At 38.2% G+C, this 72,089-nt stretch overlaps 1 protein-coding gene across 1 annotated transcript; it reads left to right on the forward strand.

The window, feature by feature from the left end:
- Positions 1–38,328: 38,328 nt before the first annotated feature.
- LOC116114844 lies at positions 38,329–42,106 on the forward strand. Its single transcript, XM_031400985.1, has 8 exons — positions 38,329–38,627; positions 38,969–39,070; positions 39,173–39,326; positions 39,408–39,587; positions 40,242–40,376; positions 40,639–40,721; positions 41,806–41,899; positions 42,003–42,106. The coding sequence occupies exons 1-8, from the start codon at positions 38,371–38,373 to the stop codon at positions 42,090–42,092; spliced, it is 1,095 nt and encodes a 364-aa protein (XP_031256845.1). The 5' UTR covers positions 38,329–38,370; the 3' UTR covers positions 42,093–42,106.
- Positions 42,107–72,089: the final 29,983 nt, after the last annotated feature.

Here is a 72,089-nt window from a genome sequence, read left to right on the forward strand (position 1 = left end):
AGATGTTGAAGAGGGTGGTAGGACATGCCTGTTAATGTTTCCTAGATGGGTATTCAGGATATAACCATCGCTCCTGAGGATCAAGAGAATACTACCTTCATTGCCCTACGGCACTTTTGCTTATCGAAGAATGCCTTTCGGGTTATGCAATGCACCAGCAACATTCTAAAGATGCATGATGTCAATCTTTGGAGACATGGTGGAACGGTTTATAGAAGTCTTCATGGATGACTTCTCAATTTTTTGTCATCATTTGATAAAATGTCTAACTAATCTCTCTTTTGTTTGCAGCGATGTAAAGAGACAAATTGGTGCTCAATTGGGAGAAGTGTCCACATGGTCCAAGAGGGAATAGTGCTCGGGCATAGGATCTACAAGGATGGAATAGAGAAGTTGATCGAGCAAAGATGGAAGTGATTGGGAAGCTACCACCACCATCAAATGTCAAAGCAGTCCAAAGTTTCTTGGGCATGTGGGGTTTTACAGACGCTTCATCAAGGATTTTTATAAAGATTTTAAACCCCTTTGCAATTTGTTGAATAAAGATGTTGTTTTTGACTTTAATGATGATTGCATGCATGCCTATCTAACTCTGAAAAAATTATTAGCATCTGTACCTATTATGCAGTTCCGATTGGGGACTACCCTTCGAATGATGTGTGATGTAGTGATTTTGCTTTAGGGGTAGTTTAGGACAGAGGAAAAACAAAGTGTTGCATGTAATTCAGTATGCTAGCAAAACACTCGTTGATGCACAATTGAATTATACCACCACTAAAAAAGAATTGTTGGCTGTAGTTTTTGCTTTTGACAAGTTCATTCTTATTTGTTAGGTGCAAAGGTGATCGTCTACATAGACCATTCAGCACTCAGGTACCTATGGCAAAGCAAGAAGTAAAACCTCAGTGATACGATGGATTTTACTACTTCAGGAGTTCGAGTTGGAAATTTGAGACAAAAAGGGGTCGAAAATGTGGTGGCTATCACTTGTCGAGAATTGAGAGACCAAACAACAGAAATGAGGAGGAAATGCCAATTACAGAAACATTTCCGGATGAGAAGTTGATGAGAGTGGAAGAAGCACCATGGTATGCGGATTTTGCAAACTATTTGTCATCAAGGGTGCTCCTAAGTGGTATGACGTACCAACAAAAGAGAAAATTCTTCTCAGATTTGAAGTACTACTTTTTGGAAGAACCATTCTTACACAGACACTATATTAATCAGATGATACGGAGATATGTCCCGGAGGAGGAGATATGTCTGGAGGAGGAGATGGAAAGCATTCTACGGCATTGTCACGAGAATGAAGTAGGTGGCCATTTTGGGGGAGCTAGAATAGCAGCCAAGGTTTTCAATCGGGGTTTTACTAGCCAACCCTCTTTAAGGATTCCTTCCAGATGATTCAAGAGTGTGATCAATGTCAACGGATGGGTTAATATTTCAAAAAGAGATGAGATGTCATTGAACAACCTAGTGGTTGAACTTTTTGATGTGTGGGGGATTGATTTCATGGGTCCTTTCCCAAGTTCTTTGGGAACAGATTTATCTTGGTAGTGGGGGGATTACGTGTCGAAGTGGGTTGAGGCAGTTGCATTGCCGACTAATGATGCTACGGTAGTGATTAAGTTTGTGAGAAAGATATTTTCTCAAGGTTTGGGGTACCACGGGAAACATTAGTGATGAGGATCTTACTTTTGCAATAGGCAAATGGATGCACTATTGAGTAAGTATGGAGTGACACATAGAGTTGCAACACCTTACCATCCGCAAACGAGCGGGCAAGTGGAAATGGTGAATGAGAACTCAATGGGCTTTTAGAAAAGACATTTAATGCATCTAGGAAAGATTGGTCACGGAAGCTGGATGAGCGCTTTAGGCATACCGAACCGCTTTTAAGACTCCTATTGAAATGTCTCTATTTAGGATGGTTTATGGGGAGCATGCCACTTGCTGGTAGAACTCGAGCATAAAGCATATTGGGCAGTCAAGCAACTAAACATGGACTTGAAAGCTGCTGGAGAAGAAAGGTTATTAACTTTGAATGAACTCGATGAGTTTCGTCTCGATGCATATGAGAATGCCGGATTTACAAGGAGAAGACAAAAAGGTGGCATGACAAGCATATCCAAAAAAGGACTTTGAAGTAGGACAGAAGGTGTTGTTGTTCAATTTTAGACTTAGGCTTTTCCCCAAAAAACTGAAGTCTAGATGGTTCGGACCGTTCACAGTGACAAGAGTTCACCCATACGGAGCGGTGGAAGTGTCACATGAAGAAAAGGGCACCTTTACAGTAAATGGACAGAGATTGAAGCCCTACATAGTTGGGATGATGAGTTGCAAATCCACCCAATCCGGCTTGACATCCTAACTTGAAGGATTGAGAGAGTCGAGCTATCGACTATAAACAAGCGCTTCTTGGGAGGCAACCAAGTGTTTTTAATTATTTGTTTTCATTTCGTTGTGTCTGAATTTGTTTGAATTCTTATGATTTTGAATGATTTTTTATTGGTGTGTTTGTGGGTGTTCAGGTGAAATTTTCAGAGAAGGAAAGGACACAAATGCTCCAAACTTTGCCAAGGCGAAAAAGTTTTCTTCGCCGGGCAAAGCAATCGAAAACAAAAAGGTCAGCTCCTGGAAGTTTCCCCCGGCGAAGGAATTGTCTTCGCGCAGCGAAGAAAGTAGGATAAAAATTTGGAAAATTTTTAAGGCATTGTCGCCGCGGCGAAGAAAATTCTTCGCCGAGGCGAGTTGCCTCTGTATGTTTCGCCCGGCGAAGAATGGTTCTTCGCCGCGGCGAAAATGGGTAATTTTTAGGGTTCATGCACGAAGAACGTCGCCGCGGCGACGGTATTTTTCTATAAATACTCACTCTTCTTTTTCATTCTTCACGCAATTTTCATTTTCACTTGAGAGAAAAAATTTTCAAAATTCAACCTTTTGCTTTCCTAGTGCTTTTCTAACCAAAATTCTTACTCCCTAACCTCATAAACACCAAAACAACCATTTCAACAACAATTTTTGTGAAAATTTCACGAAAATTTTGGATAAAAAATTTTGGACTTTTCAATCTGGGCTATTTTGGTTCAATTGGTGGCGAATATCGTTATTGGTAAGATCTCAAGTACCCAAAGCTTTTTATCGCACAATTTCAAGTTTTTAATTGTAGATCTGCAATTTTTGTTACGATTGAGTTGTGGAATTTGGTGATTTTGAGCATTGATTTTGTTAGAGGAAGAGTATTTATGCTTTGGGTGATTGTGTGGAGTATGGGATTTTGAAAAATTGAAGTGTTTGTGTGGATTTGAAAAATTCGTAGTTTGGGGGTAAAGCGCAAATTTTTGGAAGTGTTGTTGTTTTTGCAGGATTGAATTGGTTGTGTAGAACAACTAGGTTTGAATTGTTGGGATATCATTTTTGAGTGAACTTAATTGCGAACAATGCCTGCCAAAATTAAGCATCCATACAAGGGTAAGGGTAAGGCCAAAGGAAAGAATGTTGACAACCGTTTGTTAATGATGAAGCCCTAAAAGGTATAAAGGGGCGATCCAAAGAAAGGATAAGGGTATTATTCCTGAGTGCAGATTGACAGCGGAGTCAGTCCTTGGACTGTAGTAGAGGGAGACGTTGGGAGATGTTTATGAGTGCTCCTGCCACAACCGGCTGTAGAGCCGCTAGTAAATGAGTTCTATGCCAATCTCCGGATTGTCAGGAAGTTAAAAGTTTAGTAAGAGGCGTGACGTGTCATTTACGGTAAAGGAGATCAATGAATCTATAACCTGAATGAAACTTTCCAGGATGAGTACGTACAGTTTAAGAGATCACAGTTTGAGGAAGTATCATCCTTCCGGTCATTGCAAAACCGGATGCAAATTGGGCAGTTTCGAAAGAAACAGAAGAAGACTTCAAGGGAACTCAATTGACACCGATGGCTCGACTGTGGTAATATTTTGTCAGTGCGAAAATGATGCCAGAATCGTACTACAGCACAGTTACTCACGAGAAGGCAGTATTGCTTTACTCTATTGCCACAGGGAAGAGAATCAATATGGGAGACATGATCTTGGAACAGTATTAAGCTAGCTTCCAAAAATAGGGTGAACAAGTTACGGGTTCCACATTCATCACAGCCTTATGCTTAGAGTTGGAGTCGAGGTTTAGGATGACGAGCACCGTATTCATGCCCCAGTTTTAGACTCAGAGTACTATAGGAAGCACCTGACACGTCCGGAAGCTGCACAACCAAGAGCAGGGGCGAAAAGGCAGAGAACAAGCCTTGCCACATACATCTAGCTCCACAGCAACACAGAAAGAGATGATGCAGCAGATGATGGGTATGAGCAACAGATGACAAATCGTCAGGATTGGTTGGTGAGCAGACCCACATGATGTATGAGATGCAGAAGAATAGCTTAAGGAGCTCAATGTTGACACTTCAGCATACCAATGGCCGACTGGACTCAGAAGCATGGATGGGCTCCGAGGAAGATGAGAAGATGAGGAGAAAGAAAGGAAGAAGAAGAATGAACCGGAGCACCTGTTTTTGTTTGTCTTTATGTTTATTTGTTTTTTTATTTTTTTATTTGTTGTTCGTGTAAATGATAATCCGTAAATTATACAGTTTTTATTGATCTTTTTGTCGGATTTCAGGTACTTTCTAGTGCATTTTTACCTGAATTGGTGCGTAATTCTTACTTTTCGTGTTTCAGGTTAAAAGGACTCTTTTAGTGAATAAAGACAAAATTTGACAGTTTTGACCAGAATTGAAGGATTTCAGAAGATAGGAGAGTTCCGGAGTAGGACAATGCACGATGAAGCTTGTTTCCAAGGTGGAGAGTCGAAAATCGAAGAATCGGACGAAGAGGCAAGCAGAGTGGTAGTTCTGTAAATTTCAGAACTTTGAAGAAGCTTCGCCCCGGCGAAGAAATGTCTTCGCCGCGGCGAAGTTGGGCAGAGTCGAATTTGGATTTTTCATTCTTCGCCGCGGCGACAGTCAAAGTTTCAGTTTTGTAAACACAAGTTTCGTGTGTGCGTGTTTTTGACGGGGTTTTTAGGACTAGGTATAAAAGAAAAACTTTAACTTTTTAGAGAGGGTCCCCAGCTGTTAGGTTTAGCCGTTCTTTTTACATTTTCCTTAGAGAATAGTGGAGTTTTTTGTATTGTTAGAGAGAAGGTTCAGATTTTGACTGGAAGATTACTTTTGGGGAGTTTCTATTCTTTCATCTCAGTTTATTATGTTTATTCTGTTTACTTTTATTTTCCGTTTTATTCTGTTAAATTAGCTATGAACTAATCTCTATGGGTTAGGGTTTTGATTGTGTTTGGATTTGAAATGGGTTGAATATGTGATGTGCTATTTCCATGTGAATGAGCTGTGGTTGTGTGTTACTCTGAAATTAATGTTGTATGTGTGAACATGATGAGATGAGAAATAATTCAAGTTAAGCTTCATGGGTAATAACATTATAATATTGGATGCTAGAGATAGATTCAAGCATTAATGAAATCAATTTAGGATTCTTGTGTTCATGATTTAGAATTATTAACTTTCAATTTGTTGGGTGCGGAATGTTAATAATGATGAATAGGAAAACATAGCCCGAGAGGGTATGTTTCATAGTAGGGAATCCGATTTACAACCATTGCACGTGAATGTGAAATAGTGTAACTCTTGGTTTAACCATAAATAATCCAAACGAAGTCAAAACCCTACCCGTTATACTTAAATTGAATTTCTGTGTGTTCATTTGCTTTCCTTTTAAGAATTATCTTTGTTAAATTTTATTTTGTTTAGTTTAATAGCAATTGCTCCCACAAATCCAAGATTTTCGGTTGTTTAACTTGTTAACGTTAGGAACTTAGTGCTTAGCTACCAGTCCTCGTGGGAACGATATCCTACCCATCACTTTATTACTTTTTGCGACTAGTATACTTGCTATTTTGCATGTTGTAGTAAACACGCATCAAGTTTTGGCGCCGTTGTAGTCAAAAACTTGATGCGTGTTTACTACACATGCAAAAAAACAATAGAAGATTAATTTCTCAATCTCATCATGTTCATCACATACAACAATTAATTTCAGAGTAACACACAACCACAGCTCATTCACATGGAAATAGCACAATCACATATTCAACCCATTTCAAATCCAAACTAATCAAAACCCTAACCCATAGAAGATTAGTTCATAGCTAATTTAACAGAATAAAAACGGAAAATAAAAGTAAACAGAATAAACATAATGAAACTGAGATGAAAGAATAGAAATCTCCCCAAAAGATGAATCTTCCAGTCAAAATCTGAACCTTCCTCTAACAATACGAAAAACTCCAGCTATTTTCTAAGGAAAATGTAAAAAGACGGCTAAACCTAACAGCTGGGGACCCTTTCTAAAAAGTTAAAGTTTTTCTTTTATACTAGTCCTAAAAACCCCGTCAAAAACACGCACACACGAAACTGTGCGTTTACAAAACTGAAAACTTGACTGTCGCCGCGGCGAAGAAGAATTCTTCGCCGCGGCGAAGAATGAAAAATCCAAATTCGACTCTGCCCAACTTCGCCGCGGCGAAGACAATTTCTTCGCCGGGGCGAAGCTTCTTCAAAAGTTCTGAAATTTACAGAACTGCCACTCTGCTTGCCTCTTCGTCCGATTCTTCGATTTCGACTCTCCGCCTTGGAAACAAGTTCATCGTGCATTGTCCTACTCCGGAACTCTCCTATCTTCTGAAATCCTTCAATTATGAGTCAAAACTGTCAAATTTTGTCTTTATTCACTAAAAGAGTCCATTTTAACCTGAAACACGAAAAGTAGAGAATTACGCACCATTCAGGTAAAAATGCACTAGAAAGTACCTGAAATCCGACAAAAAGATCAAATAAAACTGTATAATTTACGGATTATCATTAAACATTAAACTCAGTTTTATTTCTGTTTTGGATTTTGTTTATTTGTTTCTTTTAATTTGTAGTTGTTGCAAAGATGAGATAGGTTGTAATATTTCCATGTTAGTTTGTGAATTTTGCTAACACAAGGGGCACCACAGTTTCAATTGTTTGACAGATTATGGGTGATGAAAAGTCCGAGACCGGGTGTGCATTGTGGAGCGACACTTCACGGATTGACCAGGAGTTTTCTATACCTTTGTTTTTTTGATTTTCTATTCCTCATTTACGCATAATGGAACATTGGGGACAATGCATGTTTAGTTTGGGGGTAGGAATAGAAATAAAACCTAGTTTAAGGGTATATTGGCTGGAAACTAGAACCCGCCTTAAAAACTGCCTAGCAGTACTTGGCAACCTTTGGTATAACAACGCCACGTACACTTTAAAAGGAAAAAAAAAAAAAAAAAAATTTCTTGAATTTGATTGTTTTGCCGATGATGATTGTATAAATCAATGATGAGAATAGGCTTGTTGAAATCTTATTGTTGAGAAATGTTAGGCATGCTTTAAGTTTTTTATTGACTGGATTTGATTGAGGTTTGTTGAGTGGTTCAGCCACAATTTTCATTATTTCGGCATACTTAGATCATTTTATGTGGTTAGGTGAAGTTTGATAATGTTGGTGGACTCTAGAACCTAGTAGAGAAGTGTTGAGGCGAAATTCTGGGATTAGACAAGGTTGAGAAGATAATTTAGGCATTTTTCGAAACGTTTGAGCCTTTCTAGCCGACCCATGAATGAAATTGTCCCTAGTCACCCATTTGAGCTGTAATTTTATTGCTTTATTTTCTTGGAAAACAACAAAATTGTCAATCCTATACCTAAACACTTTATCATACCTAGGAGAATTCGGTCCTAATGCAAAAGAAAGAGTTGTACGAATGAGCCAAACGAATAGTTTGGGGGTGTGGGAGAAGAGAAATAATAATAAAAGAGGTAGTCACCTCAATTCAATTGAATTGTTGTATTTTCTTTCACAAAAAAAAAAAAAAAATGCGAATTTGCCTAGTTTAAGGATATACCGGCTGGAAACCAAAACCCGCCTTAAAAATTGCTGGCAGTATTTGGCAACCTTGGTAAAACAACGCATGTACACCTTATGAAAGACAAAATGCATGCATGAAGAGTGGTGGAAATGGACAAGAAAGCATGAAAGGATGGATTCAAAAAAACGGTTTTAAACAAAGCATGGAAAGAGATTATACCTACTCCTTTGCTTTGGATTGATGGAGATTAGCTTCAAAGACCACCTTAAGAGGATTAGAGAGTGGCCATGGCTAGGGAGAGAGAGCTTTTAGTTTGTGTTTGAGTGAACAACTTAAGAAATGAACTAAAATGCAACCTTTTGCACTTATATATACTGGGCCATTTTGCAATTATTTATTTTTCACTTCCAAGCCCAATAAAATCTTATTTTATAAAGGGACCCCACGAATTTAATATGCTACCCTTTGAATAATCAATATTATTCAAAGGCCCATGTAAACTAAACTAGTTTACATTAACAACCCATAAATTTACCCTTTTTACCCTTTAACTATTAAAAGGTTATTTTGTTCATCCATTAATCTTAACACTTTAAGATATAATAATAATAAATTAATTATTGCTGACCATTTTAACCCTTAAAATGTCACAAATAATTTTCTATGGAACTATTACTGTAGAAATCCGTATTACCCCGGAAGGTGCTAGCCTCTTCGGATATCATTTCTCTCTTCATCCTTCTCTAACTTCTCAAGGTATTGGTGTGCATGTAGTCCATCGGGATAGCCGTGAGCCGGTTCTAGATGAATCACGGAAAACCTGTCCGACGCCCAACGATATGGTAACCACGATGAAGAAATACTTCATCGAAACCATTTCAGATCATACGTACCATGCAGGTAAAGTCCCTCCATTAAGATATCCTAATCAGATGGATTCATGGAACGTCAAAATCCTAAACTCGATCTTCTACCGAATCGTCGATCAATATGTCTGGAACTCGTCATCACAAAATTGCTTTTGTATGACTAATAATAAACTCTGGCCAGAGATTCTGTTTTTGACATTATCGATGTTCGTCTAGGAACTCGAATCGAATGGAGTCAGCGGTGTCCCGACCTATATTTCCGAGTCAATGGATCCCTCTTGACCATCATTCGTTTCCACATATGAACAATGCATGACCAAATAGGCTTTATTATATGAAACATGATTAGTCTCGTACTTATACACTGTATGAACCATACGCATCCATATTGGATCCGACTGCAATGTCTCAGGGCAAAGGACTACACGTGCACTGATAACCAAACGAAAATCATTGACTACATGCTTTTCAAGTGATTTGTCGTTATTCAGTCACGTTCGAAAAATAATTCACCAATCGTTAATCCAACCAATGCCCCAGTGACATGACTATCATCGTCATCCGTAATTATTAACTCATGATATCTTTCAGAAGCATTCGATATGCCTACTGTGCAATATAGTTGCCCAAATTATATTGCTTCCGTAGGGAACCCTTTTCGATAATTCATTTACCGATTAAATGAATCATCTGGACAATTCATATACATACTTTATTTTAAATGCATGCTGAATAAAGGAAGCAATTTATATATATGAATTGAAGAACTCTTTCTTCTATTATTTATGATATATTAGATACAAGACAAATGCTCTGAAACCGACAACACGAATGCTTTCTAGGGCATACACTAATATACACTAACACCTTAAACGAAATTCCCCGCATTTATGGTTTCCGGAATAAAAAAAATACACGTTTGAAGGTTGCGAATTAGTGGACATTTCAATTGGTGGTTAAGAAGAAGTGGAGTCGATTTGATGTCAGTTTATGCATTAGGAAAACCGAGTTTTCTTACTCGTTATTCCTATCCTTTTTTGGAACCACTACCCGAGCCTAACGTTACAAGCTTTTGAAGACCTTTTGATTCTTATCTTTGTCTAGTCCCCATTAGTGGAGAGTAGTTCGATATTTAGGCTTAGGAGTCTGCACCATTGATAAAACTTTGCATTTCTGCATAAAATAATCCGAGAAGTTGGAATTTAGATTGAAGTGGGGATCACCTACTTGGTGGACCATTGAGGAAGATAGCGATTAGCTTATAACTTCTTGGAGTGTTGAACATTTCCTAATAATATTTTCAACAACTTTTGAGACTTGTGTAAATTCTAGGCAATTCTTTGTTGAAGTCAGTCTGTGGTTTTTGTTCATTTTTCAGTTTTGATGTGTTTGGTTTTGTGTTTTTGTTCGTAGGTTGTTTTGTTCCCTTTAGGTTTGTACCGTATGCTCGAGGACGAGCATATGTTTAGTTTGGAGGTACTTGATAATCCGTGGATTATACTATTTTCATTAGACTTTTTAGTCGGATTTCAGGTACTTTCTAGTTCATTTAACCTGAATTGTTGCTAAATCTTTACATTTCGTGTTTCAGGTTAAAGCAGACATTTGAGCAAATAAGGACAAAAGGAAATTTTAAACTCAGAAGTAGCAGATCTCAGAAGTTGGAGAGTTCTGAAGCAAAATAAAGACTATGAAGGTGCTTCCAAGGGAGAGCATCGAAGATCGAAGAATCAAGCGAAGATGCAAGCAGAGTGGCAGTTCTGTAATTTTAGAACTTTTCAAGAAGCTTCGCGCGGCGAAGTACGCCAGACACGAACATGTCTGCTTCTTTCTTCGCCACGGTGAGATTTCTTCTGCGCGCACACGATGGTCGTAAATTCCAATTTTGTAAAACGCACATTTTTACTTTGTGCGTGTTTTTTGGGAAATTTGGGCGAGGTATAAAAGGAAACACTAGCTTTTTCCAGGGAGGTCAAATAGGGTTAGAGCAGCATTTTACATTTTCTTAGAGTTCATTTTGAGGAATTGTGAGGTTGAACAAGTGTTAAGATTCGATTTCAAACCAGAGGATCATCATTTTGGGGAGATTTCTTATCTCTCTTTTATTTTCATTATGTTAAACTTTAATATTTTCGTTTCTTTCAATTGTGTTGTTGTGATTTAGCCAGAACTAACCCATTGTGGGTTAGGGTTTTGATTGTAATTCGGATTTAATGGGTTAAGTGATTTATTGTTTTATTTCATTTGAATATGCATGGATGTGTGGTTTACTCTGAATTTTTAATGCTTATATGTGATGAACATGGTGAGATTGAGAAATGAATCATGTGAGCATCTTGGGTAATCACCATTGTAGTATTGGGTTTAGGGTTTTCTTCCCAATTCCATACTCCATCAATCTGATATCCCTGAAAATCTGAATTTTTCTGGTTTCTGGAACATATAACCTATCGGCTTTAGATTGACTGCTATAGCCTATAAAGATACCAATTAATGCCTTTTCATCCAGCTTGGACCTTTTTGCTGCTGGAACCAAAATGTAGCATTACTCCTGAAAATTTTTAGCCTCTCTACTGGTGGTTTAACTCCATACCATGCTTCATAGGGTGTTTTGCTGTCCAAGGCTTTTGTAGGAAGCCTATTGAGCAGAAAAAATGCTGTGTAACAGCTTCTGCCCAAAATTTCTTTGGCAATCTCTTCTCAGCCACCATGCATCTAGCATCTCTACAACTGACCTGTTTTTCCTCTCAATGACTCCATTTTGTCGTGGAGTGTAGGGGTTGATGTATTGGTGCTTAATTCCAGCATCTTGCACACTTGCTCAAACTGTTGAGAAGTGTACTCTGTACCATTATATTCTCAAGACTTTATGGTTTTTCTACCTGATTTTCCACCAGAGCTTGAACTCTTTGAATACACCAACCACCTGTCCTTTTTGCTTCAGAAAATACACCCAACACATCCTAGAATAGTCATCAATGAATAACACAAAGTATCTACTTCCATTTAATGACAAGGTCTCCATGGGACCACACACATCTGTATGGAAAAGTTGCGGTTTTTAGCTGCTCCAGTTTTGATTTGCGGGAAAGGATTGCCTACTCAACTTGCCAAGTGACAGGCTTGGCAATGGTATTACTCTCCTCTAATTCTGGCAGGTTAGGAGCAGCTTCTTGGTCTGAATTTCTTTGAGACCTTGGTAATGGACATGACCAGTCTCTTCTGCTATTTCACAAATTCATCTACCTTTACACTGTAGGCCCTATGTTCAGTTTTTTTCAGTTTGATGGGAAAGCTTTTTCCCACCATTTTCACTCTCATTAACTCACACCCCTTACTATTTACAATCTGACAGATTTGATTTTCAAAATGTAAAAAATCATTGTAGGATTCTTATGCTTAATGAGCTTGGATTTGTTAACTTTCAAATTGTTGGGTGCGGAAAGTTGATAAGGAAGAGTAGGGAAACATAGCCTGAGAAGGTATGTTTAACACTTAGGAGAGTTCGATTCACAATCAATACATATGAGTATGAATTTAGTTTAATTTATAAGTTTTACCCATAAAACCCGAATGAAGTCAAAACCCTATCCGTTTTACTTGAATTAATTTTTATCCGTGTTTTTCATCTTGCATTCTTCGTAAATTTTAGTTTAAAATTTATTGTTCAGTTTTAATTAGAAATAGCTCCCATTAATCCAAAGAAATCGCTTGCTCCAACTTGAGAATAGTAGGAAACTTAGTGCTTAGCTAACAATCCTCGTGGGAACGATACTCTACTCATCATTATATTACTTGTGCGAATAGTATACTTGCTACATATTGCATGTTGTAGGATACTAGCGTCAGGAATCCTGACAAGGACATCAAACTCTAGGAGGAGATCGAGGTTGAGTCAACCGGCAGGGACAGTGGAGTGGAGGAAGACCGAGCCGAGCTAGAGCCCAAAGACTTGATGGAGGAATTTGCTGAGGACCTGGAGGGCACTCTAGCTAGCTCGACTGAGTCTGTCCCTTAAAACAAGTCAGTTGTGATGGTGTCTGCTAGCAAGGGGAAGGAAGTTGAGCCATCTGTAGGGCATTTGACTTCGGATGAAGATCTAGAGTATGGTGGTTCTTGATGTATTTCATTTTTTGTCTGTCAGACTCATGTTTTGGGGTGTTGAATGCCCATTCCCTTGTAATTAACTTAGCCTTATGAGGCTTTATATAAATCAGATCTTTTGTAGACGTTCATTCATACTTGTCAATTTTGCTTATAGATTTATTGACCTGTCTAAGTCTGAGTCTATGTTGTCTGACTGACTTAGTAGGTGTAAAAGTTGAGTAGTGTTAATTTTGAGGCCGAGTCGGCATGATCGACTGGCTTTGAGTCATTGTTGACTTAGGATCATTGCACAAACTGATGTCTTGAGGCCATGTCGGTATGACCGACTGTTGTTGAATCATTGTTAACTTAGAACTTTTGCAAATATTGATGCCTTGAGGCTGCATCAATATGATTGACTGACATTGCAATTACTTGTAAATAATAAAAGTATCGTGTAGGCTAAGTTGGTATAATCGACTGAAGGTGAAGTGTCAAGGCATTGGGCCTTCTATATCGAGTTGGCGCTACTGACTTGTAGATGAAAATCAAGGCATTAGGCCTTGTGGTCGAGTCGGGGTGACCGACTTCTAGGTGAAAACTTCAAGGCATTAGGCCTTGTGTGCCGAGTCAACGTGACTGACTTGTAGGTGAAAGTCAAGGCATTAGGCCTTGTGGCTGAGTCAGCGTGACCGACTTGTAGGTAAAAATCAAGGCATTAGGCCTTATGGTCAAGTCCGTATGATCAACTTATTGGTGAAAACTTCAAGACATTAAGCCTTGTGTGTCAAGTTAGCGTGACCGACTTGTAGGTGAAAGTCAAGGCATTAGGCCTTATGGTCGAGTCGGCATGACTAACTTATAGGTAAAAACTTCAAGGCATTAGGCCTTGTGTGCCATGTTGATGTGAATTTATTGAAGGTGAACATAATTTTTCGTTGAATAGTACTATTATTGATTTGAGGCCTAGAGGCCGACTAGCGATGAAGGAGGTGGACAGGCCCACTCATCCTTTTTATTTGAAAAAATAAAATGTAGTTGAGACGTTGGTCTATCAGAAGTGATAGCACTTGAGGTGGATGACATTCCAACTATTGCTGATGTCTTTGCCTTTAGGAGACTAAAGTCTGTAGGCGCCCTTGCTGACTGACTTGGTGATCTTGCATGGTCCCTCCTAGGTAGGACCGAGTTTGCTAGCATTGATCTCTTTGGTGTTTTGGAATACTTTGCGGAAGACCCAATCACCTTCTTTGAATGTTCTCATTCAAACATTGCGATTGTAATGCCAAGCAACCCACTATTGGTAGATAGCATTTCTGATCTAGGCTTGTTCTTGGAGCTCATCGATGGTATCCAAGTTATGGCACAAGTTCTGGCTGTTTGACTCTACTCTTATCCACTAGAGTCTTGGTGATGAGACTGACACCTCGGGTGGGATGACTGATCCTAAGCCGTATGCAAGTGAGAAAGGTGTCTCACCTGTGGACGAGTGGGTGGTGGTTCTGTAAGACCATAGGACTCCTGATAGTTTGTTCGCCCATATGCCCTTCGCTTTCTAAAGGTGTTTCTTTATTGTTTGCATCAAAGTCTTATTAGATGACTTGGCCTGGCCATTCGACTGAGGGTTACGAGGTGTCAAGAAACTAAGTTTGATTCCCCACATTTCACAGAAGTTCCTAAAGCTAGAGCTGATGAACTAGGACCCGTTGTCGGTGACTATTTCTTTTAGAATCCCAAACCGATAGATGATGTTCTTCCACATAAAACCTTTTACCTCGCAGTCTCAGACTTGGGCAAATCCTCTACCTTAATCCACTTTGTGAAATAGCCAGTGACTGCTAGCATATACACTCGTTGCCCGGGTGCGGTTGGTAGCATGCCGAATGCACCAAAGTAATTAACCTTACTAACCTAACTACTAAATTGTATATAGGGTGAGCAAGGGTCAATCCCACAGGGAATGATTCGATTAATTCCTATAGTCTATCCAATAACCACAACGAAAACAAAAGAAAAATAAAATAAAATAAAATCCTAAACAGTAAACATGACAACAGTAATGAAAGGGGTTGTAGTCAATGCAATCTAAAGTGAAACAAATAAATCTCCAATGGTAGAAAATATCAGATTAAAAACACCCAGTTCTCGGTTCAAGATCCACCTAAACATGCGTTGGACATGAACTAACCGTAACATCATTCTATCTCGTTATTATGAAATTATTGACCCTAGGGTTACCCGAATTTTCCCTTAATTGTCACTACTAAAATAAGCTCTTCAACAAGATCCTAACCCTTGAACAACCTAGAATAAGCTCTCTAAGTTTAATTCAATGGCAACCTTAAAAATTAGGAAAATAGATCAATCCAAGCAACAATCACGCAAGATCGGATTATTTAACTTAGGTTATGTTATTCAAGGTGACAGATTGATTACTTTTCCTTAATCATTTATCATCTTGTGTTACTCACTGAATAGAAATAGGACAATTACGTATCACAATTCCTAACTCTAACCAATAAAATTCCAATTAAACAATTCAATAGGCCATTACCAAATCACTCAAACAGAAAATTGTAAACAATTAAAACATAATAACATAAACAATTCCAATAAAAACGAGATTGAGAACAATGTTACTGAAGTTAAGTTACACCAATGACATGAATTCAAGCTTCAAAATGCCCTTGAACTGAAGAAGAAAGATCAGCTGCACATCTTGACGTAGCGAGTAAAAGAAAACCGAAAAAAAAGTAAAACTCTACTGCCCCTGTTTTTAACCTAACAACTCATCAATAAATAACATGTGTTTCCTTGATTCTACCCCATGAATCACGGAAATTACTTTCCTAGATCTTTGCTAAAAGATAGACTTCCAAAATTGTCAAAATCTTATTAGATATGGAAAACAGAATTTGTCTCCAAATTGCACTAGGATTCTCGCAATGTAAAATAACTCTTCTGGGCTTGGTCACTTTATAAAATTTGTAGTCCTAGATGTGTGGATAAATCTGGGATTTTGAATCACTTACTTTCAATATCTGAAACTCCATTTAGGCCCATTCGAAGACTCAACACTCAGCTAGGAATCCTTCTACGAGTAGGATTCCAGGTCCGATTTTGTAACAACTAATGAGGACCCAAACGAACTCGGATTCTCACCCATAATACCTTCCTGGAAAGCTTGATTCATCTACTTTACTTTTTCTGAAGAACACTTTTGCAATCGAGAAATCTGACTCCATGAAAAACGTGAAAAACACAGCACTGGTCAGAATAACAAAAATCTGGAATTTCCTAATCTTTTCTCACTTATTTCATAAAGTCTATCCAAGTATGCCAAACTTACAAAATAAACTCTAATCAACTCAACTAGGCATAAAACATAACAAAAAACATAATATGGAAGGAATAAAAATATATAAATTACACTCTTATCAGTGGTTGTAAGCTTGTCGATGATGTCCATCCCCCACTTCATAAAAGGCCAAGGGGTGAGTATGGAATTAAGTTGTTCAAGGGGGAGGTGCGAGACATGAGCAAATCGTTAGCAACTATCACACTTCTTTACATATGAGGCTGAGTCCGAGTGCATAGTGGGCCAATAGAATCTAGAGGTGATCACTCGGTGTGCTAGGCTGTGCTCCCCAGTGTGGTTCCCGCACTCGCCCTCATGAAGTTATGTGAGCACGTACTGGGCTTCTTCGACTTCTTAAGGAGCTAACCCTTGTGGATGGTGAATCTTGTTGCCTTGGCTCTCAATCGGCATGCTTCATTTTTGTCAGCTGGGAGCTCATCTTTTTCTAAGTATCTAAGGATGAAGGTAATCCATGAGTCGACTAGCTCAATATCCATAATCTCAGAGGGCTCTTTGGGGATCAGCACTGTTTCAGATTGGGGATCCTTCCAGTCGGTCGACCATTGGGGAAAAAGTAGTGGGATGGATAATTCAAACATACCTATAGGTTAATGGATCTATAAAATGTAGTGGAAATTAAATTTTTTTTAATTAGATCTGCAAACCTAAAGCAAGATCTTTATGCCCAATTTACATTATTTTAAATTAACCAAATCAAAGGATATAAAATTTCATACCAGCGTTGGAGGCTCCTTCGATTTGAAGTTGGAATACTTATGTTCGTTTGAAGGCTCGTTCAAATGTCTCTGATTTGATTTCGCTCCAATTCAAAGTAGAATTGCACTCATGTCGTCCACACGAAGATAATCCGTAGAACCATTAAGGGATTTGCTAGATCCACTTGATGACTTCAAGAATCCAAGAATGTCAAAGAATCAAGAAGAGAAAAATATTTCTCTTCAATCAATGAGTGGGGACGTGAGAGAGACGGTAAAAGGGTGGCTAGGGTTTTTTTAATTGAATAATATTCTTTTGGTTTTAATTTTAAGTTGCACATATATAGTGCAACAATTAAAACCATATTCCAATAAGGAATAGTCATGGGCTCCAACCCTAATTCACCCTTGCAACCAAACACCCTTTAATTTTAAATTTAATTAATTATTATCATTATTATTAAAATCAATTAACAATAATAATCCATTTAAATATATGCGCAGATATATTTAAATATAATTTTACTAATTTTAATTTTAATATTAAAATTAAATATAGGCGACAACCTCAGTAAATTTAATTGCATTGTGAGATTACCAAAATATCCTTTCATCCTAAAGACGAAAATACCCCTTTCACAAATTGATTCTTAAATTATCTTCGAAGTGTGTGACCTCGTAGGCTCCTTATCATATCAACAGTGTGTAGTATCGCGATTAACACCAATTAATCGTCTCACTACTCACAGACCAAGATTGGCATCATGGCCACCCGATAGATTTGGATTCAGCGAAATAGCTACCTATCAACGATATGGTTACTGTGCAATGAATTTCTTTCATCATCTGTTATCTCATCAAGGCTGAGGTATAGAAATAGTGTCAACCTCATTTATTCTCGATATCTTTGTATTCAGTTACTAAACCAGTGACCGGATTAATAAATTGGATTGAGCAACAACTCAATCCCACTATGGCCACAGATTTGGTGTCATTGCCATTTACTGAATTGCACAGTGAGATAATTTCTCTCATACCCAAGAGTGATGAATCCTTTGTCGATCCACCATAGTCTAGATACACTCCTCGATGCAGTCAATCACTACCATATTGATAGCTCTGAATAGAACTAAGTTAGGCTAGTGTCAAGCTCCACCAATCGGTGCACAAGGCTCTCTAGAGATCTCAAGTGTAAAGATCACATGCACCACCATTCGTTAGAGGATTCATTCCATAGACACTAGAGTTACCATCCATATGGAATCCTCTAGTAGGTCTATCCAGTGAACTTGCCTACAACAAGCACCTATGTGTTGCATTAGGTCATTGACAAACAACCTTGACAAGTGAGATTAGTCACTGTCATTCGACAGGGTCATTCAAGACTATGATAGTCTTACCGTATTATCTATGTCCCTGGTTAGCATAATACTGGGGCTATCGACATTTTTAAAATAGCCACCATATGTTATCATAGGGTTTTCACTATCAAGATTTGAAACACTTGATACTCTCATCATGATTCTACCATCCTAAGGACATATATCAATACACGTAATTATGATAAACATGATATAGAAGAATATGCCTTTTATTGATATATAAACATTATTATAGAGAGTCAATTATAAAATAATTGATTGGCTCTAGGGAACCTACTCTAAAACCTTGAAGGGCTAAGCCGAGGTTGGCAAGTGCGTCAACATGGGTGTTTTTAGTTCTTGGGACTTGGCAGATAGTGAACGCTTTGAAGGCCGATTGGAGCTCTTTAACCAAGTTCAAGTATTTTGTCATCTTCGAGTCTCGAGCCTGGTAGGTGCGTTGTAGTTGATTGACTACGAGTTGGGAATCAGACTTGACTTCTAACCTTGTTACCCCTATCTCCTTCATGAGTGAGAGACTGGCTATCAGAGCTTCATACTCAGCCTCGTTATTTATACACTTGAAGCTGCATCGGATGACTCGCTGGATGACTTCTCCATCTGGTGTAACTAAACTATACCCAACTCACTTCCATTTGTGTTGCTTGAGCTGTCGACTGAGAGATGTAATATTCTTTCTAGCTAGTTTACTTGGGAGGTATAAAATGAAAACTCAATAAATATATCATAAAAAAACATATATGGATATATGTATAAGGTAGTAGGCCCAAAAATAGCATTACTTTTATATACAAATCTCTACATCAAGTACCATAGTCACAAAAATAAACTCAAAAATATAGTTCGACAGTGTTGCCTTTCTCCTCTGCTACTTGACATCCCATCTGACCGCATCTCATTTACTACCTGCAAAAACAGTGAAATCAACGGGGTGAGCACTAATTGCTCAATAAGTAAACCCACAACACGTCTATTATTTCTTCGTTACTCAGATTCTGAATTTGCTTTCCATACAATAAGCTTCTCTATTCTTCTTTGTTTTCTATGATTCTAGTTTCTCATTGTTAGAGTAGATGCCCTAGAGCCAATCAATTATTGTAGAATTGACTATTTGTAATAATGTTCATTGATCAATAAACGGAATTTTATTCTATATCGCGTAAATCATCATTGTATGTATTGATAATGTCCTTAGAATGGTGGAACCGTGACGAGGGTATCAAGTGTTTCAAATCTTGATAGTGAGAACCCCATGAGCACATACTGTGGCAATTCTAGAAACGTCCGTAGCCCTAGTATTATTCTAAAGTAAGGGCACAGATAATACGGTAAGGCTATCATAGTGCTGAACGACCCTATCGAAAGGCAGTGACTGATCTCACTTGTTAAGGTTGTTTGGTGACAACCTGGTGCAACACATGGGTGCTTGCTATAAGCAAGTTCACTAGACTGACCCACCAGAGGATTCCATATGGATGGTAACCCTAGTGTCTATGGAAAAAATCCTCTAACGAATAGTGGTGCATGTGATCCTTAGACTTGAGATCACTGGAGCGCCTTGTGCACCAATTGGTGCAGTTTGACACTAGCCTAACGTAGTTCTATTCAAAGCTGTCAATACGGTAGTGATTGGCTGCATCAAAGAGTGTATCAAGACTATGGTGGATAGATAGAGGATTCATCACTCCCAGGTATGGGAGAAGTTATCTCATGACGTAATTCAGTAAATGGCAATGACACTAAAACTGTGGCCACAGTAGGATTGAGTTGTTGCTCTATCCAGTTTATAATACAGGTCATTGGTCCAGTAACTAAATACACAATATCGAGAGTAACCAAAGGTTGACACTATTTCTATGCCTCGGTCTCGTCGCGATAACGGATGATGAAAGGATCGGATTGTACAGTAACCATATCGTTGACAGGTAGTTGCTTCATTGAATCCGAATCTATCGGGTGGCCATGATACCTTGCTAGGGGCCAATCTTGGTCTGTGTGTAGTGAGACGATTAATTGATGTTAATCGCGATACTACACACTACCGGTATGATAAGGAGCCAACAGGTCACACACATAGAAGATAATTTAAGAACCAGCTTAGAAGAAGGGCGTTTTCGTCTTTTTCGGTGAAAGGGTATTTTGGTAATTTCATAGTGCAATTAAATTTGCTAAGGTCGTAGCCTTTATTTAATTTGACATTAAAATTAAATAAGTGAGATTACATTTAAATATGTGTTCGCATATATTTAAATAAATTATTATTATTGTTAAATGTTAATATATATGTGTGTATATATATATTGTAAATATATATTAATTGAATTTAATTGAAATAATGATAAATTAAAATTAAAATATCTTAAAAGGGATGTTTGGATACAAGGGGTGTTTGGGTTGGAGCCCAAGCCCATTCCATGATGGAATAGGGGTGAGAAATGTTTAATTCATTCATTCAATCATTGAAAAATATTCCAGCCCCTTTTTCTTCTCTCCCACACCAGATTGCTCTTGCTTGAATCAAACATTTCTTTTGATTTTCTTCTTGGTTCTTAAAGGCTAAAGAGGATCTAGCAAATCCTTCTTTTGAGGTTGTCTTCGTGTGGACTATATTGGTTCGATCCTACACTTGGGTCGGTAGCGAAACCCATTCCGAGACAAATTGGAGGAGCCTCCAAACGTGGGTATGGTTTCTAAACCTTTAAACTGATTTTCTACATATTTGATTATAATGTATAAACTGTAATTTTTGTACCTTGATCTTGGTTCTAAGAAACGATCTATCATGTAATTTTTTTTTGTTTCCGCTGCCATAAAATGATCGTTTCCTAACACTCACTTACTGATATGTAAGCACAAATAGGAAAATTAATTTGGGATAGTAGAAATGGCATGATGCATATGCACAGATGCATAAACTTTTTATATGCAATGCATTTTCTTTTCTGTTTTCTTATTCTTTTTTTCTTTCTTTTTTCTATGTTTCTTTCTTTTTCAATTTCTCTTCTTTCTTTTTTGTTTCTCTTCTTTCTTTTCTGTTTTTCTTGCTTTTCTATTCTTTCTTGCTTTTTCTATTCTTTTCTTTCTTTCTTTTCTACTTTTTCTTTCTTTTCTTTTCTTTTCTATTCTTTTCTTTTTTTTTTCTTTCTTTCTTTTCTATTCTTTCTTTGCCAATCGAACTCATTTGAGGCATGGATTCGGAACCCTAGCCGTGTGAGTGTATTCTCAAATTCTTTCTTAGGTATAGTCCTCATCCACATGCACTTCTTACGGACTATACAAATTCTTCTTTCTTATTCTGAAGCCGGTCACTAAAGGCGGCGTGCATGTGGGGATATTCTTCTTCTCTGTCACTCACGAGCTCTCGATCGCAACAACCTTCTCTTCTCTTCTCTTTTTATATTTCTTTAAATAAAATTTTAGATTTGAATTGTTCTTTAATTATATTTCTTAAAACAATAATTCTACATTTAATTGCTTTTCTTTCTTTCTCTTTATTTTTTAATGTTCTCATACATGCATATGTGCATGTAAATATGATCATTCTTTGCTATTCTTTCTAAATGCAAATGCTCAAATATAAGAATGCATTATGGCATATAAAGATATCAGCATGGAACTAGTATTCTCTACCAACAATATTTCCATAACAAAGTAATAATCCAACATACTTATGTATATGCACTTTCTTTGACATTTCATCAAACACCTTACATGCACATACAAACCCTAAATTGGTTATACTTCCACATTTCTCTCAAGTCACCAAAGTTGGAGCAAACAACTCCCTAAAGGCACCAATCAACCTAGCCAAATTTCATCCTCCACCTTTCTACATCCATTCTTTCATTTTTCATCCAAAAATCTCATCAACTCAACACATACAAATACATCACTTCTCATCACATACCAATAAATCAATTCTCATCACATACTAATAAATCAATTCTCATCACATACTAATAAGTCACTTCTCATCACATACTAATAAATTACTTCTCATCACATATAATAAATTACTTCTCATGGCCATGAAATTCACATATCAAACAACCTCAATTTTCAATCCATAATTCTCATCATCCAAACACACATATAACATATAAAAATTTCTCCATCACAAGTATTTATCCAATCAAAGCTAAAGTTGGATTTACTTACCTTGAATTTGAGCAACTCCAACATTATAATCTCTCTTTGGTAGAATTCCCTTTTTCCTCTTAAACCCTAAGCATATAAAACCATAAGAATTCAAAACTTTAAAATTTAATCTCACATCTTGGTGCATGAATCTTACCTTTGGATGCTTAGGATTGAAAATCTATCAAAATTGAACTAAAATATTATGAATTTCCTTGTAAATTGAGTGAAGAAATTTTAGAGAATTTAGGGTGAAGGTGGCGTGAACTATGGGTAGAGTGGCTAGGGTTTCTCTTCTTGAACTCTTATTACACAATATATATATATATATATATGTGTGTGTGTGTAGTTTCCCATTTTACCCTTGCACTTTCTAAAAATTCCATCTATGTCCCTTAGTCAATTACAAAAATACCCTCATTTTTATTAACTTCTCCATGTTATTCTACTTCTTTTCACTCCCCACTTTTTCAACTAATTATGAGTGAAAAGACCATTTTACCCCTAATGAAGGTTTAAGGAATTTTCTTCACACTTGTTCAAGATAACTTTAACAAAATTCAACTAAGGGTATTAGGGTATAAATAAAGCTACGTACCTTGATGTGGGCGTTAAAATTCTCCCTCCTTATAAGAATTTCGTCCCCAAAATTCAAATGAACAATTTAGGATAGCGGCTCCACGTATCTTGTTCTACTTCCCATGTAGCTTCTTCTACTTTATGATTCCTCCATAGGACTTTTACTAATGGAATACTCTTGTTTCGGAGCTCCTTAACTTTTCTATCCAATATATGTACCGGACGCTCCTCATTAACAAGATTCTCTTCTAAGTCCACTTCTTCTACTTTTAATATATGGGAGGGATCACTAACATACCTTCGAAGCATGGAGACATGGAACACATTATGCACTTTATCCATATTTGGTGGTAGCGCCAATTTGTAAGCTACCTTTTCCACTCATTGTAACACTTCAAAGGGACCAATGTATCTCAGCTAGCTTTCCTTTTCCGCCAAAGTGCATTACTTGCTTGTAGGGGGAAATTTTGATAAACGCCTTCTCACCCACTTCAAATTCTACATCTTTTCTCTTTTAATCCGCATAACTCTTTTGTCTGTCTTGGGCTTGTTTCATTCTATTTCTGATCAACTTGATATCTTCTATCATTTTCTGAGTGATCTCGGGCCCAAAAGCTGTTTCCAGAGCATTTTTCTCTCCTACTTCATCCCAATACAGTGGAGACCTACATTGTCTACCATATAGAGCTTCATAAGGAGCCATCTTAATTGTAGACTGGTAACTGTTATTATAAGCAAATTCCACCAAGGGTAACATCTCATGCCAAGTCATTTTATAATCCATACATCATGCTCTCAACATGTCCTCAAGTACCTAATTTGTTCTCTCAGTTTGGCCATTCATCTGAGGGTGGTATGTTGTGCTAAATGTTAGCCTGGTACCCAAGTTTCTCGGTAAACTGGTCCAGAAAACTGAAACAAATCTGGAATCTCTATCTAATACTATGGTCTTAGGCACTCCATGGAGTCTAACTATCTCTCTGATATAAATCTGGGCCAACTGAGGTACTATCCTTTACTGGAAGGAAATGCGCTGATTTGGTTAATCTGTCTACTGTTACCCATATCGCAATATACCCTTTTTGAACTCTTGTATAACACCCACATGGAGGTACGTAATTTAATTTATGTTTTTATACCCCTTAGTTGATTTTTGTTAAAGTTATTTTGAGAAAATGTGAAGAAAATGTCTTAAACTTGTATTAAGGGTAAAATTATCTTTTCACTCAAAATTAGTTGAAATTGTGGGGAGTGAAAAGAGATAGAATTTCATGGAGAATGTAATAAATATGAGGGCATTATGGTAATTGACTAAGGGACATAGATGAAATTTTAAAGAAAGTGCAAGGGCAAAATGGGAAACTATATATATATTTTTATGTTATATCAAATTGAAGAGTGAAACCCTAGCCACTCTTCAACCATATGCACGCCATTTTCACCTCCATATTCTCTCAAGCTCTTCAATTTTTCTTCAAAGAAAATTCATAGATTTTGGGTACTTTTGGGTGGATTTTTAATCCTAAGCATCTTTAGGTAAGATCCTTGCACTAAGAAGTGAGTTTTAATTTTTAAAGTGTTGAATTTTGATGATTTATGTTCATAGGATTTAAGAGGAAGGGAGTTTGATCCAAGAAGGTTTTTAAAGTGTTGGATTGCTCTTGTATAAGGTTAGTAAATTCTACCCAAAGTATGATTTAAATTATGTGGTGTAGAGAATTTCTTTTATGTATACATATGTCTTATATGTAGAAATTGTTGATGGATTTGGTGTTGAATAATGATTATAACTTGTCCATGAGTATTTGTGTTGGTGTATTGGATGTTTGATGAATGTTTGGATGAAATTTGGAAGAGGTGGAGTGGAAATTTTGGAGTGTCTCTTTTGGGCAGATTTGGTGTTGAATATGGAGGGTTTAATTAACAAATTTTGGTGGCTTAGAAAAGAGAGAAATCTAGCCAAATTAGAGTTACTTTGTGCACTTAACGTGTTTGATGAAATGTCAAAGAGAAGTGTTTATATGAGTATGATTATGTATTATATTGAGATGAGTTTGTAGATGGTAGAGAATGGCATGTTTGCATATTATTGCATAATTGCATTTAAACATGTGAATTTAGAAAGAAGTATAAGCATGAAACCATCTACATGTATGCATATTCATAAGAGTATGAAAAAGCACTAAAGAATGTCAAAGATTAAATAGAAAGAAATGAGAATGTTAAAAAGTTCCAAATCTGAATTTTAGTTAAAGAAGTGTAAAAAGATAAAAAGAAGGAAAGGTTGTTGCGATGGGGAACCGTGAGTGACAAGAAGAATTTTCCCCACATGCACGCCGCCTTTAGTGAGAGGGGTAAGAAGAAGAAAGAAGAATTGGTACAGTCCGTAAGAGTGTATGTGGATGAGGGCTGTACCCAAGAAAGAAGAATACACTCACACGGCCAAGGTTCCAAATCCATGCCTCAACTGAGTCTGATTGGCAAAAGAATAGGAATAAGAATAAGAAAAGAAAAGAATAAGAAAAGAATAAGAATAAGAAAAGAATAAGAAAGAAGAGAAAAGAATAATAAAGAAAAGAAAAGAAAAGAAAAGAATGAGAAAGAATAAGAAAGAATAGAAAGAAAAATAAAAAGAAGAGAAAGAAAGAAGCACAGAAAAGAAAGAAAGAAAAACAGAATAAGAACCGAGAAGAAAGAAAAACAGAAAAGAAAATGCACCTTTTATAAAATTGTGCATTTGCATTTTATTTATGCATAATATCATGCCCATTATCTGAGTAGTGAGAAATTAGAATAGAGAAAGAAAAGAGAAAGAACAGAGAAAGAACAGAGAGAAAAACAGAGTAAGAGTAAAGAAAGAATAGAGAAGAATGAGGAAATGTGAAGTAAGGAAAGAAATTCAGAATTTAAGCAAAGGAAAGAGAAGGGTAACATAACGGGTTTACTTACTGAGCAATTAGTGCTCACCCCGTTGTTTACAATGTTTTTGCAGGTAACAGGTGAAATGCGGTCATTTGGATCATCACGTAGCGGAAAGGGTTGGGCAAAACTGTCAAGCTAATATTTTGAGACTTATTTGTATTATGTAAAGTTTTGTGTATAAAGAAAATTAAATATGGGCCCATACTTTTATACTCGTTTATACACTTTTCATATATGTATTTAATGAGTTTTTACTGTTATTTTACGAGTATACTAGCTAGAAAGAGAGTCGTTACATCTTGGAAGACTTGTAATGAAATCCACTGAAATATTTTCCCATTTCCATTTAGGAATGCTAAGTGACTGAAGCAATCCTGATGGCCTCTGGTGTTTTGCTTTAACCTGTTGACAAACCAGGCATTTAGCTACATAATCTCCGATATCTCTCTTCATACCTGGCCACCAACAACTCTCTTTAGATCGTGATACATTTTGGTTCCTTCAAGATGAGTATTATATGGGGTGTCATGAGCCTCCTCAAGAATCTTTTTCTTTAACTCAACATCTTGAGGAATGCATATGTGATTCTGGAAACGGAGGACACCATCTAAAAGATGAAATTCTGATATCTCGCCTTCTAACACTTGTTGACTTATTTTCTGACACCACTCGTCGATAACTTGCTTTTCTTTAATCTCTTCCAGTAAAGTAGGCTAAATTTCCAACTTGGCAATCCTTCCTGGTATCACCTCAATCTGTTCCCTACACAATTCTTTCTGCATTTTGAGAAGGGACAAATAGGCTTTTCTACTCAAGGCATCAACTACTACATTAGCTTTTCCAAGCTGATACTTAATCTCACAATCATCATCTTTTACCAACTCTAACCATCTCCTTTGTCTCATATTCAGCTCCTTCTAGGTGAAGAAATACTTCAAACTCTTATTATCAGTATAAATATTGCTCTTTGCTCTATACAAGTAATGCCTCCATATTTTTAGTGCAAAAACTACAACGGCTAACTCTAAATCATGCATAGGGTATCTCGTCTCATACTCTTTCAATTGTCAAGAAGCATAAACTATTACCCTAACCAACTACATTAGCACTGCACCAAGTCCCTGAAGTAAGGCATTTGTATAAATAGCATAGTCTACACCCTCTTGTGGTAACACTAGGATAGGAGCTGTGGTTAATCTTCTTTTCAACTCCCGAAAAATTTCTTTACAGGCATCCGACCATATAAAAGGGGTTCTCTATTTGGTCAGAGCTGTAAGTGGCTTAGCCAACTAGGCAAATCCTGTTACAAACCGCCTGTAATAGCCTGCTAGCCCCAAGAAACTTCTAACCTCCTTTACTGTCTTTGGCTTTTGCCACTTGAGAATTGCTTTCACCTTACTAGGATCCACTGATATACCTTTCTTTAAGACAGTATGACCCAGGAAAATAACTTGATCTAGCCAAAACTCACACTTAGAAAATTTGGCAAACAACTTCTTATCTCTTAATCATTGTAGCACAAATCCCAAATGTTCTTCATGCTCCTCTCTTGTCTTAGAATAAACCAGGATGTCATCAATAAATACCACTATAAATCAATCAAGATAATCATGGAACACCCGGTTCATTAAATCCATAAAGATGGCTGGGGCATTGGTTAACCCAAAAGGCATCACCACAAACCCATAAGGCCCATATCTGGTTAGAAATGTAGTCTTGGCAATATCTTGCTCTGCCACTCTTACTTGATGATAACCCGACCTTAAATCAATCTTTGAAAACACTGCTGCTCCTTTCAGTTGATCAAATAAGTCATCTATGCGAGGTAACGGGTACTTGTTCTTCACTGTCACTTTATTCAACTCTCTGTAATCTATACACATCCGTAGGGATCTATCTTTCTTCTTCACAAATAGGGTTGGAGCACCCCAAGGAGAGTGGCTGGGTCGAATAAAGCCCTTATCTAAGAGTTCCTGAAGCTGCTTCTTCATTTCCTGAAGCTCGGCTAGGGCCATTCAATAAAGGGCTTTAGAAATTGGTACTGTCCCTGGTACCAATTCAATGCTAAATTCCACTTCTCTTTCTAGAGTTAAACCCAATAAATCTTCTGGAAATACATTTAGAAACTCCTGAACTACTGGCACATTCTGAATCTCTGGTTACAGGATATCATTGCTTTGCACTACATGGGTAATGTATCTAGAACACACTTTTCTTAGCATCTTTCTAGCCTTTACACTGCTAATTAACATACTAAGCTGGTGACCCTCACCAAAACTAAACGTATCACCATCATCAAGATTAAATCTTGCTTGCTTCTTTTGGCAATCAATCTCTACTCTATAGCTCCCTAGAAAATCCATGCCTAAAATAACATCAAAATCAGGCATATCAAACACAATCAAATCTACTGGCAACTCCCTTCCATGGATCAATACGGACTCCTCTGGAAGATCTCCTGAGTTACCACACTAACACCATCTGGCAATTCTATCTTAATGGGTTGTCCCACTATAACAGGTTTCATACCTAACCTCGCTAAGATCCCATGTGTAATAAATGAGTGTATGGCTCTAGAATCAATTAATGCATAAAGGGGAACTGAATGAAATAATAATTGATCAGTAACTACATATGGGCTAGCCTCGATTTCACTCTATGCTACTGTAAAAACCCGGGCATTAGTACCTCTGGATGTCTATGCTGCGGGTGCAAGAGTAGCTTTACAGTCTTTCATCATGTGCCCTGGCTGCTGGCATCTATAACATACATTTCGGTCCAACTCTTTGAGACACTCCCCCGAATGAGTTTTCCTACACTTCTGACATGGGAGAAAATTAGTAGTCCTCAGTCGTTTATTCTGCCAATCCTTTCTATTCTGCTTAGGCAAAAATCTTTTCTTATTTCTCCTTTCTCTATTTCTGAGGACATAAATTCTATCTCTCTATGGAGTAGGAGGTGGGACACTAAGTGTTGCTGCTGATGGAGTGGTTGAAGTTAACTTATTAACGAATATTTTAGCCTGTAAGGCCTGTTCCAAAGCTTCACTATAAGTCTGGGGGGGTTGGGCACCTGCCATCACATCTCGAGCTATTTCTTGTTTCAGCCCATGCACAAACTTATCCCTCCTCAATTCTAGTGTGCTCACTATACCGAGTGCGAACCTTGCCAAGGAATTAAATCTCATTGAATATTCCTTCATAGAACTAGACCCTTGCTGCAAGCTAATAAATTCTTGGGTCTTCTCATGAACCTTGTCAACTGTTTAGTATTCTGCCTCAAACAGTCGTCTAAAATCTCTCCCAGTCATAATGGTGATCTCATGCACATCCTCCATCAACTCCCACCAAATCCGGGAATCACCCCGAAACAGAAAACTAGCATACCAGATCTTCTCTGGGTCTATAATGGGAAATAGTGTCGTCGTACGCTCCACAGACCTAATCCACTCTTCTACTACTATTGGGTATGTCATACCTCTAAATTCTGACGGCTGAATTCTTGAGTCCAAATGGCATTACTTTGTAATAATAAGTGCCTCTCTCTGTGATGAAAGCAGTCTTCTCTTGGTTACCCAGATGCATGAGTATCTGATTATAGCTAAAGAAGGCATCTGTAAAGCTGATCAACTCATGATCAGCTATAGCATCAACCAACATGTTGATGTGTAGGAGTGGGAAGGAGTCCTTGGGGCATGCTTTGTCAGGTTCGCGAAATCTATGCAGACTCGCCTTTTCCCATTCTTCTTTTGAACCACTACCACATTAGCAAGCCAATAGGGGTAGTAAACCTCCCGAACAAGCCCATTATTTAGTAGTTTTTCTACCTCTTCATTGATGACTCAGTTTCACTCTAAAGCAAACTTTCTTCTCTTCTGTCTAACCGGGTGGCAGTTATGGTTAACTTTGAGGTGGTGCATAATCACGTCAAGGCTAATCCCTGTCTGTATGGGACCATGTGAAGCAGTCATAATTCTGACTTAAGAAGCTGATTAGTCGCTCTCTTATTTTAGGACTCAGTCAGGATCCAACCTGAGTTTTCCAGTCAGGATGGTCTGGGTGAATCTGGACCTCATCCAACTCTTTCATGGATGGTTGATCCAACTCGGCTAGAATAGTCGGGTTGGTCTGTAGTTGCTATAATGTGTGGGACTTGCCTTTGAAGGCATTCTTGTAACGGTCTCTTGAGGGCTTAAGGTCGCCCCTGATTTCTCTCACTCTCTATCTGGTAGGGAACCTGATTGTCTGATAGAATGCTAATGGGATGACTCTCATATCATGTATCCAAGGTTGGCCTAGGATGACGTTGTAAGGTGACGGACAGTCTAGCACAAGGAAGGTGGTCTGTTGGGTTACTTCGTTAGTATAGACAGGAAAGACTATCTACTATCTCCTTGATGGTGTACTTCCGCTCAGAGCTGAAACCGACTAGAATGGTGGGCCGCTTGTTGATGTTCGACTCATCTAGATCCATTATTTTTTCAGCTTCCCAAAAGAGGATGTTGGCTGAGGAACCTCCATCCACGAATATTCTCTTAACTAGGATATTTGCTACCTATAGGGTGATCACTAAAGTATCATGGTGTAGGGCCATTAGGGTGACTGGCTTATCATCTTCGAATTGGGTAACCTGTTTAGTTGGTTTCCGTGTATGTGGATGGGAAGAGCGGGTTTCGGGGTGATAGCTAGCTCAGGCATGCCTTTTCGCCGAGGAGTAACTCACTCTACTGATTTCTAAACCATCGGATATCATGTGGCAGAAGCCTTCTAGCTTTGGATCTGGGGGAGGGAAGGATCAGTTTTTCTTATCTCTATTATTCATGGTGCTCTTGCCCTTGTCTGTCAACAGGTCCTAAAGGTGTGTTTTCTTAAGTAAAGCTATAACCTCTAACCTCAGAGCGGTGTAGTCAACTGTAGTGTGCCCATGGTCGTGGTAGAACTTGCACCACTTGGTCTTATCCCTATTAACATCGGGTCTAGGCTTCGCTGACCATTTGACTATCGAACCCATCCCCTTCACTATTGCTACCACTTGGACCAACTCAATATTCAGGTTGTACTCAAGGATAATGAATGGAGTAGAACTAGAGGATCTGTATACAGATCAGGCTGGTGGGCAGTCACACAATCTCCGATTGTTTTTGTTGGAGCCACATGGTGGAGGTAGGTTGTTTGTTTCATACTATTGAGCTTTAGGGTGTCTGTCGCTTCGACTTTGTTAGTGGTCATCATAAGGTGTGTACCTCCTACGATTTATCTCATTTTTCTCCCACCTTATTTGTATGATCTCTCGAGCCAAAGCATCCTCCATGGTATTACAACCCAATTTGGTGAGATCTTTGTAGAGTTCCCTATCAGGGAGGAGCTCCTTCCTGAAAGTGTCCACTGATGTTTCAGGATAGAGGGATGGGATAGGATAGATATCTTCTTCTTATTAAAATGACTGACGTATTCACAAAGTGGCTCTCCTCTTTTCTGATAGACCCTATACAGGTCAGCGGTTAGTTGATGGGTGTGTTTCTCACTCAGTCTAATAGGGTGAGTCGAGTCATTGGGTGCAACTTGGTGGTTGGTTGTTTGGGTGTTGGGGGCTCCATTCATCCCTCTAGGATGAGTCATCCCAAGCGTAACTATTCAAGTGTTTATGTCGGCATGGATGGTTCAGGGCGTGACTTGGGGGCCACTCAACCCATAAGGGTAAGTCGAGTGGAGCAGTGTTTGGTAAGGGTGATTGCTCGACCCATGAGGAAAAGTTGAGCTGGAAGGGTCTTGGCTATAGTGTGGATCACTCATATTGATGGGGTGGTAGACGGTGGTGATGTTTTGTTGTTGTTGGTTGGGGATGGCTTGAGTGAGTTGGTCACAGGTGATTGAGGTTCAGTTGATAAGGGTTATCTTTGCCTGGTTGGGTTAGCTATGTCTATAATGGCAGGTGCTAGGCCATCCGTTATGGATGACTGGAGCTAAGATGACTGAGGGTCTAAGGCCGAGGATCTGGGATCTAGGTCATTAGCGGTTGTATGGTGTTCATCAGGATGCGGAAGCAATTCTTTGGTATTTGGTTGAATGGGAAATCAAGAGAATAAAAATGAGTTACCTTTTCCCATAAGTTTTGATTCTTGGCCCGGATTTTGGTTTTTGCAACTCGGATGCAAATGTTCTCAGCTTCTAATGTTGTGACCTTGTCGGCGTGTTGTTGCATTAATGCCAAGAGAGCCTCAACCTTAGCCGCGAGGTCTGCTGAGGCAATGTTTGTGTTTTCAACCACTGCGTGATTCTCGTAAAGCAAGATGCTAAATAGAATTGATTGCTAGAGGCCCTATAGTGGGCGTCAAACTATAGATGCTAAAATCTACAATTATAGAAAGAAGGTCTGATCTTGTGAGGTTGAGGTCACTGACAATCCGTTGAACCTGCACACAAAGCAAATAAGCGTGAAGCTTTGTTTGCTTACGTAAACACCGTTGTGGCATCTACCGTAGGCACTCCGACGCATAAGTCAGTAACGTTGAATAAGGCTATTTAGTAAGGGCTAAGGGAAGAAAGGGTTATCGGAAGTTTAGTCGAAGACTAGAACCATGGCGTAGATGTATAACTCTTAGGTGCGTTTGGTTCAGCGAATGCTATATTACTAAGGAATGTTGTATTGCTGGAAAGATAGATTACTAAGGAATCTTTCAAGAAATATGTTTGGTCGGTTGGAATAAATTGGTGGGTATGTTACAATAATATTTTTGGTTGGGAGGATAAATGAGTGGGTATGTTATGTAGATTACTAAATTGCCCTCCTTTTTAAATAATAATATAATATTATTTTTATTTTTATTTTATTCTATTATTTTTTAAATTATTTCTTAACCCCCCTATATTTGAAATTTTACTAAAACACCCCAACCATATACAACTTTAATTTGTAGCAAAATCACCCCCCACTCACCCCAAGCCACTGTCGGCAGCCGCCATAATGGCACACGACCAGCCGGATTTGGCTAGTCGTGTGCCGATAAGGCCTAATCCGGTCAAATCTAGTCGTGAAAAGGCCAGATCTTTGGTCTTGAAACAACGACCATTTCACGGCCAGATATGTGGTGTTTCCTGACCACATCTTTGGCCGTGAAATGGCTAGATCTGGTCGTTTCTAGCCATGGATCACAAATCTATGGCCAGAAACGTCCTTATCGGCACACGACCGGCAAGATCCTATCGGTCTTGTGTTGATATGACGACTTTTGCCGGTGGCCAGCGATGGTGGCTAGCAGTCGACGGTGGTCTTGGGTGGTTGGAGGTATCTTGTTAACTTTTAAACTTTTTGTGTTGGGGGTGTTTTAGCTAAATTCTCAAATATAGGGGGTTTGGGTAATTGTTATTTGGTAGACATATGAGGGCAAATGTGTCCGAAATGATAAAAGATTAAAGGCAAAATAGGGTCAAAATTAAGATTACCTCGGTAATCTTATATTAACACCCCTTGGGAAGGTAATCTGATTACCCCCAATATTACCAACAGTAAACATTATTTGCAATAAAAGATTACGTAATCTTTTATTACTTGACAACCAAATGAGGGAATCTTGAAAATTAAACAAAGATTACAAGATTAATCTTATATCACCCCGAACCAAACGCTGCCTTAGGAATAAGAGCTTAGAAGCAAGTAGGTGGTATTGAGATTGAATGGCTAATGAGAGGCGTGACCTTTGTTTATATAGTAGTCGTAGGATCTTCGTATCCTAGTAGGACTTTGAGTCTATAATGGTAGAGGTTTAGTGAATATGATAGATCTTGATTTGTATGCCTCAATAGGATTAAGAGTCCTAATTCACATAAGATACAAAATCTTAGGCGAATTAGCATGAAACCTAAATAGGAGGCAAGCGTATCAGGGCTTTTAGTGAGATTCTAACCCCTTAGGCTGGGTGTTTGGCCTATGACATGAATTCTGACGTAGGCCCAATCGGAATTGGGCCACGACCTTGGGCCTACATAGTATAAATTACCTGGTTAGGTTTGATAAGGCCCAAGACGATTTTTGGCCCATACAAGCATTATATTACGAATACCGCTAGGCAGATTGCTTAAAAGTATATGGAAGGATGAAGGAAAAAATTAAGCTTGAATCAGGGAGGCTTACTAGTAGAATATGATTAACTTCTGCTACAACTAAGGGGTCGTTTGGATCGAGGGTATATAAGATAACAGGGGTAATCTTCATTTATTTTGCAAGATTCATGTGTTTGGTTTGCAAGTAAAAAATATTACGATAATCTTTTATTGCAAATAGTGTTTATTAGTTGGTAAAGTGGAGAGTAATCTTAGTACCTTGTTAGGGGGTGTTATCAGAATATTACCAGGATAATTTGATTTTTCTACACATTTTGCCCTTAATTAAAAACCATTTCGGACACAATTGCCCTCAAATGTCTACCAAATAATAATTACCCAGCCCCCCTAAATTTGAGAAATTACTAAAACACCCCAGCCACAAAAAAGGTTAAAAGTTAACAAAATACCCCCAGCCACCCAAAACCATCGTCGACCGTGACTCATCACCGTCGACTGTTGGCGTCAGTCGCTGTAATGGTACACGATCGGTAAGATCTGACCAATTGTGCACTAGTAAGGCCTTTTCCTGCTATGGATCACAGATCCATGGCCGAAAATGGCCAAATCTTCTGTTTCTATGGTCGTTTCACGAACAAAGATGTGGTCATGAAACAACCACAAATCTAGCCGTGAACATGCCAGATCTTTGGTCGTGAAATGGCTGTAGATTTGGCCATTTTTCGGCCATGTGTTTGTAATCCATGGCCATTTCTGGCTTTGCCGACACAGGACCGACCATGTACAACCAATCGTGTGCCATTTCGTTGATTCTCGGTGGCGACTGACAGTGGTGGTTGGCTGCTAGCAAAGGCTTAGGTTAGGTGGGGGTGATTTTGCTACAAATTAAAGTTTTAAATGGCTGGGGTGTTTTAGAAAAATTTCAAATGTAGGGGGTTAAAAGAGATTATTCAAAAAATAATAATAAAAAATACAAGGGCAATTTAGTAATCTATATAATATACCCACCCTTTTATCCTCCCAACCAAACATATTATTTACCAATTTATTCGAATCAACTAAACACATTTTCTAAACATTCACAGTAATCTTCAAAGTGATATTGCTTTCCGTTAATATAATATACCCCTATAATAATATATTATATTATCCAAATGCCCCATAAAGGATATATTTCTTTAACGACTCATTACGTACATGATAATTGGGTGTTACAAAGTAAAATACTCAACTTTTGCCATATTCCTCCTCCACACTCAGGGATTGTTTTGGCAAATAAAGTTTTGACTTTCTTACAAGAATGGGGAATTGAAAAGAAAATTTTCTTAATTACTTTGGACAAGGTAAGTAGTAATGATAGGATGGATGATATCTTATGGAACCAACTTTGTGTGTAGAATGTTTTGTTATGTAGGGGTGATTTTTTCCACATGCAATGTTCTACACATATCTTGAATCTTATTGTTAAAGAAGGGTTAAAAGCTACTAGTGTGGCTTTAAATAAGATTCGAGATAGTGTGAAATATATTAAAGGAACTAAGGCTAGAAGAATCAAGTTTGGAGAACTTGTTGTACAAATGGGTGTGAAAAGCTCAATGGGGTTGAGATTGGACGTTCCCACTAGATGGAATTAGACTTTTTTAATGCAACACCTAATTTTACCTCACTAAATTCTAATGCAAAGTCGTGTAGTAGCAAAGAGTAAGTAATGATCTTTCCTGTAGAGGATTTGTGAGTTTAATTAATTATCTACTTCTAACGGGGTTTGTCACGAATTATAAAAAAAAACTCAACAAAAACTAAAAGAAAACTCAAAGCAAACAATGTAAATCAAGCTAATAACGAAAGAGAAATCAATGAGAGAAACAAGATTGAAGGTTTATTTGCCACCACTGGACATGGATTACATATAATAAAAACACTCTTTAACTTTCTACCCTCTTGATCACATCAGCTCAGAAAATACCAAACGTTGATAAGTCTCATCTCTCCTTACTGAGTCATTGAACTAGACACGGTCATAACCCAATTCCCAATTTATTAAATAACTTCGGATATGATCTCTAGATTCAAAGTAATAAAAGCATTAAGTTGCAAGAGACCTACTGAATCAAGGCTAAACTTATATGGTCGATTTAGTTATCTTGAGTGATTACCCCCCATGTATGCAAGCATACACTTTACCACTAGTTATTTAGGTTAATAAAGTGATTCCGTACTAAACAACCTGAATTGGCATTAATAGATTAACTCTAACGATTTAATTGGCCACTTAAACAACTAGAACAATCTAGTTAAACCCTATTTTCAGAGAAATAATCACATAACCAAGAGGGATAAAAAGATAAAAAGATGCAGATTTTATTAATCACAAGACATGTCTAGGGTTTTGAAATCACCCTCAATCACAAAAGAATTAATTCTTCATGAATAAATATGAGAACGTCATTGTATTATTCATAACAAATAATAATAACAAAGAAGAAGAAAAACTCAGTGAAACTTGGTTGGATTAATGGAGTTGATGATGATCTCATCCAATTCTTCCTCCCCAAGCCTTATTTAATTCCCATTTTTCTTCAGTTCTTGAATATCTTTGTTCTCTCTTTATTAAAAAACAATCTCTAAAGTCTCCTCTCTCTCTCTCTCCCCCCCTCCCCCCCCCCCCCCCCCCAAAAAAAAAAAGCCAAAAGATTTCTATTTATATCCCACAAGGGTTAGGGTTTTGTTTTCCTTATTTCTGTTTAGTTTAGGATTCCTAAATCCCCAATTTCCTAGTCAAACATGGAATTTAAAAACCCAATTGCCGTGACTGTGCCCCGGCACTGTTTGTAGCATGGTTGATTCTGGACTAAGTGTGTTGTGGCACAGTGCTACGGCATGGTTGGTTCTAGTCTTGTTGTGCTACAGCACAGTGATGCAACATAGTGTCCAATTCCTCTCCTAACCTTGCATCATTCTTCATCACTCCAGAGATAGTGATTTTTTACTATGATAAAGATGAAATCTGGAAAAGTGTTAAACACACAAACTTTAGACCTTTAAATCAGCTTTCTAACTGTTTAAGAATCATCTCAATACAATATCTACAGATCAAGTTATATTGGAAACACCAAGACATACTCAAACTAGAGCGTAATCTAGAATCTCCTCTTTATTTCAAAGCTCTATAAAATTCTTCAATTCAACTCCGATTCTCAATCCGTTTATTTTTAGTCATCGCAAATTCTCTCGCAACATCATCTCTCATCTGAATATTATTTTTAAGCTTTATTCCCTGAAAACACAACAAAAATACTCGCGATCCCGAAAGTGCATTTATGAAACAATTATGTTAATTCATGCAAATTAATCCTAATTTCCCACAAACGATACCTATAAACCAGTCAGTATAAGTGTATTTTCAAGCACTTATTACCATTGCACATGATTTACTAACACCTCTAGTTTCTACTATAGCATCAAAATCAGTTTTTAGTGCAGGTGGGCATGTATTGGACGAGAAAAGATCAAGTTTACATCCAAGTGTTGTTGAAACCCTTATGTGTGCGAATGATTAGGTGGCGGCAAATTTCAAGCTTCAAAATCATATTGTTGAAGATATATTTGAAGATTTTAAGAATTTAAAAATTAATGAAAATGAAGATGTATAATAATTCTTAATCCTAATTTCTAAGTTTGTATTTGTAATTTATAATTATAACTTATAAGTAATAAAAAAATATTGAAATTCAATTAATATTTCAATGTCTCAACATTTTGTTATATTTCATAGTGATTATATATTTTTTAATTAACATAAATACAAAATGTCACTAAATATAACATATACAATATTTTTATAATAATCATTAATAATAAATCAAAATTTCCATAATCTATAAATATTAAAATTAAATATTTTTAGAAAGTACATGGGCCAACCCACGGCACGGCCCAAGGCACAACACGATACATATCGGGTCGTGTTGTGGGCCTTCAAATTTGGTGGGTTGGCACGGCACGACACGACATAGCACAAATTTTTGCGAGCTTTGACATGGCACGGACCATGACACAACAAACCTTGAATTTTTAGGCAAAGTACAGCACAACACGACCCACTGTCAGCTCTACCCGTACCCAACCCGCCTGCCTGTTTTGCCAGGACTATATTTAAAGGATGAAAATGTTACTTTCCCAGGATATAATGGTGAGATTTAAATTTCAATATTTTCGCGGCTATATTTTTAAGTTGTTTTATTAATTAATTATTATTATTACTATTATTTTTGTTTTGGAAATCCCTCTCCTTAAGAAGAAACAGTAACAGAAGCGCGGAGCAGAGAGATGACAGTGCGGTGGCCGAAACGAAAATGGAGAAGAATGTGTTCATTAGGTCTAATCCTTAGAGGAGGTCGTGGGTTTCGATCAGATGCAGCTCTAGAAGCAATAGCCAAAGCTGGTGAAGACAGAGTACAAAACTTGGTGCTATACAATTACCCATCTTTTTCAGGGGCATTCTCAGCTCTCTTTGCTCATCTCTTCCACTCTCGGCTCAATCTCCCTTGCCTTCTCCTGCCTTTCTCTTCAGTTGAACCCTTCAGGTTACCACTTTTTACTCTTCACCGTCTTTTCTTTTTCTCTTTTCAAGTTAATCTTGTTTCTGCATCAATATTTATAAATTTGCTTACTTTAGTTGCTGCAATTGTTAAAATGTGGATAAATATTGAAAGTTTAAAATTTGTTGATTGGGTCTTAAGAAATTGGTCAAATTTTTCTTTATGAAATTGACAAGAGTGTAAATGTAAGCCTTGTTGTTTGTGTAAGTGAGAACTTCCATATTCTGTGACTGTAAAAGTTAACACTCTTTTATTTATTTATTTATTTTTATCCTTTGTTTCTGAGCAATGGATTAATTCTTAGACTGCTTACTTTTTTATTGTAGGGTTGAAGATTTGTGCATTGATGGGCTTGAGAGAGTTTATCTCCTTGATTTTCTTGGTCCAAAAGGATATGCTGCACAACTTGCACAACGAAATATATGCGAGTAAGCTAAATTTTATGAATTATGATACCACGATGATAATTTTTTCTTCCTAAAGTGTTTTGAAGATGCGGATTTGATCATATTTTGATTTGATTAACTTAGGGTGATTGGCTTCGATCATCGAAAATCTGTACTTCCACATATTAAAGAGGATCATCCCAAGAAAGTCACATTTTATGCTGACCTTGATAAGAGTAGCTCCACTGCTGTATATGAATATTTCTCTTCCAAGCTTGTAGAGATGAAACCTGTTGAGGTAGGTTGATAAATTTCCTTTCACTTTGAAAGAGTTGATTGAGATGTTATATATGAAATAATCTCTCTTAATCAAAATTAGGGGGAAGTTGCCAGTTTACTGAATTCAGAAGAGCAGGATCGTCTGAAAATTGTTCTCAAGTACATTGAAGATATGGATCTTCGTCAATGGAGCTTGCCAGACATAACTGCTTTCAGGATTGGGCTAAATGAATGGCACTCAAAGTTGAATTGCATTACTAATCCATATATTTATGAACAGGTTCAGTGGTTGGAAATTGAAGTTTTTCTTTTTTTTTCTTTTTGATGGTTATTTTTGAGACTGGTTAATGTTATAAGTTTTATATTATGTTCAAGATGATGGTTAATTGGCTGTTGATTGGGACAGTTATAATAGTTATTGTTTGAGGATGGTGATGGTGATGGTGATGAATGCATTATATGTATGTGGCAGGCATAGATAGTTTGTGCTAATTTAAAATAATGAGGGTGATGAAAACAATAGGTGGCTATTCTATGATGATGAGTGAGAAGTCATACAAATAAATTTAACCTATGAGCATGTTTCACATTGTTGAGCATAATCCTACATACCTTAAGATGATTGCTAGGTTATTATGCAATTATTTATAAATAGGCCCAAAGGATAGCTAGGCTCTCAAAACATGCATTCCTTTGTCACTTAAGTTGTTGAATCTAAAGGTGGGGATCTTGGGATGAGTGCCACTGATATTCTCTGCACCACAGATCTCTATATATCGTTTTAATAGAATGAACTATGTCATAATGTAATTGTGAAATGGACCTGAGGATGATTTATTTTATTTTGAATTATTTCTCTCCCTTCATCTACGTTTGGTATGATCTCAATTTATTGTTCATTGCTTAAGTCCTTTTAATTTCTTGTATTTAGCAGTTATTGGAGATAAGTGCCACCGATCTGATTTCAAAGGGAAATTCCTATATTTCTGCTCGCCAAAGTGCTGCAAATAAGTTATTGGATAAGGTTTTTAGAGTTTGGCTGGGCAGAGGTTTTTATGGAGAATGCCTGGTAATTAAAAGTTGCAATATTTTGACTAGCAGTCCCTTTAATACATTTTTTACCAAAACACGTCTGGTTTAGTTTTGTGATTTGGGTTTGCATGGACCATTTTCTTACTCAAAACATGAGATATTATATGCTTCATGCTCTTTGCACTTGGTACATTTAATACTTGACAAACACGTTGCTTTCTTTTTCTTTTCTCATTCTCTTTCTTCTCGTGTAATATTCCTTTTTAAAGTTATTTTTCCCTCATTATTCTGGTTGTAAGGCAGTTAGAGCTGATGGGAGTTCTAACTTGAGCGATGAAATTGGCAAGCAACTTAGTGTTAAGAGTGCTGCAGCTGGACTGAGGTAATTTTCCTTGGATTCATTCTCTCCTAGACCTCATTAGTTCATCATAAAAGGGTATTTGGAGAATCCATACAATAGGAAACTCAAGTTCGAAATTGGGGTCTGACCCTACAAGCTTTGTGAAGCATAAAACCTGTAGCTTTTTGTCAAGTATGTGATCTAAAGGAACTGAACCACAGATTTTGTGCGGTAAACACATGCCTGGCCACTCAATCAACCCTTATTAAAGGTTTCCTCTGAACTGTTAGGTTAGCTTTTAGATTCATCAATGACCCTTAGTTTATTGTAAGATACTCTGGCCTTGCTGTATTCAGAGCTGTGGTTGCAAAAGCCAGTTAACCTGAAAGGCATCAATCACATAAATATCATGTTGACACCTGTGCAACTGAAATATTATTGGGTGCAAAAATAAGTGTCCCCTATGTCTATCCAATGCCATGAATGAATTGTTCCTTCTCTTAGAGTTAGTTTCCTTCCCAACATCATAAAGGTTTTGATCCATATTTGAATTTTTAATTTTGATTCATAGGGTTAACTTCAATTTAAATCAGTTAAATTCATGAAGTGGATTCATTCTTAAAAAGGAAAATCATGGCTTTTGGGATGGAAACCAGTCTGGTCCTTATCGTTGTTCAAACTGAATACACCAGAGTTAGATTAATTGGCAGGGTTGTCAAAGTTTCACCTGTGGGTCATTTTTAAACCCCTAAACTCTGTATTTGGCCTATTTTATTGGAGGTTTCTATATTTGTTAGTGAATTGTGACATTAGTGTAATTTTTGGCTTTCAGTTTCAAAAGATTTCCAAGAGAATTCATTCATCTTTATTCATTTCAATTGAAGTGGGTCTTGGGCTGATTTTGTCTTGTCTTTTATGTAGTTTTTGGGGCTGTTTTCTTTGTCACCTGTGCTTAGGCCAGCTTTCTTTTAACACAGCCTACACATTGAGTGGGCTAGGTCCCCATGGCAATCTTGATCATTTCCTTGCTCGTCCCATTGATTCATTTATAGTTATTGGTTGTTTCTTTATATCTTCTATGAAACTCTTTCTTGCTCGCCAATTAACAATGCATTGATGATTTCAGGCCCGTAGGAGCTGTTGTATACATGCAACGTAATAATCTTAAGATGTGCTTGAGGAGTACTGATAGCACTACTGATACTTCTGAAATTGCAAAGGTGTGGAAATTTGAGTTAATAGTACTACGTATTTTACATTAAATTTATATTTTTTTGGGATAAACTTGTAACCCAAGTAATCCTTGTGTCTTCAAATTTTCAGGCTTATGGAGGAGGTGGCTCTGCTAGTTCTAGCTCCTTTATCATAAGAATGGATGAGTATAATAAGTGGCTTTTGGTAAATAAACCATAATGGCCTCAAGGTGCGACGTGTCTTTTTGGTAGATTACCATGCAACCTCCTTTCGCAACCATTTCGTTTGTAGTATCATATGATGATTTTCATCAATGAATACATATTAATGGTAGTTGAAGCCTAAAACTTATATGTGATATTAGGTTCATTTTGTTGTATTATTAGGATTAGAAAATAAAGAAGAAAATAAAATGAAAGAAGAGTTTCTAGAATAGGTTTACATTGAGTTAACCTACTCATATGTACCATGTGAGAGACTAACGAGAGATTTTACAAATGATTAACTAAGAAAACTTGTTACTTCGAGCATTAGTACCAATGTTTTAATAACCAACCCAGGGTGAAACCTAGCAAAGTTGTCGGGTCTCGGGTTGAGTGATTTAATCGGTTTAATCGGTCGGTCAAACTGGGTTGCCAAAAGTTTAAAATTAAGCAAATACACCCTTGAAATTACAGTCTAGTTTTCGTAGTTTTAAAACCTGGACCGGACCGATCGATCCAATTGATTCGATTGGGACCCAGTTGTGTGTCTGGTTCGGGTTAATATAAAACCCTTTTATATTTAAAAAACCGTTTTAACCCGCCATTAGATCGGGTGAACAGTTTAAACCGCCCAGTCCAATCGGACCGCTGGATAAATCGGTTCACTATTTCACAAGTAAAAAAAGCCCTAAATCTATTCATTTTTTTTTTTTTCAGTTTCTCTACGCAGCCACTCTTTAAAATCACCCCTCAATCTCAATCAACTCCATTCTTTGAAGTCTGAAATCGCAACCATTGTCTCAATCGCAACTCTACTCTCTAAAATCAACGACACCTCCCTCCCTCGCTGGAAATCGATGACGAAGCCTCCCTCCTTGCTCGACGACGACAACGACGCCTCCTTGCTTGGCAACGATGATGATGACGATGCCTCCCTCTTTGCTCGACGACAACGACGCCTCCTTGCTTGGCAACAATGACGATGACGATGCCTCCCTCTTTGCTCGACGACGACGCCGCCTCCCTCCCTCCCTCGTTGGAAATCGACGACGACGACAATTGAAGGTACTTCTGGTTTATTTGATTCTCTTTTTCTAGATTCGGAAGTATTGTTTTGATTATTTGATTGGAAGTTTTGTTTTGATTATAATGCTTGGTTTATTTGATTGGAATTTGATTTTTTCTTCTTTTTTTTTGGTAGAATCCTCTAGATTTGGAAGTTTTGTTTTGATTATTTGATTGGAAGTTACATAATTATTTTACTCAAATCTGGAAGATAATTTGTAGGTACTCAGATTATTTGTGTGTTCTCCCTCTGGTTGAATAACCCAGATTTGCCCAAACCTGAGAATAAAGAGATATAATGCTTAAATTAAAAGTTAAGGTGCCTTTTGGAATAACATTCTGTTTCTGCATTTCAAGCATGTTATAATCTACAAAAGTTTTTATCAATTATAAATTTTTGGTGGAGTTATAACATCTTATATTGTATGTTGGGATTATTGCTAAATCATGTTTGGATTGTTATTGAATTTGAATTATGTTGGTGTTGTAATTAAGCTGTTATTGAAAATTTAAAACTTGTTCAAAAATGAAAACTTTGGATTTTTTTGGAAGTGTTGATGTCATCATGCTGACATCAACATGGTGACGTTATCAGTCCAACCGGGTCCAACCAATCGGTCCAACCGGTTGGACTGGTCGACCTGTGACCCGGGCAGCAGAACGAGTTGTCCTCCGGTCCAGGTTTTAAAACAATGTTAGTTTCTACAGGTTTGAAATTTATCTAACACATCTTTTATACAAATTGGTGGTCAATTGGTTGGCGGCGATGATACATTAAATGCAATCTCAATCATCTCCTATGTCATTCCCCAGAAAACCTATCCAAGATCTGGTTGAAATCGGTTCAATTTCGGTTAGATCTCATCACTATCGGCGTCGATGACCCAGGACAGATCTCACCACCGTCGACGTTGACAACCTTTCCCATCTCCATGAAAATACTCCCCTCGACCTCTTGACTAAAACCTTTTTCACCCAACCCTCATTCGCCTCTCTAATCGCTAGCAAAAGCAGATTGTTGCTGCCATGAGTTTTTCTCGATTTGCGATTGATTCACTCACTAGAAATCACCTATGTCGCCACCATTGCACTCATTGACCCTTCCTCTTCAAAAGCTTCAACATCTCAGCCTTAAATTATTCTTCAATCACTGTCCCAATTTCTAGGATCTTTGGTGAATACGAAAATTGCTTACCTAGCTCGGTAAAGGCCTCGTTTCTTGGTTGAACCAATTGAACCGACTGGATCGGGTCAAGTTTTAAAACATTGATTAGTACTACTTCAAATTGACAAGAGATTTTGTGAAGCTTACCGTTTGGTAAAAATATAGCCAAACTACACCTTAGAGTAATTATCAGGAAAATATGAAAAAGTTTTTGCATGGAAAGGTCTCTAATGAATTGGCAACTAACCTTTATAAACTTTTTGTGCTTCTAAAACAATTAGCAACAATTGAAAACCAGTCATTATCAGTGCACTGGCATTGGAGTCTAAACATGAATACCCCATTTATTCAACAATAGAGTGAACCCACAATTTGTTATCTACAGTATAGGCAATTAGGAGTTTGCAAAAGAACCGGCCAGAATCGACTGCATCTGGGGTTCGATTTCGGTTCTTACTTGGAACTGGGTCACAGGGTTGGTTTTGGCTCTAAAAAAATTGGAATCGACACTGTGCGGTTCCGGTTCTGGCTCCACTCGGTAGGAATCATGAATCGGGATTGAGATAAAATAACATAAAAATCTGGGGGGTTATAAAAACTTTACAATTGAAATTTAAGGGTGCGTTTGGCTCCCTATTTTTATCCATATTCGCAATCCTATTCTCCAAATAATGTTTGGCACATTATTCTAGAAATATTACCCTATTTTTTTTAATTACTTTTAGACCCCATAAGGTTATTAATTTCACTAAATGCCCCCTGAATTTTTTTTTTAAAAATTAACAAAAACCCCCCCATCAACCCAACTTGTCAAATTCCGGCAACCACCGCCGGTGATAGCCGGAATCTGTACAACGGCCTAAATTTCGACCATAAATGGCTGGAATTACACCGATCTGGCCTTTTCCGGTCAGATCCACCACGGATCTGGTCGAAAAAAGCCAGATCTGGCCGTTAGCGACGGCCAAAGAAATGGCCGTCGTTGACCGAAAATGACGGTGCCGTCGTTTTGGCCTTTCCGGCTGTTGACGGCCATAACAGGTCGTAGATCTGGCCTTTTTCGGCCAGATCCACCAGCCAGATCCGTGGTGGATCTGGCCGGAAAAGGCCATAATGATGCGTTACGGCACAAATCCGATCGGTCTGTGCCGTAACGAAATTTTCCGGCCAGATTCTGGCGGTGGCGGCCGGAATCTGACACTGCAGGTGGTGGGGGTGTTTTTGTCATTTTATATAGTAGGGTCTTTAATTAAATTAGTAAACCTAAGGGCTTTTTCATAAATTTTTTAAATTTACCTCGTAATACTCCTCTATCCAACAATCTAATACTATCCTCAAAATCCTATCCAAAATACTACACCAAACGCACCCTAAAATATTCAAATCTTACACAAAATTTTACTTATAGTTGTTATTATTGGTCATATAAATCTAACTTCACAAGTCTTTCATTTGTACATTATTTCAATTTATCATCCACCTTTAATAATTAAATCTACTTGTATTTGGACATGAAACATTTTTGCTATTTCGCATTCATAAAAATACTGAACAAAAATGCTTCAGCTCTTTTTCCACCCCTATTTAGTAACAACCTCTCTAAACCATTTCGCCGCTTCCGCCCTCTTAAATAAATTATAAAGCTTCAAGTTTCAATTTCAACTCAAATATACGTATACACAATCATAGAAATTAACAAAAATCCACCATATTTGACTAACTCTTTTCAAACGTAATACAAAGATGCGAATTGGAAAACATATGTTTATAGAAGAAAATTAATAAATAAATAAAACAAAATAAACGAAAATTAGATATTTGAGAGGAACCCGATTCCGCAAATGAACTGAAGTAGCAAAATTGCGAAGTCTGGCCAAGTTTTTCCATTTTTTGAGTTTAAGGTGTAGGATGATGTAATTTTTAGTTTCAAAGAGGTCGTTTTGAAATTTGTAATTTTAAATTTGTGATTTGTCAACGGATTATTGTAATTTGTAATGTAAAATTCTTAGTTTTTATAAAGTTGAATTGGAGGTGGAGACATTGTTTTAAAAAGGGGACTGGAGGGCAACCCGCTCTGATAGCCAGGTCACAGTTTAATCGGTCCAACCGGTTTGACCGTCGGTTGGACCAGTGACGTCATCACACATCATGATTATAGTATTTCTCTCTTCAAAAATATTTTAAGAAGTAAATCCCACCTAAAATGTATAGTATGTATATAATTTCCATTTTTTTTCCTCTCATTCATTTAGTATATAACTATATATATAAATTATAATACAGTACTAACATTATAAATACTATAGCTGACTTAAAAAAGGTTTATAAGATCGCTAAGTTATAATCGAACAAATGAAACGTTTACAATATGATTAGGTTTTTAGGACTTTCAATCCAAAAAAATTACGCCATCTGTCTGAAACTTGAAAAACACTTACTAAACATGCACTAAGCAATGAAAAGTGGTGGAGTGCTCATGTAAACCAGCTGCTTTGCTATCTTAAGAAAAGAGATCAATCTCCTAACAATTAATTGTTCATAAAGGATCTCTTTCGTATTCGCCACATGTCATCTTCAACCCAACTAATCACCATTTAGACATCAATTAATTAGTAGAAATAATCAGAGATTTTGCGATTACAATCAAAACTCAAAAGTTCCATATCTAGCCACAGTCAAGCCTACACAGAATACTACGATTACAGTCAAAAGTTCTATATCCAGTCACAGCCAAGCCTACACAGAATATTACGATTATAGTCAAAAGTTTTATGAAGAAACAAATGACTAAAATCCAAGAAAGGGTTTTCGCGTATTAGGGATTTTTAGATTTGGACTGGTTTATCTGCAGGTCCGGTTGGACCGGCGGTTCGCTGCAAATATCCGATTTTCAAACGGTTTAAAGCATTCTATTGCATTATAACGGTTTTAAGGTTGACTCGAACCGGACACATGACCGATTCTCGGTCCAACCGGTTGGACCGACCGGTCCGATTCGGCTTTTAAAACAATGCGTGGAGGGCCTAAAGGCTGTATAATCTATTTATAATTTTATTTTTTGTTAATAGTCACGGGTAAGTTTTTAAGGTTTTTTTTTTATATTTTTAAAACTATTTAAAAATCGTAAGGGAGTTTTTGATGGTTTTCAAAAAGAAAAAAAAAAACTATATGGGTATGCTTCATATTAAACAATCCCACAGGGTGTATATAAACAAACCCATTATAAGATTTATTAAAGAATTTAAAGTGTTATCCTTAAGTGTGTCCTGTAAACAATTAAAATAATAAGCAATAAACATTTATTTTACTTAATAACAAGGAATAACAGACTGAAATCTCCTAGTTATCTAACAGTGGTTGGAAGTATGACGATGGAACAATATAATCGAGGTAGAGGTGCCATCCCAAGGCAAAAGTATTTGGCTTCTCATGATGTTTTCAACTTCTTCATTATTTTGATGAAAGATTATTATTTTCTGATGCTCGGCAGCTCCATTGAAACTTCTTCCATGGTTTAAGCACCTATATGCTCATGCGAGGTTAATAGTAAACGATTTTGAAAAATTATTAAATATGTGATCCTACGTAGTTAATTTGACGATTTCATCACCGAGTTAAAACTATCCCATATAACCTTAGTAATATTGACTCTATTCATTAATAATTTTCTCAGCTCCCATAACCTTAATTGCCTTAGTAAATTGACTCTTTTAAGTTATGCTCTACTTAATCAATTCTGGCAACTTAAGGGGTCATATTAATTAATTTCGTGGAGTTTAAAGTACATCTCGCCGCATCTCATTGGAAGGTTCCTTTGTAATCTATTCCGTAACTTGAGAAAATTCATAGTAAACAAAACCTTTCACATATGGTTTTGCTGCAAGTTAATTCACACTTGATAAAAATAGAGGTTTTGGCATATTTTTTCTCCATAAAAATCTTTAGTTAACTAAATCAAAATCATGTGCAAAGAAAATTTTAACCCTTTTGTTAATTTCAGTATAAAATGATATCTCAATTTTTTTTTTTTAATTCCATATAAAAAGAATAATACTATACTTACAAAGTCCTCTCATATAAAGATATATGTATAAAATGATGTGTCATACCATAATTAGGATTTAGGAGAGTGAATTTGACAAATTGACTTTCCCAATCATAATATGACTCATCACTTTGTACTTATATCTTTGTAAAAGGATTTTATAAGTGTAGTATTATTCATATAAAAATGAGTTCTAATATTACACGTAAACTGTAAGCCGTGTTAACAATTGTGCAATTAATATGTCCAGTGCTTGTCTATTCATTAATAATTTTCTCAGCTCCCAGTTTCTTGTTACATAACATTTGAGTTTACAAAACGTATAAAAAATATCTAGCACAAATTCATTGAATTCTTGAAGTGAGAAAACCAAATGAACTTCAATCAAAAACTTTTGCACGCCTCTTTGCCTATAAAGCCTACATGTCAATTTAAGTTAGGGCCAGAAAGAAGAGTCTATACGATATGCATCAAGAATAATTAAGTCAAAACTAATTTTGTTACTATTAAGATGTAATTAAATTAGTTTAGTCTCACATTTATGACTGTAATTGTACGGGCAAAAAATCGTCTTCGGCCTGACGAGGTCTAATAATGAAATAAACATGTCACAGCCAAGGCTTTATCCCAACTCTAGTTGGGCCTACTCTTAAAGTCATATTGTGAACAGTCCACTCTGTGAGTTAGACTATCCTACAAGTTAAGCTAAATTGGGTTCCGACCCATTAGCCTATAATAGTCCATAAATAGGAAACCAAAATCTCATTTTATTTTCTCTTCTGCTAAGATCCTATATCTTACTAAAACTAGTAAACTTAATCTGATAAGGGCAAGATATCTTATTTCTTTTCTGATAGGGATTACCTCCAAAAGTGGGATCTAGTGTCCTATTAGGATTCAAACCCCTTGGGTTCACTATATAAACAGAGGTCTGCCCTCTCATAATTCATTCAATCTCCACTACTCAAAATCGCCTATTTGCTACTAAGTCCTTGCTCGCAAGAATTCTACACCTTTGCCATAGTCCTGGCCTTCGACAAGGCTCCTGGTAATCCTTCTTTTCCTTAAATCTTATTAAATAATATTTTTTAATCTTGCTGACTTGAGCGTTTGAGTGCTTACGGCAAACACTACCCCAATGTTTTCTGTAAGCTTCACGTTTGTCTCTTCATATGTGTAGGTCCAACGGATTGTCAGTGGTTTTAACCTTATAGGATCAGACTTTATTTTTATAACTGTAGATATTTTGCATCTACACTAATATATGACAAATCTAAGGTCAACTAGTCTTTGTTTTACAAATGCAAAATTTCAAAGCGATCAATCCTCATATTTGATTCTCAAGTTAAAATCGTACGAATTATATATGATCATTGGCTTTTAATGATATATTAGTGCATGCGCTATATATACAAATTTTTTGGGTATATTTTATTGTAGACACCACCTTTTCAAATTTAAGAAAATTCAATTTCTTAAAAACAAGTGAATCAATTAATTAGCGTCAAAGTCTTCGTCGGTTGCATGCAAATTAAGTTGGAAACTAAGCCTTGAACTTCAAAAGTTTGATTGTTTCTTTTTTTTTCCCCAAAGGATCAAAGTGAAAAATAAATGAAAATAAAAAAGCCAACAAGACTAGGGATAGAGTGTTGAGAGGGCTTGACTGGGCTACGTGTTAGAGATAGAGTCATGAAAATACTCTATTTAGGTGATAAAAATGCCCCATTTGTAATTTAATTGAAAGTGTATTGAGACAATTAAAGAAGAACAAGTAGACATAAATCTCTACTCAATTTCTCAATAACATACATATAACATGCATACCTCATTTCTACTAAATCTCTACTCAAGAGAATTCTCAAATCTCAACTTGGGTTAGGATTTACTTACCTTGTGATGATGTGATTCCACTAACACTTTTCTTTTCCTTTGGTAGAAGACTTTTCTCTACACCTTAAAACAATAACACATTAAGACCTCATCACCTTTATAGGTAAAATTCACATCTAGAGTAAGAAATAGATCAATTCTCTACCAAGATCTAACTGAAAACCCTTCAAAATCCTTGAAAGCTTGAAGGAGAAATTGAGAGGAAATAGAGAATGAAAGAGGCGGTGGAAGAAGATGAATGAATGGGTTTCTAAAGTTAAACTCTTATTATCTCATGTTTTCTCCATTTTTTCCCATTTTACCCTTACTCTTTCTTAAGAATTCCACTTTTGCCCTTTTAATTCTTTACAAATGCACTCCCAATTAAACTATTCTCCATGCAATTTCCTTGCATTTCACTCCCCACTTTTCCTGCTAATTAGGGGTAGAATGGTCATTGTGCCCCAAAGGAAGAATTCTCTAGAAACATCATTAAACTTTTTGTTAGGCTCATCGCCGCGGCAAAGACTATTTCTTCGCCCCGATGAAATTTCACAGAACCTACACCGTGGGTTGCAGGGCCTCATCGCCGCGGCGACGATTCTTCTTTGCCCCGGCGAAGACAGTAACCCCAAAATTCCACCAAGTCTCTACAATTTCAGGGCAACCACTCAATTAAACCAAAGCATCCATTCAATCAAGGGCCAACCAAACCATATTAACAATATTCCAAGTCAACAAGAGTAAAGTAAGAGACATTAGCTAGGTACCTCGAGTGGGGCGTTACATAGGCTATCCTACAAGTTAAGCTAATTTGGGTTCCGACCCATTAGCCTATAGTAGTCGTCCATAAATAGGAAACCAAAATCCCATTTTATTTCATCTTCTACTAAGATCCTGTATCTTACTAAAACTAGTAAACTTAATCTGATAAGGGCAAGATATCTTATTTCTTTTCTGATAGGGATTACCTCCCAGAGTGGGACCTAGTGTCCAAATAGGATTCCAACCCCTTGGGTTCACTATATAAACAGAGGTCTGCCCTCTCATAATTTATTCAATCTCCACCATTCAAAATCGCCTATTTGCTACTAAGTCCTTGCTCACAAGAATTCTACACCTTCGCCATAGTCCTGGCTTTGTCAAAGCTCCTGGTAATCCTTCTTTCCCTTAAATCTTATTAAATAATTTTTTTAATCTTGCTGACTTGAGCGTTTGAGTGCTTACGATAAACACTACCCCGATGTTTTCCGTAAGCTTCACGTTTGTCTCTTCATATGTATAGGTCTAACGGATTGTTAGTGGCCTTAACTTCACAGGATCAGACCTTATTTTCGTAACCGTAGATTTTTTGCATCTACACTAATATATGACAAATCAAAGGTCAACTAGTCTTGGTTTTACTATCACACCCAGCCTTCTGCCGGCGGGCCTAGGCCCAGACCCGAGTATGAATTCTACTCAGTACTGTCCCCCCCCCCCCCCCTTAAGGGATTTCTTCGCCTCCCCCATGGCTCGAACCCATGCCCAAGGGGTTATAGGCAAATGGGAAGCACCATGAGTACCATCAGGCCATCTGGGTGTGACATTTAAGCTGGCCTGATGGTACTTATGGTGCTTTCCATTTGCCTATAACCCCTTGGGCATGGGTTCAAGCCATGGGGGAGGCGAAGAAATCCCTTAAGGGGGGGACAATACTAAGTAGAATTCACACTTGGGTCTAGGCCTAGGCCCACCGGGCAAGCGGGCAGAAGGCTGGGTGTGACATTTACAAAATGCAAAATTTCAAAGCCAATGATCAATCCTCATATTTGATTCTCAAGTTAAAAACTTACGAATTATATATATAGAGTAATACTAGTCTTACAAAGAGGCATACAAAAAGCCATACAAAGAGTCAAATCTAGCCCTTGAAATTCATAATTGCCTCTTTCTCTCTCTCTTTTTCCCTTCTTTCAAGGGCTGGATTTGACTCTTTGTATGCCTCTTTGTAAGGCTAGTATTACTCATATATATAAACTCTTCCGAAAGATTCAAGGATAAATTCATCGTTGAGGATGAAAATTGAGAATTTTAATGATATATTAGTGCATGCGCTATATATACAAATTCTTTGGGTATATTTTATTGTAGACACCACCTTTTCAAATTTAAGAAAATTCAATTTCTTAAAAACAAGTGAATCAATTAATTAGCGTCAAAGTCTTCGTCAGTTGCATGCAAATTAAGTTGGAAACTAAGCCTTGAATTTCAAAAGTTTGATTGTTTCTTTTTTTTTTTCCCCAAAGGATCAAAGTGAAAAATAAATGAAAATAAAAAAGCCAACAAGACTAGGGATAGAGTGTTGAGAAGGCTTGATTGGGCTACGTGTTAGAGATAGAGTAATGAAAATACTCTATTTAGGTGATAAAAATACCCCATTTGTAATTTAATTGAAAGTGCATTGAGACAATTAAAGAATTTATGAATTTATTCATTAAAAATGACATTTTAAAATTTTCTTACAATTTTGCATGCTTGGATTGAAATATGTAAGTTGATATTAGTGTGTGATTTATTGATAGGGTTGATTTTGTCTCTTTTATGTTGTTCAGGGGTCAAATTGTCATTTATATTTGGGGTTAATTTTGTCACTTTCTAATTGTGTAGGGACCTAATTTTCCAAATTCACTATAAAAGGAATGTGAGAAGTCACAGAAAGGGTAGCCAGCCCCAAGAGACCAAATCCTAATCCCCTTGGCCATCGACTGGTCGACTCTTCATCTTCCCATGCTGTTGGCCACTGGTACTTGCAACATGGGTGCTCGGTGTTCCATGCCCCGAGTATCTTGTTATGTCTAATCGCTTTAGGTGATAGGTTCCCAACCTGATGACTTTGGCTATCCTATAGGGACCTTCCCAGTTTGGCCTCAATGCTCCAACGTTGGGTTCTCTTGCATTGAGCATTACTCTTCTTAAAACAAGGTCTCCCATTATCAATCTCTGCTTCTAACTTTGAACTGAAATATCTTTTAGCTCATTGTTGATAAGAAGCTACTTGTAACTACGCCTTGTGTTGTGGTGATGTTCCTCGATTAGGTCTAGGCTTAGGCGTATAATTGCCTCATTGTCTTCCTCATTATAGGTTTCTCTTCGCAGTGAGCAAGCTCCAACTTCCACGGGGACCATTGCCTTGCATCCACAAATGAGTGAGAAATGGGTTTCTCCGTTAGGCGTTCTCATTATTGTTCTGTATGCCCATAGCACTTTTGGGAGTTCGTTAGCCTAGTTACCTTTTAGCTCCTCAAGCTTAGTTTTCATGATATGCTTGATGGTTCTGTTGACAGCCTCAACTTGCCTGTTGGTTTGTGGTTTGGATACTATGGAGAAGCTTTTACGAATACCTAGGTCGTCTCAAAACTTCTTGAAGTTTGTGTTGTCAAATTGCTTGCAATTATCCGAGATAATTGTGTGGGGTATCCCAAAGTGACAGACAATGTTTTTGAAGATGAAGTCCTTGAGTCTCTTCACTATGATTGTGGTTAGTGGCTCGACTTCGATCCACTTTGTGAAATAGTCTATCATGACCATTTCATACTTAATCCCGTCTTTCTAGTAGGTAAGGTGCCAATGAGGTCGATTCCCTACATTGCGAATGGCCAAGGGCTAGTCATCATGGTGAGTTCATGCGGAGGAGCCTTTAGGACGTTAGCAAATCTTTGGCATTTGTCACACTTCCTTACAAAGTTGATTGCGTCTAGGTGAACTGTGTGCCAATAATATCCTTATCGGAGAACCTTGTGAGCTGGTGATCACCCTTTAGCATGGTTTTCATAGATCCCCTCATGGATTTTTCTGAGTATGTAATCTACCACTTTGTCTGCCACGCATTGTAGCAAAGGAGTGTTGTATTCTCGTTTGTATAGCTTGTCTCCAATCATGGTGTAACATGCTTATTTCATACAGAAAGCTCATACCTTTTTCTTTTTTTTTTGGCAAGATCTCGTCTCAGAGGTAGGCGATGATGGGATCCATCCAAGTCACTAGTTGAGAGACTGACATCATCATAACTCAAGAGCTATGGTATCGAAATGGGTTGTTTGTCACTACTCGCAAAGAGTTGTGAAAAAAAGACGACCTAGTTGAAACTCGTGCTAGGGATGAGAAAAGCGACGACCTAAGACTTTTGAGAGAAAGCGACATGCAACATACTTAAGAAAAATATAACTCAAGGTCAACACATTAAATCAACATACACACAAAAGCAGCATTCGCAAACAAAATTAATGAGTATTCAAAGAAGATAGAGGCAGAACAAAAGGCTATTCAATCATTTCAAGAATAAAGAAGATATATCCATTTATTCCATAAAAGAAGGTTCTTTACATCATCATCATAGTATATATATATAAATAAAAAATAAATAAAAAAAGGAATCAATAGCAAGATTAATCAGTTCCCAAAGGCAGAGTCTTCAGTGCTCAGATACTTCTCATAGACCTCAACAGATTAGGGGGTTGGATCAGCAACAGCTTCAATAGAGTCCACAATGGTAGGCGTCTTAGTGCTCGGAAGCTAGGGGTTAGGAACTACTATGACCTTAGCGGATTTAGTTGTCTAGGGGGGGCAAGAGTGGCTACTACCTCACTAGAGCTAGTTGTCTGTGGGGCGGAAACAGCATCGACCTTGGTAAAACTCATTTTCGGAAGAGTAGAACTAACAACACCCTTTCTTTTCCACTCCTCCATTTCATTCAAGTAGTCCTCAGGGAGGAAAGAGTAGTCAAGGTCAAGATATTTGGACCATAAGGCCTTCATAGCCTTCAGTGTCCTCTCATAAGTTTGGAGCTCGACATCATAAACACCCTCCTCGAGCTTTGCCTCCAGCTCGAGCTTCTTCTTTGTATCCTCATGCTTCTCCCAAGCTTAGTTTAGAGAAGCCTCCAACCTCAATAGCTCATAGATACTTAACTTGACCTCGAACGATTCCACTCAATGTCGATGGATCCTCACCCCCTTTTCAAGGTTTGCCCACTTCTCATGAGACTTCTACCTCACCAGGTCTTCCTCCCTCAACTTCTTGGTGAAGTTGGCAAGTGAACGATTCTTCTCAGCTCAGCAAGTCTCCCATGACTGAGCCTCGACAACAAACTTCATCTTTAGGTTGTAAAAGTCTACATCCAGACTGGCGAAGTCCTTTTTCACAACGTCAAGCTAATGTAGCATAGCCACCTTGGTCGAGACCCTATTGGGAAGCTTCAGGATTTTGTCCTGGAGGGCCTCCTCGTAACCTCTCGCTTAGGGGAAGAGGCCTTTTAAGTGGACTTTTTTGTCGACAGAAGGATCTTATTGTTTTCGCCTTTTTGGAGTAATCAAAGAAGACTTCTTCACAACCTCCAAAGACCTATTCGTCATTGCGAGCTATTGGATGGAGAAGTAGGATTAAAAGTGGCAGCAACACTTCCAAGCACTATTGCACTATACTTCTTCGTTGTTAAGGGTGTAACTTTCTCAACCATGGGAGCTGACAACTTTATTTCCTTAGGAGCCCTTCTTGGCTTGGTTAGGAAATCAAACATTCCTACAAAATCACATGTGAACTCTAATACGAAAAAGAGAAAAGAAAAGCCTACAGTGAGTTAAGGATGAAGTATGAGCAACACTTACTGGGTCTTAAGGGTGTAATCTTCTTGAGATTGGCAAAAGTCGCGAAAAAGTTGTACCTTTGTAGATTCTCAATCAAAATCAGCCAAGTCGCATTGCAAATGTGTTCAAGAATCAAGCCGAATTCGTATATATGCTCCTAAGATGCTAGGGAAACAAAGGGTTGATCTTTATTGACTGCAAAGGAAAAAACAACTTGTCAGATGAACAACTTAAGCAACGTCAAATAACAATAAGGAAAATAAGAAGCAAAACCCTACTAGCTTCTGGGAAGGAACCATCTTCCACATACATAAAGAAGAAATATTTGGGCCAACCAAATAACTCTGCTAGCCCTAATGCAACTATTGAGCCTAAATCTATTACACAAGCAAGTGCAATAAAGATAAAAGGTGGTAAAAGGGGCAAAAAAAGATACCTTAGTAAGGAGTCGTTGGAAAAACGCTAGAGAAAGGGTTGAAACACCAGAGAATGGTGTTAGGATGTTTAGAGTAACGAAGAAGAATCGAGTGCTCTACAAGTTTCTGTAAAGAAAACCCTATTTTGAGATTGTTGATGCGTGATTTTGACACCAACCAAATGCACGTGTGAAATGCTTAGCGGGCCCAGAAGACACACGTGAATGTGAAAAAATGAGAGTAAAAGTAATGGAAAACAGTTTGTAAAGTGGTTCGGATGCTTAAGGGAGAATATCCTACGTCCACTGATTTTGCATTAACAATAGTGGTCAGGTCGCATTCAATAGATTGACTTACAAATGATTACACGAAAGTAAATGCTCTTTTTCTTTAGAGAGATTAGCTAATCCCTTAAATGAAAGAGGAGCTCTCAATTTATAGTGGGATGGATAAAGGTTATCATTACTAAATCTGTGAGTTGGTGGGATTATCCGTGCAAATCTTTTTTTATGTCCCATTGCCCACCTTCTAGAGTGATTTACGCGATTTGGTGCAGGGATTGGACACATGGAATCGCTATAGCTCCTGGCTGGTCTAACGCGCACCCACAGCCCTGACACGAGCATGCCGCCCTTGTCATTGTATGACATGGCTGCCTCTGACTGGTTGTGGGCCTACCTATGCTCTGACTTTTTATGCTGATTGAGCCTTGCATCAGCCCTACATTTTCAGGCATAACAGAAGTCCCCTAGTTTTTAACGTGCGAGGATCAGACCTTGGAAACTATAATTCATGCCGTGACAAGATACCTTTGAGGAAACTTTGGAGATCCCGACCTGTATGAGAAGAGGTCGTGACTGCGTTTTTGTGCACGCGATCGGATACAGTCTTCGCTTAAGGATGAACGACCTGATCTCAGACTATATCAGTGCTTTTGATTTCGATTTTCCGAAGTTTACAACCTAGTTATACTTGGAATTCCCTAGACAAGGGATTGGGTTGTTTCGAAGTTGAATACTCTTCGAGTCACGTCGTTTAGTGACCAATGAGGTAGAATCGAGGAGTCACGTTGCTTCGTGACTGGCCAGATGAAGAGTGTTCTACGTAACGACTTCTTCAGATGTTACTTGTTGCTTTTTCATAATGGATATATTTAATGAAGCGCCTTCTGCTCTGACAAACGTGTCCTGTGCATAATTATGACAACTATACGCATTAAATGCGTGACATGTTGAAATGATATACTGTTATTAAAGCATTAAATGCAGATTGGGGCGCATTTAATGCGACAAGAGAATCGTGCCTTCGTTTGGGTTTTTCAACGGAGAATGACGACGATTGGGATTTCTTGGAGCGTGACAGTCACCCTTTCCCATGGATTTGCGACACGTGGTCATGATCAATGGGGAGGTACATTTTTCTGCCTAAACGTCGTTTGGTTTCAGGAAAACCAAACGCCAGTTCTTTTGCTATAAAACCCAGGTTCGTTTCAGGCAATGTCACCACACATCTTTTCAGAGAGAGCAAGAGACTTTTGCAAACTCAGATTCTTTGCCTTCCAAGCCAGCGCGTATATGATATTCAAAGCAGAAGGACCCATCTTCATATTCCGAGAGGTAAGAATCATTTTCTGTTTTTATTTCTCACTCCCAGTATTTGATAAATGATTGGTTCTCTAGTAGTTGATCGAAGACGAAATGTTCTTGCTGGGTTCAAGCCATGAATGGTAGCTCAAAACATTCTGTTAGGATTTTTTTGGGATTTAGGAGGAGAAGTGTTTGCTTTCCTCCACGTCATCATACGAAATGGTGTACGGGGGCTAAAAAGATTCCTTGCTTGTCGCTTTTGCAGACTGTAGTAAGATGGACCCCTCAACGACTAGATTCGAGGAAGGGACCAGTTCATCTACGTAGGATGTTCCTGTGAGTCCCACCTAAGAGATCTTCTCGGTACTCACTGAAGATGAGCTCGATAGGGTGATTGAGTAATACGGTATCCGCGCGGATGTCTTCCGTGATAGGACATGCACAGCTCGGCATCCGCCAAGTGGGTTGGCCGCGATCTTTGAGGAAATCTTCAAGGGTGGGGGGTTGATCCCTTTCCACCCTTTTGTCAAGTCGGTCCTGGATCATTTCGGGATCGCACCGATGCAACTCACGCTGGATGCGTACATGATTGCAGTTGCCATGTACATTGCGTGCTGCGAGAACGGGTTGGGTGAGCTAACCGCAGTAGAACTCGGTTGCTCGTACATCCTAAAAAAGAGCAAGGACAAGGACTCCTACTACTTGTCCAGGCAACCTACTATCGCAGCGGGGATACACAGTTACCTTAGCAACACAGGGGCTTACGAAACGAAGTTTTTCTTCTTTCGTTACGATGACCTCTGCCACTTCTAGGACCCCAGTAGATTCTTTTCCCTTAACGAGCTCATTGACTTTGTTTTTCTTACTAATGAACTGTTTATTTTTGGCAATTAACAAAACGACTAGTTTGGAGCTGCTCGTGGATCCGGACAGAATCGTAGCCTTTGGTTTCTTGCCCGAAGAGAGTCGCGACCAAAGTTGCTCGTGACAACCTCGAATCTGCGGAGGTACGGCTTCTTCAACGTAGACGCGACCTTAGAGCCTCCATCGAGTAAGTTGTGTTAACTGGATCCTTTTTTATTACGCAATGAACTATTTTTCACTAACAACGTTCATATGCAGCAACCATGCCTCCGAAGATGCCAGGGTCGCCACGATGAAGGCAATTTTCTTTCCCTTGGGCGAGGACCGCTAGGACGACCGAAGCTGCTCCTAGTGGTCCCCCGTCAAAGGGGCAACATCAGGCTCTGCGTGTCCTATTGAGGCTCTCTAACCTTCGGCGGGCACCCTGATCCGACCTACCGGCACTTCCTAGCCTTTGGCTACTCGCCCGAAGCAAAAGATAACGGCTCAACGACCTAGAAAGAGGCGATAAATTCGGGTCGAAGAATTAGAGTCCGAACCGAATGATCTGGGCGTTCAACCTGGGAGGTTGCAGCCAGGCATTCCAGCTACCTGGGGAGCATCTCGAGCAGGGCAAAGCAAGGTCACAGGCACTGGAAAGAGGTTGGGCAAGGAGCTGGTGGGTGACACCCCTGTCGAGGGTACCGGCGAGGATGCTCCAATGTTGGACTCGATGGGACAACTATCAGATCATTTGCAGCTGGCGGTCTTCGCCCTGTTGGAGTGCGAACTCGCGAAAGTATTTGAACAGTTAATGGATTCCAACCATGTGGACCTGATGTCCACATCAATTTAGCACATAGGCAAGGTAAAACGAATTGTCCTCAACGAGGACTGCCTTTTTGTTCTTGGTAGGAAACTGACATTCTTCTTGTTTGTAGGCTTTGCTCTCCATGCAGCTATCCCTGTAAAAGGTTCGGCTAGGAGATGCTATGGGAGAGGTCATGCTGAAGGAAGAGAATGCGAAGCTCAAACGGGACCCGGAAGCCACCGAAGCAAAAAAGAGGCTATCCACTGAATCTGTGGTCCGGTATTTGAACGAGCGGGATGCAGCTCTTCGCACGGTGGATTTTCAAAAGGCCGAGCTTGAAAAGCACGAGGAAGAGATAGAGGAACTCCAAAGAACTATAGCCAAGCTATAATACCCAAGATATCAAAGGTATGTTCCTAACTCAAAATAGTCCTTTAGATGTTAATTTTATGTTAAAAAGCATAAAATCTAACTAAGGGCAAAATAGTCAATTCATTTGGAACGGTATGAATCAATTATCCATAGAGAGGCTTAGGGGCAAAATGGTTATTTTGCCTATGGATAGGCATTGAAAAAGTCAAGGATGAGTAGGCTTCATTGCATTTAATGGCATTAATTAAGTAATAATTATGTCTAGTGTGAAATGACCAAAATGCCCTTATATGAAGAATTAAGGACTTATGAGTTATACAATTAAAATAATTGGGCCAATTGCATAATTTTGGAAAATAAATGAAATATTTTCCTATAAATGAGATGAAATTCGTTCAAGCCAAAGGAGAGAGCCTTTCTTCAACATTTCTTCCATTTTCTCTCAAATCTTCCATGAAACAAGCTTTCTTTCTCTAGGTTTTCAAGGAGTTTTGCATAATTTTTCAAGGAGAACAAGATAGGAGCCTTGGATCTTCAATTTGAAGGGTTTAAGGTAAGGATTAAAAACTTTAGTTTTGATGTGATTTGAAGATTTGAGGTAGATGTTGAGGTATAATGTTATATATGTAGGATTAAGGTGTAAAAGAAGTCAAAGGCAAAGGATTTGTTGGAGGAAGTCTTTAAAAAGGTAAGGAAGAACCTCCCATGACTTTAGGGTTTATGCTAGGGTTTGTAGATTTTTATGAAACCTTAAATTAAGGCTTTAAGGCATAGAATTAGTTGATGGCAAGTGTAGTTGAACTCATTTATTCTACTTATTGCCTTGAATTCATTATACATGAAGTTATTGCTCTTTATGTTTTATGAGTTGTTATGTTTGATTGAAGAAAATGAAGTGTGGATACTGATTGTGGCAAAAATTGTAGTATTGGAGGCCACATGGTGTTGAATGGTTGCTATTAGAAGTGTTGATGTGTTGTTTGCATTAGCTTACAATGTTATAGCAATAATGGATGATTATGGAAATGAGATTTTACACTTCCTTTAAGATGTTAAAGACTATTAAGGGGAGGTTTATTTGATCCACAAGTTAACCTATTGGTTAATGTCAATAGGAATTGATGTGGCATAGTTAATATGAAAATTCGGATTTAATGGGCTTAGGGGTTTTGTTAACCCTGCTTCTGTATTTCGACCATAACTTGAGTTATAAAAATCGAAATGAGATGATTCTTGAAGCATTAGAAAGCTAAGACACAGACCTATAACTTTTATGTTTATGCCAAGAGCCAATTCGTTTGAGAAAAGGATGGAAAATGGCCTGAAGCATAAACTGGTTATTAAAGTTTAAGATTTAACATAATCAATTCTTATGATTATGAATTGATTATTAATGTATTATTGTAATTATGCCATGTACTAATGTTTACCCATTAGTTAGATGATCTTTGAAAGATATACATGGTCATGATGTCAATGCATGATTAATGTTATGAAATGGCATGAAGATGCAATGTAATACATGTTTTAAGATGATGTATGTGAGCAAGAGGTAATGTAAATGGATTGATAATCCATAGATGAATTAAAAGTATTAAGCTCACCAAAATATGTATTTACATGCCATAAGATGTTAGAGATGCAAATAGACATGATAGAGATGCATATAGACACGATGGAAAACGCGTAAGCATATCCTCGTATACCGGTTGAGGAAAGATGAATATATGCTTTAGATGCTAAATAACGCGTAAGCACGCCTCCCGATGATATGAGCTCTAGATGAAATTTGAGGCTAGATGATATGAAGTGCTTAAGATGCTAAGAAAGGTCCGATCGGCTAGACGTTAAATGTTTCATATGCATTTAGTTGCATTACATGAGTTATGATGTTATTTACATCATGAGATGATTTATACTCATGTTAGATGATTTTAGATGTTATGTCATGATATGTGATGTGTGTGTACACATTGATGTTTATATAGCCATGGGATAAAATGATGAAAAGCATATGAATTAGTAATAAAAGGGGAAGTATCCCTAGATGTAAAAGATAAGTGATGTGTTAATAAATATGTTTAAATAAAGATCAAATAGTACATTCAGAATGAAACGGATCATTCCTTACTGAGCGATTAGCGCTCACCCTTTCATTGTTGATTGCTTTGCAGGTAGACTAGAAGCGAGGGATGCTAGAGACAGCGGGACTACACGTGAGGGGAGATGATTTATTGTCATCTCGATGTTTTTATCTTGATGTAAATAATGTAAATGATAAATATTTGTGAAATACCTTTGGAAGCTTCCACCCTATAAATATGTTTTGATTGTGTAATTTCTTAAAGTTTGTAAATTATAAGTTTGGATCCTGCGTGACATTTTATATGCATGTTTTGGATATTATTATTATTATCCTTATACAGATTTTTTCTAAATACAACTTGTTCTCCAGACATGTATCCTCGGGATTCTCATTGAGGGATATTCAGAGGATACCTGACTGGAGGGGGGTTTTACACAAGCTCTCCAGAGAAGTCGGCGAGAAAGATTAGGAGCTCAAAACGACCTCTCAGCAAGCCTTACGAGCAAAGCAGGAGAGGGAGGTCTCCGAGAAGCAAAGGCAGGCTCTCAAGGCTGAACTCCAAGCAAGTCAGCCAAAGAAACACAGAACCAAGCAGATAAGATTGAGGAAAAGGCTGTTAAATGGGTAATCGAGTCCATTTATGCCTTACGGCCGAAGAATCCGTAGATTGATATGTCCGACCTCCCAAAGGATTGGAGGGAAACTCTCTTTTCCGTGGCGCGATGCGAGGATGACGAAGCAGCGGAGGCCGCCCGAGGATTTAATCAAGGAGATGCTTCGGGACACGCCCTTGAGGAACTTGCAGCAGACCGGGCAGATGGCGACCAGCCCTGAGATGACGAGGTCAGTCCTCCGGGAGTCAAGAATCAAGACCGATAATTGTAATTTCTTTTTGGGATCTTGTCTTGTTCGCTGTACTTATTAATGAAATGCTTCTTAATCTCGAGCACTTACAATTTCTATACCCTATGAGATCGCATTCTAACCGTTTATGTCATTAGAACAAGTCAATACGAACATAATTATAACATGTTTATATGAGCAGAATCACGTGCAAGGATTATTACAAAAGAACAGGATAATAAACTTGTTATTTACATTTGCAAAGATTGCAAAAAATAAAATCTTTACAAGGAAAAACTGAGTTCGGAATTACTGATAATATGGTCGGAGATACTCAGCATTTTAAGCTCAAGGTACTTCGGAACCATTCAGCCTTTTGAGATGATAAGTCCCTGGTCTTATCACTTTGGCGATATGGTATGGACCTTCCCAGCTCGGTCCTAAAATTCCCGCGCTTGGTTCTCTAGTACTAAGAAGAACTTCTTTCAAAACAAGGTTGTTGACTTGGAAGTCTCTTCTCTTGACCTTAGAGTCAAAGAACCTCTTCGCGCGTTGCTGATAGGCTACTATTCTTAACTGAGCCTTGCTGCGATGTTCTTTAACCAGGTCTAGACTTGCGTGCATAAGTGTTTCATTGTCGGCTTCGCTGTATAGCTCCCTCCAAAGTGAACTGGCTCCCACCTCCACAATGATCATTGCTTCGCAGCCATATGCTAGCAAAAAAGGGGTTTTTGAAGTAAAGGTTCTCGGAGTTGTCCTATATGCCCATAGAACTTCGGGGAGGTCGTCAGCCCAATTTCCCTTGGCTGTGCCAAGTTTTACCTTCAGAGTGTGCTTGATGGTTTTGTTAACAGCTTCAACTTGACCATTTGCTTGCGGCCTTGCGACAGAGGCAAAATTTTTATGAATACCCAGCTCGTCGCAAAACTGCTTGAATTCCTTGTTGTCGAATTGTTTACCATTGTCCGAGATAAGAGTATGAGGAATCCCATAGCGGCACACAATATTCTTGAAGATGAAATCCTTGAGCTTTCTGGTCTTGATCGCGGCTAATGGTTCTGCTTCAACCCACTTGGTGAAGTAATCCACTGCGACCACAGCATACTTTATTCCCCCTTTACCAACTGGCATGGGACAGATGAGATCGATTCCCCACATGGAGAATGGCCAGGGGCTGGTCATGGTTATCAACTGGTGGGAAAGAGCTTGCGGTATATTCGTAAACCGCTAGCACTTGTCATACATTTTGACAAAGTTGTAGGTGTCTTCTTGGATTAGGGGCCAGTAGTACCCTTGACGAACAAATTTGTTGGCAAGAGATCATGCGATGGTGTGATTACCGCAGATCCCTTCATGTATCTCCCTTATGATGTAATCTACCTATTCGCTAGTTACACATCGGAGGAGAGAGGCGCTAAACCCTCACCTGTACAATTGGTCTCTGATGAGGGTGTAACAAGCAAATCTTATTCGTAGAGTCCTTTCCTTGACCTTGTCGTCAGGCAAGGTCCAGTCCCTGAGATACTAAATGATGGGGGTCATCCAGGAATCCGATTCAGTTATATTCACAGCCTATTCGATCGGGTTGATATTGAGGGTCTCGATGAATCGAACAGGAATGCTCTTCGGTGCATTCGAGTCCAATGAAGAGGCTATCCTCGCCAAGGCATCTACCACAGAGTTGCTATCTCTAGGAATCTGTGTGATCGTGAAGTGCTTGAATGGCTCGAGTGCAACCTTAGCTTTCTTCAGATAGTTGATCATATTTTCTTCCTTAGCTTGGTACTCTCCCAAAATCTGGTTAACGACCAGCATGGAGTCATTGTGGATACTGATCGCGGTTGCGCCCATTTCTCTAGCCAACCGCAGTCTAGCAAATAGAGCTTCATACTCGACCTCATTATTGGTAGCCTTGAAACCGAACCAGAGAATGCCATGAATACGAGCCCCTTTGAGACTCAAAAGGAGAAGACTTGCCCCGACCCTTTTTCTGTTCGATGATCCATCAACGTAGAGGCTCTAGGTCAAAAAATTCTGTGCAGTCTCCTGAATGACTTCGCTAGGCTATTGCTTCGACTCATTCGTCAGATGATATCAGAATTCTGATATGAAGTCGGCAACAGTCTGCCCTTTGATAGTTAATTTTGGTCTGTACTTCAGATCGAACTGACTTAATTCCATGGCCCACTTAAGCAATTTATCCGACATCTTTGGTTTTTGGAAGACCTGCCTAAATGGGTAGTTAGTCATTACATGGATCGTGTGGGCGTGGAAGTAAGGTCACAACTTTCTGGAAGCGATCAGTAGGGCATAAGCTAATCGTTCCATTTCTGGATACCGTATCTCGGCATCTAACAGATGCTTGGTCGTGTAATACACTAGCCATTGGACCCTATCCTCTTCCCGAATTAAGGCTGCACTGACCACAAATTGAGAGACGGACAGATACAAAAGGAGGATCTCTTACGGGAGAGGCTTGGATAGGAGAGGTGGCTTCCCGAGGTGTTCTTTAATACTTTGGAATGCCTGTTCGCACTCGGGAGTCCACTCGAACTTTTTATTGGCCCTTAGAATATTGAAGAATGGCAAGCAACGATCTGTTGCCCTCGATATGAAACGATTTAACGTCGCTATTCGCCCGTTGAGGCTTATGACTTGCTTTTTGTTGGTCGGGCTTTTCATGTCGAGGAGAGCTTGGATTTTCTCGGGGTTGATCTCTATTCCCCGTTGGTTAACCATGTATCCTAGGAATTTTCCCGAGGATACTCCGAATGAGCACTTGAGGGGGTTTAGCTTCATTCTATATTGTTGGAGGATATCGAACATCTCAGCGAGATGCTCTATGTGATCTGAAGCGACATGAGATTTGACCAGCATGTCATCTACATAGACCTCCATTGATTTTTTGATCTGTTCGGAAAACATTTGGTTAACCAACCACTAGTAAGTTGCACCAGCGTTCTTGAGGCCGAAGGGCATAACTCTGTAGCAGTACAGCCCCCGATCTGTAATAAAGGATGTATGCTCTTCGTCCGGTGCGTACATCAAAATTTGATTGTATCCCGAGTACGCGTCCATAAAACTCAGCAGCTCGTGCCCTGAGGTGGCATCCATGAGCTGGTCGATCTTAGGAAGGGGAAAACTATCTTTTGGGCATGCCTTGTTGAGGTCGGTGAAGTCGAAGCAGGGCCACCACTGGGCTTCTTTACTAGAACCGGGTTGGCAACCCAAGTCAGATAGAGCATCTCTCAGATAGATCCATTTCGAAGGAGGTTATCCACCTCAAGTTTTAAGGCAGCGTATCACTCTGGATCCATCGCTCTTCTCTTTTGGCGAATCGGCTTGGCTTCACTGTCGATGTTCAATGCATGGCAAATGACATCTGGGCTAATCCCGACCATATATGCATGTGACCATGCGAACACATCGATATTATCTCTGAGAAAGCTCGTCAGTTCAGTGGCGAGATGGGGGTTGAGATTGCTCCCAATCCTTAACACTCTGCTCAGCTTGCTCTGGTCGACCGATACTTCAGACAGATCTTAACTAGCCCACTGGAAGGGCATTCCTGAATATGAGGATCCATATTATCCTCGGCTGGGCTAGGCTGTCGCTTGATCCGGCTGATCGCCATTGCCTGTCAGGGAATGCTACGTGAGATGCCTTTTCCCTTTGCATGCCATCTGCACTGCTTTCACATAACAGTTGCGAGATGCGCGCTGAGATCCGCTAACTTCCCTTATCCCCATTGGGGTGGGGAACTTCATCTTCAGATGGTATATCGAAGTGACTGCCTTGAAGTTTCTCAGTAGAGGTCGCCCTAGGATACCATCAAAAGTAGATGGGCAATCCATTACCAAGAACTCAGTTACCTTGGTCACTTCATCAAAGTCACCCAACGTGACTGGAAGCAAGATCGTTCCTTTGAGGATTAGGTGGTTCCCTGTAAAACCATATAGGGGCATCGAGGCGGGCTTCAGGTCGGCCTCGTCCAGGTTCATTCTTTCGAAAGCTGTCTGGAACAGATGTTCACAGCACTTCCGTTATCCACCAACATTCTATAGACGCTGTGGCGCCCTATTAGGGGCGTGATCACAAGAGAGTCATCGTGGGGATGATGCAACCGAACTGTATCCTTTTCGGAGAAGGTAATTTCCTCCTTCCTGCGAACCTTTTGTGATTGTCGAGTCATGCTTATCACACTGATAGGGTCGTGATGGGCTGCGCGAGCATACCTTTCCTGGGTACCTCGTGAGTTCCCCGCGAGGTGCGACCCTTTAAAGATCAAATTGATGCTGCATATACCTTTGTGATTGCGTCTCTTCTTTCCTGGTTCCCCTTGATTTTTCTCTTGTGCGGGAGTGGAATCATCAATAGATTCTTTAAAATGCCCCTGCTTGATGAGGTCTTCGATTGCCTGTTTGAGAGCTCGACATTCATCGATGTGATGCCCATTATCCCAATGAAAACGATAGTATTTCTTACTATTTCTGGCTGATGGGGGATTTTTCATAGGCTTAGGCTCTTCGAGTAGGCCGGCTTCTTTTGACTTGTCAAGAATAGTCGATACAGACGCATTCAAAGGCATATATTGATTTTTGTCGCAATCGCAACGAGGAACGGGAGCATAAGACTTTTTGGGCTCATAGCGCGGTTTCTTTCCTTTTCACTGATTGTCAGTAGCCCATCTGCGATCATCTCTCCTATTTTTCCCCCGACCAGGCGCACTACCTGAAGCACCAGGGGTGCGGCGGTGGAGCACTGCCACAGAATTTTTAATACAGAGGTACTTCTCCACAAGGTTATAAAAGCGGGTGATGGAAACATCATCCTTAGCCTGTAACTCTTTCCACAAGTTGGTCTATGGGCGAACTCCTGCTATGTGAGAGTCCAAACAGACTCCTCGGGAGTGTGAGCTACTTTATTTAGTTCTTTGTGGAATCGGTCAATGTAAGACCGGAGGGATTCATCCCTCTGTTGCCTTATATTGCTGAGGTAGCTCAAAGGCATTGAGAACTTTCGGTTTGCTTGGAAGTGCTTTAGGAACGTCATGCTCATCTGAGGCCACGAGCTGATCAATCCCGTTGGGAGCGACCTGAACCATCGTTTGGCATGAGAGGTTAGAGTTACTACTAAACAACGACACTTTGCCAAATCTGAAACCTGGTAAAGCTCCATCAGGTCGTTGAATTCATACAAGTGATCCTACGGATTAGAGTTTCCATCGAACGCCCGCATGTCAGGCATTCTAAATCTTGATGAGAGTGGGGCAGCTAACACTGCCAGAGAAAAGGGAGATGCTGACCCGACTTACTCCTGCTCGTTTTGTTGAGCTCTTAGCTAGTCTAGATCTCGCTGTAGCTCCTCAATATGAGGCTGCGGAGCTATCTTGGGATTACTTTCTCCCATGCGAGTTCGTCCCTCGCGGTTGCGGTTGAGGAAAGTCCGGAGGTTGGATTCCACTTCGCCTCCACTGATAGTTCCGACTGCTCTCAACACACACTGGCTAGAGCCGTGTGATGGCGATGAACGATGCGGGGAACTTTCAAGACCTCTACGGTGGTCAGAACCGCCCCGCAAAGTGTGGGAACCTCCCGCATGACTATGATCAGGATTGCTTCTCTGGCGGTGATGAGAATTGCCCCGCCTAGCACTTTTCACTACAAGAAAAACTACATTCTGCAACCAATTTTTTAGCAACTAACCAGAATTAGTTGCAAAAAGGCTATATTTACCAACTAAATTGCCATTAGTCGGGCAAAGAGCAACTCAATTTTGAGGTCCACATGTTCCAACTTTTGGCGTCTAAAGTTAATGTTCTGCGACTATTTTGTTAGTTGCAGAACAAGCTACTTTAGTAACTAATAAATTTAGTTGCAATTTTTGGTGAGCCATTTTTCCCTCCATAATTTGACAATTTGCATCTAAAATATTTGATTTTGCATCTATATTATTAGTTACAAAAAAACATTTTTTTGCAACTACCCGTTAGTAGCTAAATTTGTTGTGATTAATTAAGAATGTATTAGTAACTATTATGATTAGTTACAAAAAAATTAAATTACCAAAATATCCCATATTTGGATAATAATTACAAGGGCCCCAAGGCATTTTTAGCAACAAATGTTTGTGTTCATATTAACAATGGTTGCAAAAAATTATATACAGCAATTAAATTCGTTTTAGTTGCCAATTGAAGTTGAAAAATTCATCTTCCCCCCAAATTATTTGTTCCCGCCAGACTTGCAACTATAACTAATTCTTTCCTAACTAAAAATTTAGTTGCAAATTGATTTGTTTGCAAAATATAATTATATTTAAAAATTAAACAACTAATTAAAAGCCTTATTTTTTAAAGTTATTTACATAAAACCCTAACCTATATAAAGCAAGCCTTTCCCCAAATTCCCAATCTTCTCCACGCAAATCCGCTAACCTATTTCCCCAAATTCCTACTCTCTAACCTTACCTACCTCTTCTCTTCTCCACGCAAATCCCTCCTTGTTTCCCCAAATTCCCAATTTCTTCTTCACAAATCCCTGGCGATTACCCCAATAGAAGAAGTTTGAGTTGGTGCTCATTGATGGATTGATGGACCACTCAGACTTGGTATGTATTGGGTTAGGAAACTGGTAATGTACAATTATACGTGATTTTGAGAAAGATGATGTTTCTCCTTATACTGTTTTCTTGTTTACAGTAATTTGTGTTGTTGAGTAAATTACATTTTCATATTTGATGGAATATTTGATTTCTGATGGAAAACCTACCCTGTTTTGACAGAATATTTGGAGTTTCTCAATCTATATTGAAGCATTTGCCATCTTGCCCCATCTGGTATCGCTGCAAAGGTCAGCAATATTACAACCTAAGACTTTGTTTTCCTTCTTGGGTAAGCCATTACATGTTCCCAAAGTTGCGTACTTTCTTTCATCCATTGATCATATTGTTCCTTTGTTCCATTTTTATTCAGTCCTCAAAATTGTATGTAGATGAATGTTTCTGTGAGAACTGCTCTGGTTGTAAGGTTGATAAGCTCAAAGAGTTAAAACAAGGTTTATCCATTCAGAAAATCATTTCTTGTGGTTTGTTGCAGTTGTATTGAAAGTTGTCAATCTCATCACAGGTTTTACTTACAGAATCTAAATTTCTGTTTGTTTCCACAAATTGCGTAGTTGGATGAATAGTTTAGATAGGTTGCCAATCTGAAGAATGGTATTGGTTTCATTATTTTTAGTTGTTCCTCTTTAGGTTTGAAGGGTTCTACATGCATGCAAATAGTTTCAGTTAACATTAACAAATTTTTGAGTGTAATGGGAAAGGAAAATTATTTTATTATATCACCGGAAGATGAAAAAAATGATCAATTAGTGATTTATTCATTACATTTTCTTGCAGTATGGTTCTATTGGCATTTGTTTTTTTTTGTACAAAGTGAGAAATTCTGTCCATTGGAGCACTGTACTTGCAAATAGTTTAATGAATACGGTGACTAAACTGGAGTTTTTGTGTTTTCTCATTTTAATTATAGTTTGACAATTTTGCACCCATTTGGTTTTTAAACTACTTAAGGAAAACGTTGGCATGCTCCCCTGGGGTTCAACAACAAAGCTAACTGAAGGTATTTCTATTTAGTTAGAAACACATGAAATTTTTATTAGAATTTAATTTTGAGCCCGCAGCTTACATCTGTGAATTGTTTTGAACTATTGCCTTCCCATCCATCAATATTGATACATAGAAAATATCTTATGGCTAAAAAGTATTTTGGATGCTTGACTGTTTGTGTGAGGAGGAGACAAAGAAATATGGTTTGGTTGATTCTTACGTGGGAAATTTTTCAAAAATTTAGTTGGGAGTGGAATTTTAAGACTGCAGGACTTTGATACTACAAAACAGAGTTCAAAAGACTTACTATCAATAGCTGATTACTTTTCTTGTACTTAATTGTTGTGGACTATTGACCAGCCAGACTTTTGAACTAACAACCTCACACCCTAACTTTATCAAGTAAGAACAAGGGTCTGTTCTTTACTTGATAAAAGTTACCTCACCTTTTTTGTGAAATTTCTTTGATTTATCATTTTAAAAATGATTCTTTATGTATTAGGTACTACCGCTCCAAAGATGCTATGGTGTCAGAATTTCTGTTTTCTACTTTTAACTGGAAAAACGTTCTTGACTGGAGGAGAATGGAAAAAAAAATGAATGTCACTTCTGTTATATAGATGTCTCTTTATAACTGTTGATTGTATGATGTACAGGGATCTTTAGATTTTTGAAATTCTATAAAGTAGACTTCTAGTTAGTGTCCACGCCAAAGAACTCATAAATGTGATTTCCAGATTTCTTTTGTTTCTTTATTATTTTTAAATTTCATGTTGCTTTAGCAATAGTGCTTCTTGAGTTAGTATTTGGAAAGGTGTGAGTTAAAGTATTGTTAGTTTGAATGCTACATTTAGGCTAATTGGGCAAGGTTTTGCTGCAAACAACTTCAGTTAGTTTGTCAATTATTTGGATATGGTGATAAATTCAGGAACTAAGCACTTTAAAGGACTCTAAAACTAGGTAGCAAGAACTGGGATCAATCAAAAGCAGTTTTCATCATTTTATGCCCTGTTTGTTGCCTTCTTATTCATAGCTGTGGTTTTTCTAAGCCAAACACACTGCAGTTCTGATCACTCTCATGCCAATTTAAGTCTTATCAATGACAGATACCACTTTGATACACTATCATTGGGCATTTCGTTACTTTGTTGATAGAATTGCTATTATATGCTTTATAGTGAAGAACAAGGCCAATTTTGTTTCTATATAAAAGTTTGTGCAATTAAAGCAGTTTAAGGGGAATTGCATTTCTACTTGTACACATCTTACCACATTTTTTGTATGGTATCATTTTGAAATGCAGAATCATTTAAAAAAATAAAAGAGAAAAGAAAAGGTTAACCATCTGTCATTATACATCTTAAAATAACCAACAGATTCACCACTTGTAGACCTCTTAAAAGGTTTCTTTTTTAATTTATTATCAACGTTTTAAGAGTAATGATTTTGATTTGTTGCATTGTATTGTATCCATGTTAATATAAGCCAATTTTTCCTCACCTGTTCTGCATTTACTGTTTTGTGCACTTCTGTATTTATTAAATTATCTAATGCACTTCAGCGTAGCTTGTTCATATATTTGATGGAATATATTTCTCGAGATATTTGGAATCTAGAATTTTATGAATTAGATTATGAATGAAATTCAGTTACAAGTTTTACCTTGAATTGTATAAACAA

The sequence above is a fragment of the Pistacia vera genome, unplaced genomic scaffold (assembly GCF_008641045.1).
Source record: "Pistacia vera cultivar Batoury unplaced genomic scaffold, PisVer_v2 Contig723, whole genome shotgun sequence".
Taxonomy (NCBI): Eukaryota; Viridiplantae; Streptophyta; class Magnoliopsida; order Sapindales; family Anacardiaceae; genus Pistacia; species Pistacia vera.

What these genes read in the sequence shown, in the direction of transcription:
- LOC116114844 (XM_031400985.1), top strand. Translation starts at nt 38,371, where the DNA reads ATGACAGTGCGGTGGCCGAAACGAAAATGGAGAAGAATGTGTTCATTA. An exon ending in GCACAACGAAATATATGCGA is followed by an intron (nt 39,071 to 39,172) that starts GTAAGCTAAATT and finishes TGATTAACTTAG; the next exon opens with GGTGATTGGCTTCGATCATC. An exon ending in GTTTTTATGGAGAATGCCTG is followed by an intron (nt 40,377 to 40,638) that starts GTAATTAAAAGT and finishes TCTGGTTGTAAG; the next exon opens with GCAGTTAGAGCTGATGGGAG.